The 69,486-nt window shown below is 35.3% G+C and overlaps 10 protein-coding genes and 1 pseudogene across 16 annotated transcripts; 4 read left to right on the top strand and 7 right to left on the bottom strand.

The window, feature by feature from the left end:
* Window positions 1-1,523: 1,523 nt before the first annotated feature.
* LOC122308044 (alkane hydroxylase MAH1-like) lies at window positions 1,524-3,379 on the top strand. Its single transcript, XM_043121206.1, has one exon. The coding sequence runs from the start codon at window positions 1,778-1,780 to the stop codon at window positions 3,119-3,121; it is 1,344 nt and encodes a 447-aa protein (XP_042977140.1). The 5' UTR covers window positions 1,524-1,777; the 3' UTR covers window positions 3,122-3,379.
* A 6,406-nt stretch (window positions 3,380-9,785) lies between these two features.
* LOC122307655 (alkane hydroxylase MAH1-like) lies at window positions 9,786-11,601 on the top strand. The gene has a single exon (XM_043120676.1). It carries the CDS (start codon window positions 9,831-9,833, stop codon window positions 11,370-11,372), a length of 1,542 nt encoding a protein of 513 aa, XP_042976610.1. The 5' UTR covers window positions 9,786-9,830; the 3' UTR covers window positions 11,373-11,601.
* Window positions 11,602-12,471: 870 nt separating this feature from the next.
* On the bottom strand, window positions 12,472-15,267 carry LOC122308021 (altered inheritance of mitochondria protein 32-like). Of its 3 annotated transcripts, none has more exons than XM_043121171.1 (5): window positions 14,821-15,267; window positions 14,458-14,543; window positions 13,828-14,133; window positions 13,638-13,727; window positions 12,472-13,084 (listed from the first exon to the last, which is right to left on the bottom strand). In XM_043121171.1, exons 1-5 carry the CDS (start codon window positions 15,064-15,066, stop codon window positions 12,715-12,717), a joined length of 1,098 nt encoding a protein of 365 aa, XP_042977105.1. In that variant the 5' UTR covers window positions 15,067-15,267; the 3' UTR covers window positions 12,472-12,714. The 3 variants fall into 3 exon arrangements, with proteins under 3 accessions (XP_042977105.1, XP_042977106.1, XP_042977107.1); XM_043121172.1 differs by having other exon boundaries at window positions 13,638-13,721; window positions 14,821-15,266; XM_043121173.1 differs by lacking the exon at window positions 13,638-13,727.
* Window positions 15,268-16,740: 1,473 nt separating this feature from the next.
* Window positions 16,741-22,447, bottom strand: LOC122306945 (protein kinase PVPK-1-like). 2 transcript variants are annotated; one of them, XM_043119525.1, is made up of 4 exons: window positions 22,329-22,447; window positions 21,180-21,342; window positions 19,217-20,398; window positions 16,741-17,889 (listed from the first exon to the last, which is right to left on the bottom strand). In XM_043119525.1, the coding sequence occupies exons 1-4, from the start codon at window positions 22,333-22,335 to the stop codon at window positions 17,019-17,021; spliced, it is 2,223 nt and encodes a 740-aa protein (XP_042975459.1). In that variant the 5' UTR covers window positions 22,336-22,447; the 3' UTR covers window positions 16,741-17,018. The 2 variants fall into 2 exon arrangements, with proteins under 2 accessions (XP_042975459.1, XP_042975460.1); XM_043119526.1 differs by lacking the exon at window positions 22,329-22,447 and having other exon boundaries at window positions 19,217-20,446; window positions 21,180-21,681.
* LOC122306947 lies at window positions 22,296-24,832 on the bottom strand. The gene is made up of 3 exons (XM_043119529.1): window positions 24,670-24,832; window positions 24,441-24,566; window positions 22,296-22,640 (listed from the first exon to the last, which is right to left on the bottom strand). Exons 1-3 carry the CDS (start codon window positions 24,829-24,831, stop codon window positions 22,461-22,463), a joined length of 468 nt encoding a protein of 155 aa, XP_042975463.1. The 5' UTR covers window position 24,832; the 3' UTR covers window positions 22,296-22,460.
* Window positions 24,833-26,059: 1,227 nt separating this feature from the next.
* On the bottom strand, window positions 26,060-28,401 carry LOC122306946 (heterogeneous nuclear ribonucleoprotein A1, A2/B1 homolog). The gene is made up of 6 exons (XM_043119528.1): window positions 28,109-28,401; window positions 27,707-27,747; window positions 27,442-27,605; window positions 27,214-27,313; window positions 26,958-27,127; window positions 26,060-26,812 (listed from the first exon to the last, which is right to left on the bottom strand). The coding sequence occupies exons 1-6, from the start codon at window positions 28,225-28,227 to the stop codon at window positions 26,282-26,284; spliced, it is 1,125 nt and encodes a 374-aa protein (XP_042975462.1). The 5' UTR covers window positions 28,228-28,401; the 3' UTR covers window positions 26,060-26,281.
* Window positions 28,402-29,593: 1,192 nt separating this feature from the next.
* LOC122307415 (ABC transporter B family member 26, chloroplastic-like) lies at window positions 29,594-40,479 on the bottom strand. Of its 4 annotated transcripts, XM_043120310.1 has the most exons (19): window positions 39,293-39,435; window positions 38,675-39,156; window positions 38,378-38,505; window positions 37,819-37,861; window positions 37,338-37,382; window positions 37,071-37,193; window positions 36,881-36,984; window positions 34,158-34,212; window positions 34,003-34,073; window positions 33,740-33,842; window positions 33,327-33,537; window positions 32,730-32,803; window positions 32,519-32,575; window positions 32,352-32,426; window positions 31,855-31,929; window positions 31,500-31,781; window positions 31,233-31,297; window positions 31,092-31,152; window positions 29,594-30,413 (listed from the first exon to the last, which is right to left on the bottom strand). In XM_043120310.1, exons 3-19 carry the CDS (start codon window positions 38,437-38,439, stop codon window positions 30,339-30,341), a joined length of 1,581 nt encoding a protein of 526 aa, XP_042976244.1. In that variant the 5' UTR covers window positions 38,440-38,505; window positions 38,675-39,156; window positions 39,293-39,435; the 3' UTR covers window positions 29,594-30,338. The 4 variants fall into 4 exon arrangements, with proteins under 4 accessions (XP_042976244.1, XP_042976242.1, XP_042976241.1 ...); XM_043120308.1 differs by lacking the exon at window positions 38,675-39,156 and having other exon boundaries at window positions 33,327-33,396; window positions 39,293-40,478; XM_043120307.1 differs by lacking the exon at window positions 38,675-39,156 and having other exon boundaries at window positions 39,293-40,477.
* LOC122307451 lies at window positions 39,841-44,082 on the top strand (annotated as a pseudogene).
* A 3,514-nt stretch (window positions 44,083-47,596) lies between these two features.
* On the top strand, window positions 47,597-49,540 carry LOC122306118 (F-box/LRR-repeat protein 4-like). Its single transcript, XM_043118523.1, has 2 exons — window positions 47,597-49,210; window positions 49,242-49,540. Exons 1-2 carry the CDS (start codon window positions 47,790-47,792, stop codon window positions 49,246-49,248), a joined length of 1,428 nt encoding a protein of 475 aa, XP_042974457.1. The 5' UTR covers window positions 47,597-47,789; the 3' UTR covers window positions 49,249-49,540.
* An 8,765-nt stretch (window positions 49,541-58,305) lies between these two features.
* Window positions 58,306-58,593, bottom strand: LOC122307450 (cyclin-dependent protein kinase inhibitor SMR6-like). Its single transcript, XM_043120345.1, has one exon. The coding sequence runs from the start codon at window positions 58,591-58,593 to the stop codon at window positions 58,306-58,308; it is 288 nt and encodes a 95-aa protein (XP_042976279.1).
* A 3,638-nt stretch (window positions 58,594-62,231) lies between these two features.
* Window positions 62,232-68,067, bottom strand: LOC122308404 (pescadillo homolog). The gene is made up of 13 exons (XM_043121702.1): window positions 67,889-68,067; window positions 67,698-67,783; window positions 66,897-67,145; window positions 66,674-66,799; window positions 66,437-66,521; window positions 65,999-66,112; window positions 65,621-65,714; window positions 65,117-65,403; window positions 64,709-64,816; window positions 64,452-64,573; window positions 64,001-64,220; window positions 63,664-63,879; window positions 62,232-62,739 (listed from the first exon to the last, which is right to left on the bottom strand). Exons 1-13 carry the CDS (start codon window positions 67,910-67,912, stop codon window positions 62,653-62,655), a joined length of 1,818 nt encoding a protein of 605 aa, XP_042977636.1. The 5' UTR covers window positions 67,913-68,067; the 3' UTR covers window positions 62,232-62,652.
* Window positions 68,068-69,486: the final 1,419 nt, after the last annotated feature.

The raw sequence follows: 69,486 nt of genomic DNA, 5'->3' as shown, positions 1-69,486 counted from the left end.
TAAAATCAAATTTGGTTGTTACTATATTGTTATTAAATCTTTATTTTATTATTTTTATGTAACTCTCCCTCTCTCATTTGGATATTTTTAGAACGTTTGGTATAATAAAATATTGTTGGATTGGAAAATCGAGTCAATATAGTTGAAAAATATAATTTTTTTAATCTATAATTTAATTAGAATATGATTACTAATTAACATATAATAGGTAGAATAGTAAAATATGATAAAATAAAATATTTAATTTTTTCAATTATTAATTACTCATTAATATAAAATAAATAAATCAAATTTATTATAGTCAAAATCAAATTCATTTTATATCATTTTATTATTATATAAAAAAATGACTATTCTAATATAAAAATTAATGTGAATAGGAATTTAAATTTATTTTATATTCATAAAAAAATATCATTTACATTATTACATATACGTAATCCATTAACAGTATTCTAATTAATAATTACTCTATATTTAGATCATGAAAAAGACTAATTATAAATATATTTGTGTATTAATATATGTATTAATTTATTGTGATTGATCAAAAAATAAATTTTATTAAAAATAATACTAATTTAATTTTTAAGTATGAAAAAATCAATATTAATTTATAGATTAATATATAATTTTATTTATATGTAACAAAACTCACAGATCATTCCTCAATTGGCAGTCGCCGCACTCCCCCAAAGTCATCCCGTTGTCGCTCTACGATTAATTACTCTACATCACCGCTACTACTAAACTCCCCGGTGTGTCTATCTTACTGGCAATTTATACCCCCAAGAGTAACGAGCAACTGGCACTCCACACCCTACTCAACCTCACGCATAAGTCATAACAATCTTTATGGTACTACAGTTTTTTTTTAAAATCTAAATACGTCCCATGGCCCATACTCCTATGAAAGTCATCCGTAGCAAGCTGGTCTACAAATATTAATTACGTAGATTAGCTGATAGCTAGTGACCACCGACAATCTATAAAGATAACGATAACAATAACGATAGAGTATCTCTTATCATCTATTTATTATTTTATAATATATCTTAAAATTTTGATTTTTTTATTATTTTATTTTAAATATGTTTTTTAACACTTTTAATTATTAATTTTTTTAAAAAAAATATATATAAATCTATTAATAATTATTTTCTTAATTATTAAATAAAAATTGAAAAAATAAATAAAATAAAAAATAAGAAAAATAATATTTGTATAAAAAATAATATTTATAATCATAAATATATAAATATCGTATAATTATTTAAAAAAATTAAAATATATAATTTATATAAAATAAATAAATTATATTATTTTAAAAACAATTAAATAATATAAAAAATTTAGTTATAAGTATAATTATATATTAATATATACATCAATTTAATATGATTGATAAAAAAATATTATTGATTTACATTTTAAATATAAAAAAAATCAGTATTTATATAGAAATTAATAAGTTACTTTACATATACGGGAAAAATCCTCCTCTACAAAGGGCATTCGGCCACCATTGTAAGTCATCGTGCAAAACCAAAGCACTCGTACGTACAGCTTAGCTCCAATGGCCCTACTTTGGCACCCAGAGATACTTGTCTCGTTTCTGATCTGCTTCCTTTTCCTTTTGCTTTTACGTTGGAGATGGAACAAACACTCTCCCATCATAAACTGGCCTGTCGCCGGAATGCTTCCGGGGCTTCTTCTAAATGCATGGCATATCCACGACTACGTAACTTAGGTTCTTCAACATTCTGGTGGCACGATCATGTTTAAGGGCCCTTGGTTTAGTAGCATGAACTTTGTGTTCACTAGTGATCCCAACAACATCCACCACATTCTGAACAGAAATTTTTCTAACTACGAGAAAGGACCCAAGTTCCGTGAGATTTTTGAACCTCTAGGAAACGGAATTTTCAATTCCGATTCTGACTCGTGGAAGTCCCAGAGGAAGCTGGTTCATTCGTTGATGAAAAATAGCAAGTTTGATATGTTCTTAAAGAAAGTTGTGCACGAAGAAGTGGAAATGGCCCTCATTCCTGTTCTTGATCACGTCTCAAGTCTAGGAATCGAAGTGAATTTACAAGACGTTTTCCAGCGATTAACCTTCGATATTATTTGCAACACAGTTTTAGTCTTTCATCCAAATTTCCTCTCGGTTGAATTTCCTGAACTTGCACATGCAAGTGCGTTCGATCAGATGGAGCAAGGAGTCCTTTACCGACACATTGTGCCAGAAAGTTACTGGAAGTTGCAGAGATGGCTTCAAATGGGAGAAGAGAAGAAGCTGGGCAATGCTTGGAGAACTTTTGATCAATTCCTATACCATTCTATCTCATCCAGGCGAGAAGAACTGAGGCAAAGCAAAACCCAGAAGACAGAAGAAGCCAAATTCGACTTGTTGACAGCTTATATGGCTCATGAAGAAGAAGGAACATTGAAACTGGACGGTTTCCCAAACTCCAACGAGTTTTTAAGGGACACCGTATTCAATCTCATGGTAGCAGGGAGAGACAGCGTAAGTGCGGGCCTAACTTGGTTTTTGTGGCTTATTGCAACACACCCAGCAGTGGAAGCTAAGATTCTAGAAGAGATCAGAGACAACTTGGCAGCGAATTCTAACGAAAACCGGAGGATCTTTTGTATAGACGAGCTGAGCAAGCTAGTTTATCTCCATGGAGCGATATGCGAGTCCTTGCGGCTATTCCCGCCCCTACCTTTGGAGCATCTGAACTCAGTTCATTCTTACATTCTCCCTAGCGGCTTGTATATTGATTCAAGTACAAGACTGCTGTATTCTCTCTACTCAATGGGAAGGATGGAAAGCATATGGGGTGAAGATTTCTTAGAATTCAAGCCAGAGAGATGGATTTCAGAGCAAGGAAGAACGGTGCATGTACCATCTTACAAGTTCACAGTATTCAATGCAGGACCCAGGACGTGTTTAGGCAAGGAAATGGCTTTAATTCAGATGAAGATGGTTGCGAGTGCTATCATTTGGAATTATCACGTTCAAGTGGTTCAAGGTCATCCTATTTTGCCCAGCATCTCTGTTGTACTTCATATGAAGCATGGTTTGAAGGTTAAAATCAGCAAGAGATCCATTATTTGATGAAGAAATTATATCTCTAGGGTCTGTAATTTGCTTTACAGATGAGATCCACATCTTTACTATATATGTCGTGGGCGATAAATTCTCACAATAACAGAGAGATCTTATTCAGTATTTTGAATAAATGAAATTATATTAAAAAGATCAGATGCAAGAGTGGTCGGGCCATATCTTTTGTAGCAGTGATACACCTTATGCTGCATGGGCTTTTAGTCTATATGGATTCTTCCTTCTTTTGATGTCATTAGTAGTATTGTTGATCCAAGTTGTAACGTTCAGTGTTCCTTTCTTTACACGTGTAGAGAGAGAGACACACACAAGTGGGCTTCCATTCATTATGGATTTCTGGGTTTACTATAACAGGGGCTGGACATTAAGCCCATAATGCTGCTATTAGGTTAAGCCCAATAACGTTGAGATTAAAACACCTTATTATAAATTTATATACAACGACAAACACTACAAAGAAGCCTTACACCAGGCGCTTCCATTTAACTAATATATAATTCGTTATTTTTGTCATTTTATTTAAATACACATTTAAGATATATATTGAGCATTCACTAATTCTTACAAAAATTAAAAGAGAAGTGTTATCTCATTCTGAGATTTGTATGAATTGATGGGCTAATTGGGTCTTAGATATAAAATAAGAGACCATAAAAAAGCGGTAAAATAATATCTTAAAAGTAAACTCACGAATCAACATAATTTGATATGAAATGTTAGATTATGAAGTTATTTTTATTATAAAATAAATATAACGTATTACATAAAACTACGTCTGTTTTTAAGTTCAATTTTATTAACTCTCTTTATGAATAAGACACTTTCTTTCATCTGTGAAATGTCATGAACTATAAACTTTGTTCATTTTCAAATGTTAAAGGTTTAGGTCATAAATTCTAGAAGAGTCGCCGAGTCGGGACCCATTGTCGATAGGAATCCTTGGGACAACTAGAGCATTATTCATTCTTGAAAACTCCCCTTGTGGTGGCACTCAACTAATGTATCATGTATGTTTTAAGAGAAATACTTTTTGCAGTCGGTAAATGCAGTCGGCGTGCAGTCGTGAAAAAAAAGTGAATTAATACGGGACTTTACATGAAAAAAAAATTATTTTTATAACTTTTTTTTATTCATGTAGGTCCCCCTAAATATAAAATAATTTTTTTATAATTTTTTTTTATTCATTCCGTACAGCTGACTGCACGTCGACTGCATTTGCCGACTGTATCTAGCAAAGCCCATGTTTTAATCTCAACCACCATTGACATCAACTTCTTCTATTGATTGGCCAATACAAAATCCAGAGTGTGGGAGTGTAATAACAACTGCATTCCCATATTAAAGCAAGCGTCTAATAACAAACTCAAGTATTTTTTTTATTTTATTTTAAAAAAAGCTCACTAAGTGGATAGAAATTGTTCTCTGAAATCAGCATAAGTACTCGGTGATTCACCACCTGCCTAGAAGAACATATACCTATAATATTCCTTCCATAGACATACGAGGTTCAGATGATTACTTTATAAAAGCTATCACATCCCTCTACAAAAACAAAAACATCCCAAGCCCAGTCCATGTGCCTTCAAGAACGGACAGGCAAAGGATCAGGCAAGAGCGGCTAAAAGCCAAGGAAGGGTAAACGTGTCAATGGGAAAATAGAGAAGGTGACGAGAAAATGGGGGAAATGAGAGATAATTGACATAAAGCTAGATTTTTCACCTATTACCGTTAAGGGCGAATAAAGGGGATCTGAAATCAAAGACCTTTTTTTTTTTTTTGAGGGGTCGACTAGAGAGATCTTCTCCAATTTTCAAAAAGAAAATTTTAATTTTATTATTTATATAATATGATACGAGAGATCATAAGATACCGTAAATAATCTATTAAAATCCTTTCAATTATCTCAATTAAAATTAGGCAATTCTATTCATCGATTAAGTGTGTCATGTAATATATGAAAAATTGTTATGACATTAAGAGTTAAACATTTAATCAAATTAGTATCCAATAATCTTATTATTTTTGTATCAAAACAAAAATCTGTCATGAATTTAACAATCGGATCTTTTTGTGTTAACGGGTCGAGGTTTGCCTGCCACTTTTTATTTGTCCTAGTCACTCAAATTAAGCTTTTGGAAATAACACTTAAGAGAGTTATAGGGCATGTGTGGATAACTATAGATTTTTATTTTTATTTTTAAAAAAAAAAAATCACTTACAAACATCACTTTAACACAAAATATTTTTATTTTTAAATTTTCAACTTTTTCATTCAACCATTATCTAATCACTACTCAAATATAAAAATCAATACAATTTTTACAATTTTAAAACAAAAATAATATTTATAAAAAATTACATTCAAAAAATTTTTTAACCTATCAATTCACTTTCACATACTCTAAATTCAATTTTTATTTTAAAAAATATTTGTATTCATTTTTTTTTTCAATTTTTATTTCAAAAAATATTTGTATTCATTTTTTTCAATTTTTTTAAAATCTAATAAATATCTTCAGTCAAACTATTTAATTATTATTCACAAAATTTCAAAATACTCTTGAAGATATCTTAAACATCCATACATGCCGGCCTAATCTCATTAAACCATGACTAGGACTGAAAGTCGAACGGTCTGGATCGGAAAAACCGACCGGACCGGACCGGACCAAATGAGTCCGGTCCGGTCCAGGTCCAATTTTTAAGGGACCACCGGACCGGACCGAACCGAATAGATTAAAAAAAAAATTATTATTTATATAATAGTTGAATTACTAATAATCTAATACTAATACAATTATATAGTTATACTAATTATAAATTCATAATAACTAAATCATTATAAGTCTATAACTATATTATATATATTTAGTATCAATGTATTACTATATTCTTTAATATATAACTATTAATTATAATATATAGTACTAGTATAACCGATCAAAAAAAAATATAGTACTAGTATATATATTAATGTATTAACATATTATAAAAGTTATAGTATAAATTATAATATATCATATATTTGTAAATTTATAATAGTATTAGTATAGTTAACTTAATATGTAATATGTTAGCATTAAATCACTATAACTACATAGAATATTAGTAATAAGAGTATTACTATTATTTAATATAATATTACATATATTATCACTATCATTACATATATTTATTAGTTATAGTATTAGTACTAATAGACTAATAGTATTAGTTATTAATATTACATATAGTTACATATATTACTATTATTACTATTATTATTACATGATATAGTTACATATATAATTATCACTATTACTAATAGTAGTAGTGTATTACTAATATATATAATAGTATAGTATATGTATATATATATTAAATATGTCACAATATAATTACATAAGTATTAAACAAAATGTCATTGAAAAAAAAAAAAAAAAAAACTCATAGGGTGGACCGAACGGACCGGACCGTATGAAGTTCGGTCCGGTCTAGGGTGGGAAAACCCTGGACCGAATAGGTCCGGTCCGGTCCGTAAAACCTCCTCGGACCGGACCGGACCGAGTTCACCCCTAACCATGACTATGACATTAGATGTTTTGCTACCATTACGATAATAAAGAAAAGCATTGTGTGTTAATTTCAATGACTTTGACCAACCTTCCCAATGATAAAATAAATAAATAAATAAGTTCAAGTTTTTCAAGAAAATAGTAATTTTCAAAATATTTTCAACTATATTATAAAATGTTGTACTGAGGTAATATAGTTTTTTTTTTTAATTATTTAAAGGAATATAAGACAGAAGAGTTAAAACTATAAAAGTGTAATTAATACAAGTAAAAAAAAAAAAAGATAATGAATGAGAGGAAAAGTGATTATCATCCATTGTTTAATTTTGATTTTGATTTTATGCGTTCAAATTTTTAAAAAAATACTATTTTATTGATAAGTTGTAAATAAAATATAAATGAATTGTAAATCTATCATTGCAAAATATAAATATGTATTTTGCTCGTAAAAAAAGAGTTTTGAGGTTAGCCTGAAATAATAATGATTCCAAAGCTCTACCTGTAATTTTTGTTACGTATTCCTTACATATCTTATTATTGTAATTAATTGTATTATTTTTTTAATATAAAATAATTATTTTAACTAATCATATAAGTAAAGTGTACAAAAAATACGTAAAAGTAATTATAATGTGATAAGAAGAAAACGCACTCTACAATTTATTACATGGATCGTGACACTTGCCAAAGTCATCTTGTAGCAGCTCTACAATTAAAGCATTATTAATAGATTAGTCATATTAAAAAATAAAGTAACTTTTTAACTATTAGAGATCAAAGTGGCTTGTAATGAATTAGTCATATTCAAATTCTTTAGCTTTTAGTTACCATAAATGTAAACATAAAATTATATTTGGTTGTTATTATACTGTTAGCAAATCTTTATTTTATTATTTTTATGTAACTCTTCCTCTCACATTTGGATATTTTCAGAACGTTTGGTATAATAAAATATGGTTAGATTGAAAAATTGAATACATATACTTGAAAAATATAAATTTTTAACCTATAATTTAATTAGAATATAATTACTAATTAACATATAATAGGTAGAATAGTAAAAATATTTAATTTTTTAAATTATTAATTACTCATTACTATATAATAAATAAATCAAATTTATTATAGTCAAAATCAAATTTATCTTATATTATTTTATTATTATATAATAAAAAAATAATTATTTAAATATAAAGATTAATATGAATAGAAATCTAAATTTATTTTACATTCACAAAAAATATCATTAACATTATTACATATACATAATCCATTAACAGCAATCTAATTAGCAATTACTCTATATCTAGATCGTTGCTCAATTGGCACTCCCCCAAAGTCATCCCGTAGTCGCTCTACGATTAATTATTACTCTACATCATCGCTACTACTAAACTCCCCGCCCCCCGGTGTGTCTTATCTTACTGGCAAACTACCCTCTTTATACCCCCAAAAGTAGCGAGCAACTGGCGCTCCACACACTACAGTTTTTCTATCTAAATACGTCTAATTTCTATTGTATTACAGTATTTTTTTTTAAAAAATCTGACAGTAAATAGTGTGTAAACAGTATATAAATAGTATGTATAAATAGTAATAAACAATATACAAATCGGCTGAAAATTAAAATACTGAGACTTACACTTTTTTCAAATCTTAAAAATTAAAAATTATCTAATCTCATATCAGTATTTAAACACATATTTTTTTCACAAATAATTTGTTCTCATCTTAACTCAAAAATATTATTATTATCTAAAATATCTTATTTCATCTAAACTGTAAATCCAAACGAGTTATTAATGGTGGAAACCCAACCAATTTCTTATTTTTTAAAGGAAAAATTTAGTTGTAAGTACGACTATACATTAATATGTATACTAATATAATGTGATTTAGTCAAAAAATAAATTTTATTAAAAATAATATTAATTTAAATTTAAAATATAAATAAATTAATATTAATACGTAAATTAATATATAACTTTACTTATAAGTAACAAAACTGTACAAATAATAAGACTCATGCCAAATTTGGCATCTCCAGTACATATATTTGAAATGCCTCTTCACAATTTTAGTGTCATTGACAAATGCTTGTTTAAAGTATTTTTACAGTACTTTAAAATATTTTAAAATAAGAAATATTATTTCATAAATGTAACTTTATTTTATAAAAATATATTTATTTTTAAATACAGTTGTGAAACGTGTTGTCCAGGTAGGTTGATTTGGTTAAGTTTGAATAGTAAATTAAGATTAGATAAGTTGAAATAAAAGTTAAATAAAATATTATTTTTTAATATTATTATTATTTTAAAATTAAAAAAAATTATTATATTTTATATAAAAATTATAATAATGAGACTGATGAATTTAGAGCCTCTCTCTCTGTGTTCAAACAGGCCCAACAAACAGGAATGGGAGAACACCCCATACTACTATGAAAGTCATCCGTAGCTGGTCCACAAATATTAATGACGTAGACTGGCTGATATCTAGTGGCCACCGGCGATCCATAAAGATCAACGATAACGATAACGATAACGATAGAATACCTCTTATCATCTATTTATTATTTTATAATATATTTAAAATTGTGATTTTTTTATTATTTTATTTCAAATTTTTTTAACACCCTTTAATTATTAAAAAAATTTTAAAAATATATAATTTTATTAATGGTTATTTTCTTAGTTATTAAATAAAAAATTAAAAAAATAAAGAAAATAATAAATAAGAAAAATAATATTTGTAATCGCATAAAAAATAACATTTATAATCGTGAATGCATAAGTATCATATAATTATTTTAAAAAATAAATATAAAATTTATATAAAATAAATTAAAATTTTAATAATAAGCTATGTCATTTTTAAAAATGATTATATAACAATTACGAATTTGTTGAAGGAAAAATATAATTATAAGTAAAATTGTATATTAATATATGCGCCAATTTAATGTAATTGGTTAAAAAATAAATTTTATAAAAAATAATGTTAATTTAAATTTTAAATATAAAAAAATTAATATTAATATACAAATTAGTGTAACTAGCCAAAAAAACTCCTCTACAAAAGGCATTCGACCATTGCAAGTCATCGTGCAAAACCTAAGCACTCGTAAGTACAGCTTAGCTCCAATGGCCCTACTTTGGCACCCAGAGATACTTGTCTCGTTTCTCTGCTTCCTTTTCCTTTCGCTTTTACGTTGGAGATGGAACAAACACTCTCCCGTCATAAACTGGCCTGTCGCCGGAATGCTTCCGGGGCTTCTTCTAAATGCATGGCATCTCCACGACCACGTAACTTGGGTTCTTCAACATTCTGGTGGCACGTTCATGTTTAAGGGCCCTTGGTTTAGTGGCATGAACTTTGTGGTCACTAGTGATCCCAACAACATCCACCACGTTCTGAATAGAAAATTTTCAAACTACGAGAAAGGACCCAAGTTCCGTGAGATTTTTGAACCTCTAGGAAACGGGATTTTCAATTCCGATTCTGACTCGTGGAAGTCCCAGAGGAAGCTGGTTCATTCGTTGATGAAAAATAGCAAGTTTGATATGTTCTTAAAGAAAGTTGTGCACGAAGAGGTGGAAATGGCCCTCATTCCTGTTCTTGATCACGTCTCAAGTCTAGGAATCGAAGCGGATTTACAAGACGTTTTCCAGCGATTAACCTTCGATAATATTTGCAACACAGTTTTAGGCTTTCATCCAAATTCCCTCTCGGTTGATTTTCCTGAACTTGCACATGCAAGTGCGTTCAATCAGATAGAGCAAGGAGTCATTTACCGACACATTGTGCCAGAAAGTTACTGGAAGTTGCAGAGATGGCTTCAAATGGGAGAAGAGAAGAAGCTGAGCAATGCTTGGAGAACTTTTGATCAATTCCTATACCATTCTATCTCATCCAGACGAGAAGAACTGAGGCAAAGCAAAACCCAGAAGACAGAAGAAGCCAAATTCGACTTGTTGACAGCTTATATGGCTCTTGAGGAAGAAGGAACATTGAAACTGGACGGTTTCCCAAACTCCAACGAGTTTTTAAGGGACACCGTATTCAATCTCATGGTAGCAGGGAGAGACGGCGTAAGTGTGGGGCTAACTTGGTTTTTGTGGCTTATTGCAACACACCCAGCAGTGGAAGCTAAGATTCTAGAAGAGATCAGAGACAACTTGGCAGCGAATTCTAACGAAAACCAGAGGATCTTTTGTATAGACGAGCTGAGCAAGCTAGTTTATCTCCATGGAGCGACGTGCGAATCCTTGCGGCTATTCCCGCCCGTACCTTTCGAGCATCTGCACTCAATTAATTCTGACATTCTCCCTAGCGGCTTGTATATTGATTCAAGTACAAGATTGCTGTATTCTCTCTACTCAATGGGAAGGATGGAAAGCATATGGGGTGAAGATTGCTTAGAATTCAAGCCAGAGAGATGGATTTCAGAGCAAGGAAGAACGGTGCATGTACCATCTTACAAGTTCACAGTATTCAATGCAGGACCCAGGACGTGTCTAGGCAAGGAAATGGCTTTAATTCAGATGAAGATGATTGCGAGTGCTATCATTTGGAATTATCACGTTCAAGTGGTTCAAGGTCATCCTATTTTGCCCAGCATCTCTGTTTTACTTCATATGAAGCATGGTTTGAAGGTTAAAATCAGCAAGAGATCCATTATTTGATGAAGAAATTATATCTCTAGGGTCTGTAATTTGCTTTACAGATGAGATCCACATCTTTACTATATATGTCGTCTGCAATAAATTCTCACAATAACAGAGAGATCTTATTCGGTATTTTGAATAAATGAAATTATATAAAAGAGATCAGATGCAAGAGTGGTCGGGCCATATCTTTTGTAGCAGCGATACACAGACTTCCTTCTTTTGATGTCATCAGTATTATTGTTGATCCAAGTTGTAATATTCAGTATTCTTTTCTTTATACGTGTAGAGAGAGAGACACACACACGCAAGTGGGCTTGCATTCATTATGGATTTTTGGGTTTACTAAAACAGGGGCTGGACATGAAGCCCATAATGCTGCTATTAGGTTAAGCCCAATAATATTGAGATTAAAACACCTTGTTATATACAAAGAGAAATGCTACAAAAAAGCCTTATACCACACACTTCTATTTAACTAATATATAATTTGTTATTTTTATCATTCTATTTAAATACACATTTAAGATATATATTGAGCATTCACTAATTCTTACAAAAACTAAAAAGAAGTACAATCTCCTTCTGAAATCTGTATTAATTAATGGGCTAATGGGATCTTAGATATAAAGCAAGAGATCATAAAAGAAGCGGTAAAATAATATCTTAAAAATAAACTCACAAACCAACATAATTTAATATAAAACGTTATATTATGAAGTTATTTTTATTATAAAATAAATCTAACGTATTCTATAAAACTATATCTGTTTGTAAGTTTAATTTTATTAACTCTGTTTATGAATATGACACTTCTCTTTCATATGTGAAATGTCATGAACTATAAAATTTTTTCATTTTTTCATTTTCAAATGTTGAAGGTTTAGGTCATAAATTCTAGAAGAGTCGCCGTGTCAGGACCCATTGTCGGTAGGAATCCTTGGGACAACTAGCATTATTCATTCTTGAAAACTCCCCTTGTTGTGGCACTAATGTATCATGTATGTTTTAATCTCAACCACCATTGACATCAACTTCTTCTATTGATTGGCCAATACAAAATCCAGAGTGTGGGAGTGTAATAACAACCGCATTCCCATATTAAAGCAAGCGTCCATTAACAAACTCAAGTATTTTTTTTATTTTAAAAAAGGTCACTAAGTGGATAGAAATTGTTCTCTGAAATCAGCATAAGTACTCGGTGATTCACCACCTGCCTAGAAGAACATATATCTATAATATTCCTTCCATAGACATACGACGTTCAGATGATTATTTTATAAAAGCTATCACATCCCTCTACAAAAACAAAACAGGGATCCACAAACGAACTGGAACATGTGCGTAATATTAGCACATTTCAGCCTGACCTCCTATAAAAGCTATAGGCCACAGCCACTGCTGCCACTGCACTTGCCACAGCAACGGCTGTGAGAACTTCACTTTGCTCCAGTGATCCTATGCAGAAAGAAAGTTTACCCAGCCCCTTCTTTTCATGCCCTGATACCGTTTCTTTCAGCTTCTTTTCTTCACCCACACCGTTCTGCTCCAAACTTCCATCTTTGCAACAACTAAACCCATTAGCACCTTGGCAACAGCCAGCTCCATCATCCTTATTGCTCCTAGTGCTGCTTTCTTTAGGCTTCTTCTTGCTTTTCTTCACATCCCCATTAGCAAGCTTCTTTTTATCCACCTTTCCACCTTCCTCAGCAGTGGCTCCCATTTGCCCCCTGCAATAAATGCCAATGATCGAAAGAGTGATCATCAATTGACAAGCAAAAAGGTCAAGAGGGTGATTCTTATTAAGAGAAATGAGAGAAACTTATTTACTAGTACAAACATAAGAAAACCACTGAAATACCTCTTCATTTCAATATCTTTCAAGAATTAAAAGATTCATGTACCATCATTCATAAGGACAATATTAGAAAACCACAATTCTACAAGGCCTATTTGAATGTAACTGGTGCGGTCAAAGCATATGGAAGCGAGGAACAAAAACTGGGCTACGTTTAGAAACAAGAATCAAGGCAAGATATGTAAACGGACTTCATTGCATTACTTGTCTCAACTATTTATCAATGATTTTGTGGTCAGGAATAAAATCATATTTAATGAGTCAATTAAACTGATAAAATCATATTTTTTACAAGTTAGCTTCTGTCCCCACGTGTCTATAAAGCCATACTAGTATCTGATACTGCTATTAACTTGTGAACTAGAATGAATTAAGTCATCTAATTAACATTTCACAAAAAAGAACATGCAAAACCAAGGACAAACCTCCAAAGGTGTTCTATGATCTCTCCCTTTCCAATATGCTGATCAAGCAATGAAGGGACATCATCAGGAGTAACATAGCCATACCTATCACCATTGACAAGAACTATTTAATACTATTACCCAAATAAATTATATGAAGTTTCTTTAAAAGCTTTAGAGTGACAGGAAGTAACTATGACATGGATCTTACCAATGACCCATTATCTTTCCATCTGGACCTGGACTGTAGATGATCACATTCCCAGCATACTTGTGCCCCCCAATGTGTGAGCATGGACTAACAAATACCTGATCTTTCCATTCCCGGGACTCAATCTCCTCTTTAAGCTTTTCAATTAGAACCGGTCCACAAACACCACACCTCCGATCACGACGACCATGAGAGCACACAAAAACATGCGATCCAGTCAACACCTCTTCCACTCCCGAAGCCCATGGCTTACCATTCACAAGAACATCCTCCACAAAGCTATCCACTTCTGAGTCCTTCAAACCCCTTCAAAAACGAAAAAAAAAAAATCAACAAATAAATTATTAAAAAATAAAACAAAAGAAAAGACTTATCTCGACAGCACCCAATCATAGCCAAAGGAAAAGAAGACAACCTCTGAAAATTAGCAGAATCTTGAGCTTTCCATATAAAACTCTAACAAACAAAACCCTAACCATCCTAACATAACTATAATCCAGTCATTTTTACTCATAAAAAAAGAAACTATGTCCAGCCACCCTAAAACAAGCAACATGTCTATATCCGTTATTTCCAGAAACATTAAGCAAAATCACAGGGGTATAATCTAATCTAATACTCGCGACTTACCTGTACTTGATCATTTCGGGGAATATCAACACGTCTCCATCAGAGAATTCGGTCCCCTCGCGTCCCTCGAATATTGTCAGGTTCGTCTGCCATATCCAAGAATCAAATACCGAGTCAACGAAACCGTTACCAAATCCAAGTCTCAAAGCTTGCAGTAAAATCAGAATCACCACTATCATTAACCGATTAGTCCAACTTTTAAAGCAAAATCCAAGTCTCACAAAACTCGGAGCAAAATCGCAATTACTCCGATCCTAAACCGATTAATCTGAATTCTAAAGCATAATTTACGCTTAAAATCTAAGAAAAATCACAACTACCGCAACGGGTGAACCCGAGTTAATTTATAGTGATGTAGCTGACCTTGAGAGGTATGCTATCCTTGCGACCTTTGATAGCCGAGGAGAAGAGCCTGGGGAGCAGATCGGAGTCGGAGCCCTCGACGCGCGAGGGCCAGGCCTCGGGGCTCTTGTAACAGAGGAACACATGGCGGTCGTATGCGCCGACGGTGCCAGCGAGACTTTCCTTGTACATCTCCGGTCGAGTAAACCCGTACTTCTCGTCGTCATCGTTGCTGTCGGCGAGGTTCGAGAGATCATCGGAGGCCATGGTGAAGGCTAAGAAAATAGTTGAGTTCGAACGCGCGAGAGAAATAGTGAGCCAGAGGCAATGCGGATGGTCGTGGCGGAAATCAGAGAAAGGAGAAGCGTGAACAATGCACAAATGGAAGCTAGGGAGTGTGGCCTGTGGGGCGACAGTAACGTCCGGAGGTTTTGCGCCGTGCGATTTGGGTTTTGGACGCTGATTGGTGGTTTGGTGCTTGGGAAGCAAAATAGAAGCGCGAAAGGGTCGTGTGTGGCACGCGCTAGCTGAGATAGAGTGTGAAATGAATATTGTGAACCATCTGTGATGGAGTGATAGCGGGTGTTTGCAAAAAGAACGGAGCGCGTGTAACTACGAATAATGGTGAAAATCGTTGGATCATTGCCCTTTTCATTTCTGGTTTGCTGAAGTGGCCATTCATGATTGGGCCTTCGGTAACCGTTATGAAACAGACAGTCGTCGAACGTTAATCATTGGTTCCAAGTCAATCCTCCGGTTGCGAGGGATCTTTACATCATTGTATTCGATGGATGCATATGAATTACGGGTATGGTTTAATTAAGTGTAATCTAATTCCCAATCAAGAATAAATTATGAAGCAAATCTGACAAAGAAACCATAGTTTATTCCAGAATACTTAGGTATAGTTTGGTAATAGGATTAGAATTTTGAGTTTTAAAATAAAATATTAAAATAAAATTTTTTAATATTATTATTATTTTATAATTTGAAAAAATTAAGAAAATTTTAAAATATTTATTATATTTTATATAAAAATTTGGAAAAGTTATAATGATAAAATGAGAATTTTAAATTTGAGATAAAAAATTTGAAGGGCCGAATCAAATCTTAATAATTCAATTTTCATTATCAACTCAACTTAACTCAACAATAATTTTTATTTTCTTAAAAAGAATATTACAAATAGACTTTGAACATAATTATTTTTTTTCAATTACTTTCAAAGTCAGAGAAACAAGCAACTTATCTTCAAAATCTTTCGTGGAAATGAAGAATCCAGTTTGGCCATTTTTTCTTGAGAAAACTTGCCTTTTTAACAGCTTCTCTTGCTATTCAATGAGTATGCTGTTTTGTTTTGTTTCTAACGACATGATTTTATAGTTGCCATTGAAAGTGTAAGATGTTTATTGTTGATGGTTGGTTGAAGCTTCCAATTGCTGATGGAATAGGAATGCATTTTGGATGGTTATTGACATGTTGTTGATCTATCATCTTTTTAGGACCTGCCATTCTGCTATCTTCACTATTGCCCATCTATAGGTAATGCTTTTGAAAAAAGGAGCTACCATGTATAGCATCTCCCCACTTTCATGAATCATGACGCTTTGAGTATTCGTTATTCCGTAGATGTTGCTTGCCAAACTTGTGCACTTAACTAAACAAAATTCAATTCATTTAAAAAAAAAAAAAAAAGAACTAATGAGAATTCAAGGTGGTCCATGGTGGACTTACTGTTAGGAGCCTATCAAAAAGTCTTCTTAAGTTAGAGGCAGCCACTCGCGATTGGGGACCTCATGATCAACCCCAGAGGCCACAACTCCTTAATGATATGATTTGATGTATTGAAGGTGCAAAACATTCGCCAAATAAAATAACTCAATTCTGAATTGCTTTTGAGTTTGAAAAGGGTCCTGCGTGTTTCTGATGTTCCCAATGCTATTTTGGCAAAACTAAAAGAAAATTTTATTTCCACTGAAACTAAAATTTACAGGAGCAACAGGTGTAGGAAGAAAGACCAGCTAACTTCCTTTCTCATCTTAATGCATTTGCTTTTCCTAACTGCTGTTTATCATGTGCCTCGCACTGAGCCAGCAGTTACAAGTCCCAATCCAAGGAACTAAAAAATTGTACTTTTTGCAATTGCAAAAGACCATTAAAACACAATACAATCGAGAAGGTGGAAAGTGGTTCAAAGAAAGAATAAATGGACACAAAAATCAAAAGAAATCAATCTCCAAATAATTACCTGAAGGCTTCACATCAATACCAGGCACCTCAGTTGTAGGTACTTTTGGCACATTGGTTATAGTAGCAAAGTCCATCACACCCTGTTTTGGCACCTCCGGTGGATTGGTACAACGAATGAGTGCCCAATTCACACTTTGAAAAAAGGGATGCTGTTTAACTTCTGTAGCACCGCGTCTATAAGCAAGACGATGCTGTGGCTCTTTCACAAGTAGACCCCTGATCAAGTCCCTCGCAGCAAAGCTCACGGTAGGTGACTCTGGAAATCTTAACGGTTGGCCAACCACATTAAATAGAGTTGCCCTGTTCCCTGCTCCCTTGAAGGGGGTTTTACCAAACAAAAGTTCATAAAGAAATATCCCAAATGTCCACCAATCTACAGCACTACCATGGCCTTCACCTTTAATGATTTCAGGTGCCAAGTACTCGTGTGTGCCAACAAAAGACATTGACCTAGCATTTGTGGGCTCAGCGACAAGCTCAGGGAGAGGGGTTACTTGATGACTTGTTTCATTCTTTGGCTTGTTCTTTTTTTCTTTCTTGGGCTTGCTTGATAAGAAGCGTGGTGTGAAACACGTCGGTTGGATGCAATCTGGCTGCATTACACAAGTTGGCTCTATGCAGGCAGGTTGCACGCAGTATCCTGATTTCTTAGTCACGATGCTTGAATTTGAGGATTTCACCAGAGTTGGGCAGACAGCACATCTTAGAGAGAGGTCAAAATCTGAAAGCATTATGTGTCCATCATCTCTCACCAACACATTTTCTGGTTTAAGGTCTCTGTAAATGATCCCAAGCATGTGCAAATACTCCAGAGCAAGAAGAACTTCAGCCACATAAAACCTGCAGAATGGCAGTGGAGCTCAAAGGGCTGAAACAAAAACCAGAGGTACCTAATCATTTTTAATTGTACTTCATATAAAACCACAGCTTTAACATCATCAAAATCAAGAGTTACCAACATTGATCAGTAAAAACATATGTGACTGAACTCCTAGTGCATCAGGCATATTCTGTGAGTTCTATAACGTGGGTGCATAAAAGAGACTAGAGACTTGCCAAAAAACCTTACAGGAAGAAAAGGAAATTCAAACACAAATACTTGTTGGCACTTATTTTTCCCCGTCTGGCCAGTTTAGTTCAAAATCGTATCAATGACAGGTGATAACAGTACACATAAACTTAGCTTATATCTGAAAAGTGGCTAGGAACTTTTAGATTTTGGGAAAAATAATTGAGAACTCAAATATTTGTTAAGACTTGGGAAACATACAAAAAGATGATGATAAAAGCAACAATAGAAGCAACTTATACTTGACTGGATGTATAGACAAGCCAACCTTAGAATGATGCAATTGAGAAAGGAGATTCAGTGAGTTAAGTTAGTGGAAGAAGCTTCGCATCCAGGCACTAAAAAACCAAGAGCAAATAAGAAAATGGGCACTTGTTATGACTTCCCAAAATCAAGACGACGAACAAAGGGGAATGAGAATTAGATAGAGATCATGCAGAAGATTGAATAAGTATATAATTATAGGGTGTACAGACTTAAATTATTATTATTATTTTGGATCAGTAAGGTGTTATATCCACTTCATACAGGTGGGAACTGTTCGTTGCTCTGATTCCACTAGTGAGGTATACTTAAAAGGACTGTTTACAGCAAACAGAATTCATAGTTAGTAAAACAACAAAATTTTAATTAAAGATGGAGACATCAACGTCACATCTAGGTGGGCATTCGTAATAATAAGGGCACTATCCAAAAACTTCATATGTGCACCAGACACAAAGGATTAGGATTATCAAGTTAAAGATTACAACAAGAATGTCAACTGGAATTGGGTGAGTCCTGTTCCACCCCCAGCCAAACTTCGAGAAAGAGAACGTCTTTTAAGAACACTGAAGTCTGATGCAAAGTTCACCTAGATGATTCTGTTAGTTTGAAATTAAATAACATAAAAAAGAATTTGGTGAGACTATCAAATCCTACAATGATAAGTTAACTGGAATCGGCCTCATGTTCCATGAACTGACAAATTTTTCTTACTGCTAGTAGCGACATAAAGATTTTTGTCATAACGGTAACCTTAAGACAGTTGATCATTCACATAAATTCAAATTTGTCTAAGTCAAACAAGTGAAAAAAAAAAAAAGAATAATTCCTAACCTGGCAGCATGCTCAGGAAAACACTTCCCAGGTTGTCTTTGCCTGAGTGCATGAAGGTCTCCACCAGGGCAGAACTCCATTACTAAGCAAGAGGACTTCTCTGTCTCAAAATGTGTATACAAGGTGGGTAGGAATGGATGATCCAGAGACTGCAGTATCTCTCTTTCTGTCTGAGCTCTTGGAAGCTTCTTACGACTTGCTAGAGCTGCTTTATCCATAATCTTCATGGCAAAATAAGTTCTAGTGCCAGTCAACTCTGATAAATAAACTCTGCCTATATCTCCACATCCCAGTTCCTTCAACAATCTAAAATGTTTCATTTCCAGTGTCCCATCACGAGATCGAATGACCTGAATGGCTTCCCAGCCTATATCATTTGCCTTGTGGGGCTTGTACATTGCATTGCTTAAACTACTGGAGCTGCTCTCATCGCTGATGTCACTGCCAGTGCTTCCTCTAAAGATGCTGGTCTTCCTGGTCTCGACAAAATCGCAAGAAGTAGTAACTTCGACACAATCACCAAACTTATCAATGCTACTCATGCATTCACTAACTTCTGTGTTTGTGAAACTTTGCTTGGCTTCCGAATACAGGGTGGCAGAATACAGACTATTCTGAGGACTTGGACAGAAGGTTACCATGGATTGAGGTATTAAGTGGCTGTCTACTTGCGCAGCCCCTCCTTCACATGGGCCTAAAACATAATTTTCAGATTTCAGAAAGCCACTTGAATTACAATTCTCCAAATCAGTAATGGGATTCTTGCTGTAAGATTTTGTTCCCAGTGCAGAAACCTTCTCCAAATAAGAGGTTTCAACTGCTTTACTGAGAACATCATTGATGCCTGCATATTCGAATTTCCCCTTATATGAGTTGTCAAACTGTTTCCCCATACTGGGCGATTCTTCATGCTGCACATTATCATAAGATACCTCATACGAAAGCTTTTCATTATACACATGACCATTTGGATGGCGGGCTGGTTTCATACAATGATTATTGGCAGTTGCATAGGAAATGGAAGAAGCCACTTCACTTTTAGTTTGTTTCGAATACGGAGGATGAGAGGAGAGAGGAGTCCTGGATCTTGAGCGATGGTTGTTGCCTATGGCCAAATTCTGAGTCTTTGAAAAAAATTTAACTCCATCAGTGGGCGTCTCCATCCAGTAACTTCGCACAGAACTGTCACACCAAAATCCAAACTAAACACACTGACTTTGCGAGATTTAGCTGATACACCGCCCCCCCACCCACCAAATGGTAAAGCCATTAATTACAAAATCTTCAGCTTAAATGAATTTCTAAATTTTTCAAAGACGAAAAAGCCGAAATAATAACTATAAGTTCGAAACAAAGGCATGGTCCTCTATGGAAACCCAAGCAAAAACATAATTGGCAGAATTCAGAGAACCGTTACACAGACATCCATAACATTAAGGAGACTCCCAGAGATTACGGATAAAACAAGAAACTTATAGAAAGCAAGATACACATGGCACTGAGAATCGAGATATTGAACGCAATAAATCCATAAATGAATGTCAAAAGCAAAGAAAGTCAAGAATCACATGACAACCCAAGAAAAATTACATAGGTTTGACACTCCAACGGCCCCATCAAGAACTGTCCCAATAACCCAGATGCCCCTTTTGGTAGCCGAGAAAATGTAGTTAAAAGTAGAGAGCAATTGGAATTTGGCAAAAAATTAAAAAAAAAAAAAATAGAAAAAGAAAGAAAGAAAGAAAGAAAGAAAAAAAGCTCGAAGCATTCATTGTTTAGGACCCAAGAACACCAACGCCTCCATTCATTTGGAGTTAATTCCAAATACAATCGGCTCCACTTTCCCTTCTTTATCTTTTCCCACAATCACTCAGCAGCCAAACGAGAAACAAAACAAAGAAACCTCCAAAGACAAAAGGCCAAAGAAAGAGAAAGGAAAGAAGGAAAGACATAAAGCGCATACCTGATCAGAGAAGGGAAAGTGCAATGCAGAGAAAGTAATCCTTCATGACAGTTGGAAAAGCGAGAGATAAACCAAAACGTCAAAGAGAAAAAGTGACAACTTTTGGTGGGTTGTGGTGGTGTCTCTATGTTCCTCTGAAGAAGAGCTTCAGATCCGATCGAACCTAGGAAGAGAGAAGGGAAGGGGAGAGGAACAATCGTAATTACAAGAACAATAATGTTTTGCAAAAAGCTCTTTTTTTTTCAGTTATTTTTCGTCGTGTTGTTGCAATGGCTTTTGCGGGGACGGGAATTAAACAAAGCCAACTTGAGAAGCAAAGCCAATGAAACTGGAGCTACTTAAAAAAGCCTTCCTTTATCTTTCTTTGTATGTCCCCCCTCTGGGCACGAAGAAAGCCTCTTCCCCTGCTTTCTTTGTTCTATGATTTTCGTATAACGCCAAAAGCGAGATATGGGACCACCTCGCTTCGATTCATCATTCATTGGGGGCGCTCCTCTCCAATTTCTATATTGATAAAAGAAATAATGGGATCGTGGATTCTTTCTTTTCATAATAATAATAATAATAATAATTCATTACTAATATATTGTAATTTGTGGCCCAATAATCTTCATTATCCTACAAATAAAAACACAAAATAATAATAATAATAATAGTAATAATAATAATAAGTGAAGAGAGAAGAAGGTTGCATCCTTTGATAATTCATCGTGGCTCCGCCCTCATCTCCCGTGGTTGATTTTTTAGACTCGAGAGATTGAACTTTCTGAAGCATTTTCCTTGGTTCCACAAGTGGAATTTTATACAGGATGGCGTAGGAGCTAGGTATGTAATTTAATATATTAATAAAGTAAAAATTTTTATATGTAGTCACTTTGTGTATTCTTTACACACTTCACTAATGTGATTGGCTGCATAACTTTTTTTTAATATAAAATAACTACTTTGACCAATCACATTAGTGAAATACGTAAGAAGTATATAAAAGTGATTGTATATAACAAAACTCCACATGGGACTATCCTAGGCCAAGAGTCTAGCTTAGTTTTAATGCAACAAAATATGAGAACCCATCGTTTTCCCAATCAACCCTACTAGTGATCAAGAAATTTGAGATGAATAAAACAGATGGATAAATTAAGTTACTACCTTTCATTGCACATGAATGGCTGTTACAACTAAAGCATTAAGATACAGTCCGAGAGGGTTGGTCCCTGTACAGTCAGGTGATACGAAGCCTACATTTTAAATGTGAATGGAACTTAATTCAGAAAGTAGACATCAAGATTGTTCTAGTAAACTCTCTAAATATAAGTTCAAGATGTATCTCCCTGTGGACAAAACATCAAGCCTCTTCTCGCTTGGTTCATACTTGCCCTTGCGAAGCTGGTAGCGATGAGTTACGGCAGAAATGGTATAAGCTTGGCCTTCTATTGTGACACTCTCTCCACATTGTAAATTCTGCAACAAACAAGATGCAGCAGAGATAAACAGACACAGGCACCATGATTGTAACATTTTGTATAATACCAGAGTTCCACAATGGGAAAACGAAAAAATCACATAGATGGATAGGTTATAATGATAGTTATGAATGCTAAATCCCACATTAGCAACTTATTAGGTGAAACTAGACTTTACAAATGATTTTATAGAATTTTTTTTTTTTTTTATAAGTAAAAATTTTATTCATCTAATAATGATTTTATAGAAGTTCACACTAAGCGATTTTAGAATTATTGAGCAAATGTGGCTAGTATTTTCCCTGTATTGTTATAACTTATAAATGATATCCAAGCCAATCCCAGCCAAAGCGTGATACTCGAGCTGTACCACCTACAACATAATGACTTGACGAGGAGGACATTGATTTGGAAAGTAAACTCAGATGTGGCTTGAGATTTTCCTTAGATTCTGACATTTTGTCTTGTTGTTTCTAAATTCACAAGTTCTGTTGGTCATACAGGTTGGTGATTTAATCTACAAGAGTAACAGTGATGGCATGATAGATATAACATCAAAAATTTTGGTTGGGTTGCACATAAGATTTCACAGAAAGGTCAACTGCTAGTTTTCAGCCCTCTAAAGTGTAACATGGCATGAAATCTACATTTGACAATATCAGTCTCTTAGATGACCCTAGTCGCCAGCCATGGAAGCTCACATGTCATAAAAGGAATATTTGCCTGACCTTTCTACCCTCCTTTTACCTTTAGAGCTGTACTATGGAGCACGCCAGCAAAAGGTTTGTTGAACACTAGCACGCCGCATGCCATGGCTTAAGAACCAAATTTCTCGGAGTAATTCCAAATCCCACTCCTCTGTTTTATTTTTATGTAATTTAACTCTGATTCAACTCCTGCTTGGCCTATTTTGGCATGTGATAACTGACCATCTTGCATGCTGCCCAATTTGATAGTTGATTTTGTATAACTGAGCTATCATCCTCGTAAACGTCAGATCAACTATATATTTTATACTTATGCTACAGATCTATATACACAAAGATACACATATAGGATAAGAGGGTTAAAGCCAAGTTTTTCCTCGAATGCAGACATCCAACAGGCCCAGACACATCAGATACAAATTTTGATCGACACCTACATGACTTCATATGATACATCTACTTTACAATCTACTTCATATGATACATCTACTTTACAATCTACTTCATATGATACATCTACTTTACAATCTACTTCATATGATACATCTACTTTACAATCTAACATTAGATCTACTTTACACATTAGATTTGCTTTACAATTTAATGTATCATACCAATCTATGTAAGTCTATGAATTTACTTTTATGAAATCTTTTTATAGCTAGAGGCTCATTTGGATTTAGAGAGTGTTTCATCTCATTTCATCATTATAACTTTCTCAAATTCTCCCACAATATAATTAACAATTCAACATTTTCAAATCCCAAAACAATAATAATATTAAAAAATAATATTCTAATAATATTTTATTCAACTTTTATCTAAAACCATCTCATCTCATTTCTTAATCCAAGCCAGCCCTAAAGCATTTCTCAAGTTTATTATCGGCCAAATAAAACAATAATCAGAACCATTTCCAAGCTTTTAGTCTAAAATTAGTTTAAAAGTCTCAGATTATTACAGTAGTTTCGGATGCATTTAAGAATGAGAGCCCCTGAGATTACGCATTAGATAAGGAATATAATCCAAAAAATAACATTTATAAAAGGAAAGATAAAAAATAAAGAAAAGCAGTGGTGTACGGAGCATACGGAGGGGAAGCAACGAATGCCAAGGTTCCTGGGGGGAGGCGTAATTTCGATAACTTTATAGGGGTGGAAGTTGTCTCTGTTTTTATCTTTCTTTCTACAGAAAACTTGGACTTGGAGCACCTGTCTCTGATATAAACAAAATAGAAAAATAGAAAAGAAAATAAGAGTTGAGAACCGGATCCCAGAACATTAATGATTAAATAAGAAAAATAAAAGCGATTGGAAAAACCTCTGAATGAATTGCTGAGCTCCACGACGCCATTGCCATTCTCTCTCTGTGTGTTCGTGTCTCTGTGGCCAGTTTGAAGAAAGGAGAAGCGAAGGAAAGCCAGAGAAATGGAAGATCTTTTTCTGGCATGAATAAGGAGCACAAAAGAAATTTGGTTTTCATTTTCCTCCTTTTTTTTTAATAAATTTATTTAATTTTATTTTTGGGTCAAGAAAGAAAGAAAATGGGCTTTTCGAGAGTTTCCTTGGAATTTTCTTCTTTAACAGAGTGGCCCATGGGCTTCAAGTTGACCTGCCCAAATTCAATCCGAAGCCTACCCTTTGTAGACGATTGCAATGGTACATAGAAATGCTGTTTTATTATTTTAAACTACGTTTGAATGTTGAGTAGGAATAAGTTGAGTTTTTTATAATTAGTAATAAGTTAAAATAGTGAAATAATTTTTGTGAGAATCACCTAAAATGAATTTAGATGCGTTTAGATGTTAAGATGAGTTTAGATTTGTTTATGAAAAATTGAAAAAGGTTGTGAGTCCTATATGTAAAAAAGTATTGAGTTAAAAAATATTGTGAATATCACGTGTGAGAAGATTTTAAACTAAGAAGAGTTTATGATTTAAGAGTTGCGTATTTAAATATTAGACTCAGCTTAAAATCAACTTAAACTGAATTGATCTCAATGCACTCTAACAACTAAATAGAAATCTCAGTCACACTAATTAAATAACTTTGTATTGGTTTATTTATTTATTTATTGAAACCGAATATTCGGCATAAGTATTTGATTAATTTTAGAGTTAAAAGAATTTTTGGCAAGTGTACCTATAGAGAAATTTAAGTAAAAATTATCCTCAACTAATAGCCTTAAGAACAGGAACGAGGAAATTCAAATCTAGGGTGATTGGTATTTACGGCTTTCTATTTAAGTAGTTAGTCGAACTAATATATTTAACATAGAAAGAGAATAATAAAACCTAAAATGAAAATAATAATCCTTCAGAATGGTCCATTACGTGTTTGGTACGCCTCTCATGCCCCCCACGTAATAATATACGAAATCTACCGATCATAACACATTTTCAAACATCCAACCCAACTGATACAATCATATGTATATCTCTTCACGCTCGCACCAACTTTCAATTCAGCGTCGGACAAGATTGAAATAGAGTGGCAGCAGGCAGATTGCTTGCAACATTGTGCAATTAAAATAACAATAAATCTTGCCCAAAAAGTATTACAATTCTAAATTCAATGACCTGTATCCCTTTAGAACTCTCGTGACTGAACCAAAAAAAAGATTAGCGAACCACACTGGAGTCTACAAAGGTACCATTTCCAGAACCAGATAATATTCTCCGTACAATTTGTAGCTCGCTGATAGGATCAAATGACAGTTCAAATTAAAATCTTTTATATATTGTACTCCCAAGTACAGAAAGGGCAAAACATTCAAATGAAGAAGAAAAGGTTTCCAAGCACCTCCTTGACAAAATAGAATAATTCTGAACACATTTGCCAACAAACTTAAGATTCAATGCTACAAAGTGAGACAACTTAGCATCTGCCAGTTACAATTATAATCCTAAGAATTCTTCCTTGGATGCCAATTTCTATCTTGCGTAAGGATGATATCGCCCACTCCCTGCACCACCATAGCCCCCTCTGCTCCCATAGAAGGAGCCACTACCACCTCCATATCCACTGCCAAGGCTGCCATCATAGCTACTCCCATAGCCACCAGCAGCACCACCACCACCACCATATCCCCCATAACTATCACCAGGTCCACCATAACCACCTCCTAGATCATAACCTCTACTAAAGCCTCCTCCATAACGACCTGAGTATCCAAGGTACGAATCTTCCCTGTAAGACGCCATTCCACCACCAACACCATATCCTCCATAACCACCAAATTCACTTCCACCGTACCCACCATAAGCACTCCCCCTGCCACCATAAGGCCCACCAGACCTATAACCACCACCACCACCACCACCACCACCACTAAAGCTACCTTCTCCAAATCCACTATATCCATCCCTGAACCCACCACCAAATGTGGACCTTGAATCATTATAACGCCTGGATGGTGCAGGTGGTGGGTTTGGCTTCTTTGGCTCTGCCTTCTTGATCTCCACCTATAAGAAAGAAACATGAACTTAAATTCTAATGCTTCACGATCTCTTAAGGTTGATTTTAGAAATAAGGGCAGCATAACAGTTATAAAATACAAGAATTTCAATTACTAAGCTGGTTAGAAGATATGTATATTCAGTGGGTGACCTGAGCTCCTGCCATTTCCAATCTGTTACCCCTGGACAATAGATCGTCAACAGCTTGCTCCGTGTCGAAGGTAATAAATCCAAATCCACGAGAACGACTAGTGGAATGGTCCCGCATGATTTGGTGTTCCTTGACCTCTCCATATTGTGTAAAGAAGTCCCTGAACTCATCTGCCCATTTATAACAAACATATAGCCCACCATTTAGAATTTCTATGCAAACAACCCTCATTGTGGCAGAATACAAATCAAATCACCTTCATTCATGGTTGTAGGGATCCCCCCGACAAAAATCTTCTTAGTCTTGAAATCCTTAGAGCCAATAGCACCCTTTGGAATAGTACGCTTAATTTCCACCTATATATGGTGCCAAAACCACATCAAACACCAGTAAATCAAGTCAACAACTGAAGCAATAGCAACTTAATTCTAGAAATAAAAAACCTATAACCTAGCTCAATGTTGGCCCCCAACACAAACCCTACTTGTTTCCCATTAATAATATGAGTGTCGTCAATGACTTTATCAACCACAGAGGGGTCTGCATAAGTCACAAACCCGAATCCACGGGGTTGCCCTGTCTTACGATCCTTCATTATCACAGAATCAATAATATCACCGTATCTACCAAAATGCTTGACAAATTGCGCTGCATTAGAAAATTACACAAGGGCAGAAAAGATTAAACTCATACATGTCCAAACTAAAATCAGCAAATATTATGGAATTGGCGCACTGTAAAGAACTAACCATCAGTTGTCTCTCGTGCTAAACCCCCTATAAATATTTTTCTGCAAGATTACGCGCAAAGTACGAAAAATCATAGATCAACACAAATTCAGAGCAGTGAATAAAATATTTCGCAGCTTCTTTCTTTCTTTTTTTTATCAAATTTGAAAAATTTTCATCTCTTTAGTTTGACTTCACTTAATTCCAAATATTTTCTTCAATTATTCCAAAAAATAACTGAAAATCAGAGAAATGAATCGACAGAGGCAGTTTCTGAGCTTTCAAGGATTTGCCTGATTTTATTTTCTTACATTTTCTTAGCGGCCAAACAGAGCTAAAATTTCTTGAAAATGAAAATAAAGAACGTATTGAGAGAGAGAGAGAGAGAGAGAGAGAGAGAGAGAGAGAGAGAGAGAGAGATACCCAGCGCTGGCACCGTCGCCGGTGTGAGGTTGGGACTTGTCGTCCTCTTCTCTGAGGTCAGAGTACTTTACGTCACTGGTTTCTCTGTCAGAGACGGCTTCATTGGCGTGCGAGTCCATGAGGCACCGAACTTGACGAGCGTAGCACTTCTCAAACTAGGAGGAAGAAGGAGGAGGAGGAGGAGACGAGGACGACGAATTGATGAGCCCTAGATGTTTGTTTTTGGACCGAAATCCCCTACAATCCTTTTTAAGCATTTCCGGCGGTGTGATCGGTTGCAAAGAAAAGGGTTATTGTGGTCTTCGGACCATTGAAGTGGCTCCTTCTCAACTTCTCCTTCTGGGCCGTGGCCAGCCTTCTGATAATAGGCTTTGGGCTAAAATCGGGTTGTGCTGCACATATTTTTTATGACATAATCAATGGGCTTACATACCCAACAAAAATAAAATAAAATAATAGAATAAATTTTTGCAAGTGTTTAAGTGAGATTTAGACAGTGAGTTGAGATGAAAGTTAAAAATTTAATAAAATATTTTTAAAATATAATTTTTTAATACCATTATTATTTTGAGATTAGAAAAAGTTAAATTGTTTATTATATTTTATGTGAAAATTTAAAAATATTGTAATATTAGATAAGATGAATTGAGATAATCCAAATAGGGCCGAAGACATGTTTTGACACTTCAAGAGTGCTATTTATTAGAAATGTTCTAGTACTACAAAGAAATTATATAAAAATAAATTTATAAATTGACATAATTTTCACGTGATATGTTATATCTAATTTACGATAAAAATAGTTTTATAATTTAACGTACCATGTCAAGCAATGTCAATTTATAGGTCTACTTTTTTAACATTTATGAGGCTAAAGCATTTCTCATTTCATTATCCATCTTTCTAGCTCAAGATTTTAAGCTTAAAAATCTGATGTCACTTGCAAGTGTTTAAGTGAGATTTAGACAGTGAGTTGAGATGAAAGTTAAAAATTTAATAAAATATTTTTAAAATATAATTTTTTAATACCATTATTATTTTGAGATTAGAAAAAGTTAAATTGTTTATTATATTTTATGTGAAAATTTAAAAATATTGTAATAATTAGATAAGATGAATTGAGATAATCCAAATAGGGCCGAAGACATGTTTTGACACTTCAAGAGTGCTATTTATTAGAAATGTTCTAGTACTACAAAGAAATTATATAAAAATAAATTTATAAATTGACATAATTTTCACGTGATATGTTATATCTAATTTACGATAAAAATAGCTTTATAATTTAACGTACCATGTCAAGCAATGTCAATTTATAGGTCTACTTTTTTAACATTTATGAGGCTAAAGCATTTCTCATTTCATTATCCATCTTTCTAGCTCAAGATTTTAAGCTTAAAAATCTGATGTCACTTGTCGGTCCACGTAGTCAGCAAATAAATTTTTTCAGAGGCAAAACACCCAACAAACAATAAGGTCTCCATGAAAAGAAAGGTGGCGATCTGGGAACATGAAGAATCACCAAGTAAGGATTTTGAATGATACAACATCAGCTTCAACTGAGTGAGAATCACATCCATCCTTTCAGAAATCCCCGGGAAAAAGAAAGTAGATCAATGGATAACAAAACAAAAGTTTGATTGGCAAAATGTCGGGTTCTACATGAATTTACATAAATCTTCCATGGGAGAGGGAGAGAGAGGGAGACAGGCTACAAAATCTATAATGTATTATGCTGCAGATTAAACCTCCTCCTCCTGTCTCCCCGGTAGTATGAAGTTTCATCTATTGCTCCTCTCATGTAGTCAAACCAGAAGGGCTGCTACACGCCATCGACAAAAATATGTAGTCTTGTTCAAGAGCTTTGCAGAAGTCCTATTTGCAGTGGCTGCGTCACCATTGACCAACATGTTATCATTTCTCTGCTCTAAAATTTTGTCTTTTATCAGTATAATCCAGAACTGGTGGCCCAATGACAACTTCCTTCGCCGCTTGTGCTCTTGGAAATCTATGTTTTTCGTTCCTGGGGTTCATGACTTCTAAATTTCAACTATATTGATTAATGTTCTTTGCCAAAATGATGCAGGTAATTGTCCACACATATATGCAAGGAGTGGCAGACGTGGAACTCCTACACATGATGGTGCCGCGATTTTGCAGCATGCTAAGCCTGTCTATCCACCTTTCACTTCCATGCAAAAAAAGAAAAGAAAAATGATCTAGAATCAAGTCAAGCAACTCTTTGAGCTTTAAACAATTGCGCATACAAGCCGTCCTTCAGGAGAAGCTCTGTGTGGTCACCCATCTGCAGATACACAAATCAAAAATACATGTATCATCAGAGGGTATTCATATGCATTCAAATGTTATCAGAAAGTCTGCTTTGCATGCCAATCTTTTTCCCAGTGGACATCTTAGTGAGAGATGGTAGCCCACCATATATTTAAGAAGATTACATGAAGTACCAATGGCGAAGCACAGGCAAACACGCTACTAAATTTAAGTTAGGAAAGCAGTGAACATGATCTGACCATGGCTTTGGTCCAGTCTGCCATTGACCCATGAACAAAATCTTCCCCTAAATAAAGAACAGTGACTTTGGAATGTATTTAGAATGCATTTAGTGCTTTTAGAATGTACTTGGGCATTCTTTTGTATACTTTCTATGTACATAGGCTATGCCAATTTCATTCATCAATAAAAATTTCCTCTTATAAAAATAAAAACTAAAGAACAGTGACTTAAGAAAATCAACGGGCTTTAGTAAGTTGCCTTAAATTGGTAAAACAAAAAATACAGTTAGCCAAGCACTCTCTATTCTCTAAAACACCCCCCACATGGGTTCTCTTTCACCCCAAGGGAAAATTGAAATGTTACAACCACAACGCTTCTGAGATCTGATTTTAGAAATATATCACAAGTCCTCCATGATCATCTACAGTAGAAAATGACAATTATATGGTATTCAAGCAAAAGATCTAACCTCAATGACTCGACCACTGTCCAGTACTATGATTCTATCAGCAGCTTTGATGGTAGAGAGCCTGTAAAAGGTTGGTCACCATAATGCACATTGTCTCACAATTAAATTAGCGGGGAAAAAAAGATGGAACAGAAAAATCACCTATGTGCTATTACAATGACGGTTCTGTTTGCTTTGATGTCATTTCTAAATGAATGAACAGCCCCCTAAGAAATAACAATGTCAGAAACAGTGAGCATTTTTTTTTATAGTAGAACAAATTTTTATCGAAACAAGTAACTAGGCATAGCCCAAGTATACAGAAAGTATACAGCAGAGAACACCTAGTTAGCTTGTATTTATCATTTTGCTTTTCGTTATTCCTGTAGAATAGAAAGTATTGGGATGTTGAAACTTGAAAATACTTGCCTTAACATAATGTTCGCTTTCTGAATCTAGTGCACTGGTGGCTTCATCAAGGATCAGAATAGCAGGGTCTCTAAGAATGGCCCTAGCAATAGCTATCCGCTGCTTCTGTCCCCCACTGAGCAAATTATCATCAACAAGGGTATCATAACCAGCAGGAAGAGATGAGATAAATTCATGAGCATAGGCCTGCTTCGCAGCCCGTTCTATATCTTCCTGTTCAACGCGTCTAGAGCAACCGTATCTGATGTTTGACTTGATGTCCATATGAAACAGATGAGGTTCCTGTCTCAAATAAAGATTTCGATTATAATTTAAAAGCCATCCACAGAATGCTTTTTAGTTTATGTAGTCTAACCTGTCCAACAAATCCAACTTTTTGTCTCAGCCACCTGATATCCAACTCTCTAAGGGGGAGACCGTCAATATAGATCTGCAATTCAGAGGCACCTTTTACAAAAGATCGAACCCTTATTTAATACAATGTTATCATGTTCTATCATCTAGCTACACCATATAAATAAATTAATACTTTTTTATGTACGTTTACCATCACACTGCATCCCTTTTTACATTCGAAAAGCCAAACAAGATCAGCCATATCTCACAGTCCAAAAGGTTTTCAAAAGTATAACAATAGAAAATGCAGTATTATTAATAAGGCAAAGTTTATTACATGAAGTTTATTGCCTTCGACTATTGTCCAAGACCAAAGAAAAATAAACAAGCAAACAAAATGTCTTAAAATGCCATAAATCATTGAGTAATAGATCATAAATCCTTAGTTTATTTAATATACTTTATGATTATATTTCAAGATGCTAACATGAGATGCACAAAGTGTTTGGAGCGTACCTGACCATTAATTGGCTCATAAAGACGGAGTAAAAGATTGACAATTGTGCTTTTTCCACTACCACTTAGGCCAACCTTGGAAATTTTCAGAAGTACAGACAATCCTTAAATCTATGAACCAGCATCATGGAGAGGACCAATATTATCAAAGAAAATAAATTTCTTACAATTGCAACCACTTCGCTTGCTTGCACGGAGATGTTTATGTCTTCTAGAATGGGCACCTGTTCCAATATCCCAGATTAGCAAGTCCTTTTAAACTGCAAAGAACTTATCGGTCTATTACTTTTCCTTGATATATATGAACAGGTAAAAAGAAGACATTTCTGACACTGGAAGAAAGATAAAGCAAAAGCTGTTTAACCTAGGAAGACATACCATTGACCTTGAAGGATAGTGAAAAGATACATTTACAAATCGAATATTTCCCATCAACCTCTGCAACTTCACACCTGTAGATAGTGGGATGCGCAATTACTGATTAATATATTTAACCAAAATAATAATATGCAGGCCTGAAAATAGTTTAAAGGCACAAAAAATTATGGGTTCTTAGCGAGATTCCTGTAGGTGAAAACAAAAACACGATATAAACTGAACCAAAAGCGAATTATTGTGTTAGAAACTTAGAACTAGATATGCTGATACTGACAATCACACAATTTTGGCACATTCTTAATTGAGGAGCATCACGATTCACTTTCCCTGTCCACTGTGTCTTTTGAATAAGGCAAGCATTACTTAAATGCAAAGACTGTTGCATTATTAAGAAAAATTATAATGCCATATTTATCAAACCAATTTCAAGAAGAAACCTCATTTTTAGCATAATGATAAGGGTAAAAAAATCTATAATAAATCTAGACATCTTAGCTGCTACAGCATGTCGTACGAGGAATATAAACAACATAAATTATGATTAAGATGCACCAATCAAAAGAAGATTTACAGTTCCAATGTACACAGAATACTTGCCTTTTGATAAAAATTGGTCACTAGGCAAGAGATCCATTAACTGGAAGACCTTTTCACTAGCTCCGACAGACTGCAGTAATGATGAGAAACTATCTGTGAACCTCCAAGTTGCATAAATTAACCACTCACAGTACAGTATATACTTAGTGAGTTGTTCAGCTGACACATAACCACTCATAATAGACATTCCTCCCAACAGTAGCGCAATAACCTGAAAAACACAATTATCAAACAAAGTGGAACTCAAGCTACAAATTTTCAATTTTTTTTTTCCTTTTCTGATAAGTTAGAATTTATTAAAAGTGAAGAGGAGCGCAACTCAAGGATGCAAAGCATATAAGATAAAATACCTTGATTAGGGGAGAGGAGAAAAACAGGAATGCATAACATCTAAGAAAGTAGTTGAGCAAAACCTGTGTCGAGCGGTATAGGGTACTGAAACTCATATTCCACAATCCATAAGCCACACTTTCTCGAAAGTTGATGAAAACTAACTTGTCCAGACATTGCTTGTACCTAACACCAAATAAGATGGATTATTTAATCAACTTATGACGATGCATACAAAAACATATGAGCATTTTGATGTCTGACTTTGTGGCTTACTTGTGGCAGTCTCTTTGGGACTGCTCCGAGAATGGATACTTGACAGGAAATCGATAGTAAGAATTATTACCTTCCAATTTCTTTCCTTTCAGTTCCATAAGCCCGGACTGATCTCACTAAAGAAAGTGTTGCTTGTGCAACCTAAATTCAAAAGGGAAAAGTAGATAAGCATACTAAAAAACTATTAAAAACTATCACATTTTCAGAAGCAATGTCAATCAATACTTCGTTGGCATCAGCAGTGAACTCTTGGGTTAATTTTGCAGCTCTCTTTTGGTACCTGTAACCAGGGAATGTATTATCAATGTCTTCAAACAATCAAGACACTAGTAAAGGCGCCCTCATAAGCAGAAAATGAAAATCTCAGTGCACTAGGAAGCAGTAAACATTTGGATTTATGCAAATATACGTCTCTATCAAGACAACAATTTAGTGACAGTAACCCTACAGCTGTTGATCAAGAGAATATCCTCAATATGACAAGATGTTTTACATAAGAATTTGGGCACAGTTTTTCACATCCAGTTATTTAAGCCCTTCACTATTTTTTAAGACTACTGTCTAAATCTAAAGGAACCGGTAGACTGAACAAAAAATTATGCACTTTTAGTTTTATAATGAACAAGCAGATCCATCAGAAATCTTGGCAGCAGAAAAATTTTCTAGATCGAGGATGCATCATTCAAAAGAAGGTTTTAGATAACTTATCAAAAAATAGAAGGTTTCAGATAACGGGTTTATTTCGAACCAAATAAAAAATATTACTTTAGGAAATAAAAATAAAAGAAAATTGACTAATATGTGTAACCCCAATGCAGAGAGTATTAATACGAAGGAGCCATACTTCAACATCTTTTTTTTATAGGTGTCATGTAACATACGAACCTAGAATTTAGGTTAATTCAGTTAGAAATTATTTAGTTATGTTATGATTATATTTATTCTTTTTATTAATTACTTATTTATTAAATTATCTCTATGGTAAGATTTTAAGTAATTAGATTGCTACGACACGTTTTGTAGAAAGATTAGTAACGTCTAGTGCCTCATATAGGTCACAAGCTACGACGTGAGATTTCGGAAGCAGCGCTAAGAGGTAAATAGTATGATCATATAAATGTACGCGTAATGTAAATATTATAATTGGGTATGATAATATGATATGGTTTTGATGGTTATCTACGTTGCGCTAAGAGCCAAGTCAAGGTTAGATCGCTTTCACGAACTTCTATGAATTACAATGATTTACATGAAAGTAAGCCTATATATATGTTATACCTTTATGGATTGTTGATTGATGGATTGAATGTTACTAAAATCACATGGAAGTCATGATATGATCATATAATAATTTAAGATAGGTATTCTATGAATTAAAATAGCCAGATCATGCATGCTTCATTCATGTAGTACTTAGACCATATATGCCATGTATTGTTCATGCAATAACTTAAGTCAAGCATGCCATTTAATAAATAGCCAGATCATGTATGACATGTTCATTAGTTCTCAGATCATGCATGCCATGAAATGTCATAAAATGATTAAATCATGTTAGGCCATGTCATGCTATACTATACCATGTACAAGAATATATCATGTTATGCCATGCCATGCCATGTACAAGAGTATGCCATGCTAGAAAAGTCTAAGAAGTCCAAGAAAATTATCATGTATCAAGAAAGATAAACATTTTAAGGTAACAAGGACCCAAGCGTGTTTACCACAGTTATACTAAGACGGTACCACGGACTCGAGCGTGGTTACCACAAGTTAAGTGAAACACGGACTCAAGTGTGTTTCACTCCATGTCATGCAAGATAAGTGAAACACGGATCCAAGCGTGTTTCACTTCATGTCAAGCAAGATAAGTGAAACACGGACCCAAGCGTGTTTCACTCCATGTCAAGCAAGATAAGTGAAACACGGACCCAAGCGTGTTTCCCTCCATGTCAAGCAAGATAAGTGAAACACGGACTCAAGCGTGTTTCACTCCACGTCAAGCAGGATAAGTGAAATACGGACTCAAGCGTGTTTCACTTCATGTTATGCAAGTTAAGTGAAACACGGACTCAAGCGTGTTTCACTTCATGTTATGCAAGTTAAGTGAAACACGGACTCAAGCGTGTTTCACTACATGACAAGTTATGTGGTGCCATGGACTCAAGCGTGGTTCACCATGAAATAAATACAATTCAAGATAAACAAGTTACTCATGCATTCACGCTTCATGTTTGCCATGATTATGAATGTTTCCGCTCATGTTAATCCATGAATGTTATATGAAAGTTATGATAAGGCTTTAAAAACCAAATTTATGCTAAGCTAGATAGTATTTTTCGGTATGATGTATTATTTACTGAGCATTCGACTCATTTTTGTTGTTTGTCTTTTTGTTTTCTTCTATGTTGATTGCCACAGATGGTGATTATGATGATGCAGAGCTGGATGGCCAGGAGTAGATTTAGTATAAGGACTTAGAGATGAATAAGTGTCATTTACACAATGATTAAGTTTTTTTTTTTTTTTCCAATAAATGAGGTATTTTAGAGTAATGAGTCTCTTTACCGGGCATTTTATCATGTTTGTTAGTAACGTCTCTATCCTACGGGAACGGGGTGTTACATGTCAACTCTTCAACATCTATATGAAGAAAGAGAATTTTATCAAATTATTGGCAGAACTGCATGCAAGGCTTATAAAAGAATATAGTTATCTTAATCTATAGTCGATGAGTTGTTCAGACCAACAAAAGCTCTAGTAGCAAGCAAAAAGTAGGGACAGCAACCTGATAGAAACAATAAACTACATTTGAATAAAAACAAGTTGAATACACATAGAAAGAATCAATATGTCACTCTAAGTAACAACTTTTGTGGATACACAAAATCAAGTTTTAAAGACTAATGTGATGAGCCTACGAAGTTAAGAGAAGGTAAGATGCATACTGTCCATAAAACAGAAAGATCGTTAATAGAACAGAGCATATCACCAAAGTTGATAATGTGAGAGGCCAAGATAAATTCAGCAGATTGATCAATGCACCTGTACCCTAAAAATAAAACTTCAACTGTAAATTTGATTCTAACCTAAAGGCAAGTTCAAGGAAATGAAAAAGTATTTGACAAGCACCACAACCTGAACAGTATTGCGTAATATTAGATGAACATCATTCCCTATAACACGAGACAATCGTTGACAATCTGCCCCGAGCCTGCTCGTCAAATCACCAACTGCTTCTCTGTCGAAAAAGGATATATCCTACATCAAAGATAACACCAACATAGCGTATTCTATTGAATGAAAAAAGAAGAAAAAAGAAAAAAAGAGAGTTCTGCCAACATAGATGGCTCTAGAGATGCTCAGGGCAACTAATATGTTACATTTTCTATATAAAAGACAAACCTGAAAAAGAATAGCTGAATAGAAAGTTTCCTTGAGACGCTTAACCTGCAATGTGACAATGGAGCACCATATGAGGTTTTATTCTCTGTGCCTAAAAATGGTAAAAAGTATAATTGGAGCAAAAAGAGTTAAAAGAAGACAATACTTTGCAGAAATGACATCTATAAAACAAGAAAGTACCCATATTACTTAGAATTCATGAAGACGGCAATAATTGCTGACATATGACAAATAACAGGTAGTTTCAAACACTGATCATGGATAAAGCAGAAGGAAAAATGCTGAGATAGGCCTTAGAAGATTATAAGAAGAATCGCAAAAGTCAAAATGGTTAGCTTTCACTGACAAGAAAAGAAGGGGTCATCTCTCACCAGTCATCTGTTACAAGTTACAACAGAAATGGACAGCATGCATCAAAAGGCAGCAGAAACAAAACAGTGGATGTAAGCATTCTTTGAGAAAGAAGTAAGAGTAGACTCACCAAGATCATATTTGCAACTCCAAAACAACCACTTCGCAGACCACTGAAATACAAATGAGATATAGTAACCAACCAAGAACCTCAACACAATAAGTTTTATAAATAGCTCAAATTGCAACTTCCCAACTTTTTATCTAAGTGTTTTAATATAAACATCATCCAAAAAATATTAAAACCGTATAGAGGCACAATTGTAGAAAAATGAATTCATGCTTGCCATGAGCTTTAATCACTTTACCAAACTACTTCTCAATACGATGGTTCAATGACATATTGCAACTCTAAAGCAGCTTAACTGGTCATGGTGCCTTTAAATTTTTCCTCATCACAATATCAAGTACATGCTAAACCATGCAAATTCATTAGTAAAAGAAAAGTAGCAGGTGTCAAATAGTTTGTACTTTTGAGATATTCTCCATGGGAGCCCTTTTTTTTTTTTTTTTTAAATTATCAGTACGTGAAAATTCAGAAATCATGCAGAAAGTCACTAACAGCCTAATTAAATTGCATGCTGTCAATTCTTTTATGCTAGCAGAAATTTGAATATACATGAACTAACCTGCATATCCCCGATGTAAAACACAAAATAACCAAGAATTGTGAGTTCCTAGAGAACAGCATGGTCTCACCACTCTGTGCAGAAAAGATTGACGCTGCCAATACACTTGGTATTGATATTTCTGAAAGCTGCAGTAGAATGAGAAATGTCGGAAAGGGATGCAGACGTACATTGTACATAGAAAAAGATGAAATATAATAAACATATAAGGAAAGATATGCATTATTTGGAAAAAATAAAAGGGGAGGGGGGAGTGATTAAAATACAGACTAATAAGCGTCTAAAAATAATCTTTACTTCCTGCGTATTTAGGTGTTTCTTTTGTATTGTACATCAGCTTCGCCTATTGCATTGAATGAATAAAATCTTTACCTATCAAAAAAATAATAATAATAATAAATACAGACTAATCACTCAACATAGTAGGAGATAATCCACTGAAAATCGGTGAATAATGAAGTTAATCGATCCCCAAATGGTACTTCGCTCATAAATTTGCTATACGAATGATACATTTGTGCTGCATCTTGACGTGAAACCGTTACATCTCCCCTAAAATTTCAAGTCAATTCTCTCTATCACCAAGAGCAATCATGCTCACGAAACAACGCAAAACAGACATCTGCCAATTCCAACATCGGATGTGTACTAATCAGTCTTTGCTTTAAAAGCAGAACGGGGGAGCACCTCCTGGTGATAGTAATGGTATATCATCTAGACCCAACTTGCACTTATGCCTCAGCACCAAGATTCCGCGCCCTATCTTTCATTTGGTTTTACTGATTAGAAACACGGTTTAATATTAGATGAGTCTACATTAAATCTTCTACTAATTAATAAAGGAATCATTCACCAGATGATTGTGCAATTCAAGCTCATGAACATATAGAGTAGATAGTTAATAAGCACACGCACCGCAGCGACGACCAGGGAACCAACTGCAACAAAAACAACCCATCTATCTTCAGCTATCAATTCCCACATTCGACGGAGAGCGAGAATAACCGTGATTGGCTTCGCCGCTGTGATTTCCGCATTGTCGTTTTCCCGTAGATTCCACCAACTACCACCGGGAAAAACCGACCGAACAAAACCGACCCAACTTTCAGGAACCTTCTCACCGTCTTTGATATTCTTCGGGTCCGCGGATACTGAGTTTCGGATGTCGAAGCGTCGGCATTTAGGTTTGGGGCCGTGGGATGCGAAGGGAAATGCGGATTGCGGTCTAGTTGAAGTTTTTGGAATGGAAATTGGGAAATGCTTTCTACGTGGGAAACTGGATCGAGAGAGAAGAGGTTGGGGTGGGAGATGGCCATGGAGATGCAAATTAGAGAAGTGCATAGGGTTGTCTCGGTAATCTGGACGCAACGAACGTTACGAACCTTTTCACACAGAGAATTTTGTGGGAGCCCTTAATCTAACAAATAAATTTATTTAATACTATAAGTCTATATCTAAGGAAAATGATACTTCCTCTGCCTCGTAAGAATTAAGATAGTGATCCCCTGATAAAGTTTTTGACGAATCAGACTCCGGTCCGGCTCACGAGGCCCAAACCGAAGCCCAAAAGAGCGTCTTTAACCTCCGTGCCATTTGGCGTCTTCGACTTCACTCCAACTTCAATTACACGACCTTTCCAGTCTAGCCATGGCCGAAAGCGAGGTCGACGCCACACCCAATCTTCCGCCTCGGGATTTTACTCGTCTCTCTTAGTTTCCTCTTTAGGTACCGTTCTTCCAATTTTCTCACTACTTGGATTTTCAGTCATTCGTTTAATTTCTGCTCGAATTTGGTGAATCTCAGTTTGAAATAGCTTTTTCGATTTCCCGTTTTCAGTGAGTTTTGCTGTGCAGCTGGGGTTTTGACTCTTCTGCTGCTTCCTGTTATCGCCAAGAACACCTACATTTCCGAGAACGCCCTCATGCCAGGTCTCTTTGAACTTCCATTTCTTTTTTATTTGTCTTTCACGCGAACTACATTTGGCTGAAGATCGTTCATTCTCATTTTCACAGGTTCTGCAACTCCCTTGTTCTCTAATCGGGAAGTCTCGGAGGCAAAGAGATTAGCGAAGTGTAACCAGTTTGGATTTGAAACCCGTGGGCAGTGGCATGTACGCGCTTTTTTTTTTTTTCCTTTAAAGTGAAAGAGAGATGGTTTATAAATGCTTTCTTTCTAGTAGAGAATATTTTATCACATGAAGATCATTGGTGGATATAAATCTAAAAAACTAAAAAATTTGTCTCATCTCATCTTAATTAATCATTACAATTGTTTTAAATTTTGATACAAAATATAATAAACAAATTTAATTTTTAATAGATTCTTATGGACCGTTTGGGAACACAATTATTCTTAGGAATTCTCAAATATTCTCAAATTCAAATTTTTCTCTCTCATTTCTCAAAACCAAATAAAACATCTTAACTCAAACTATTTCACTCCTATTCACATATATTCTTAATATATAAACAAACCCTAAAAGTAATTATAATTATAATTTTCAATAAAGGTCTATAAATAACCTACACATTTGGAAAAAAGTAGGCCATTGTATTTACGAAAATCATACTAAATTTTTCATCGACACTCAAAAATTAGATTTTGCTCTTTATAATTTTTATATTATATATTAAATTAATAATGACAAAAGAGAAGTGTATTCTTAGAAAAAGAATACTTGAAATAATTATTATATGAGATACTTTTAAAAGTTTTGCTATATACAAGCACAGTCGCGCACTAATCTGTATACCAATACTGATTCATTCATACTTAAAATTTAAATTAACACTATTTTCAATAAAATTTACTTTTTGACTAATCACATCACATTGATGCACAGATTAGTGCACAATTGTGCTTACAACTATATTTTTCCTACTTTTAAAACTAATAATGACATAACATATATTTAATACTTTTGATGTTATCTTATTGGAATAATTAATTTTTTAATTAAATATTTTTTCTTTTAAAAAAAATTACTTTAGACTATTTTGAAAGAGGCGCCTCTTCTTCTACTGGGGCGTTAGGCAATTGCCTAATTCACCTTAGGGAAGAGCCGGCCCTGGGTTTTAGACGTGCCGGGACTATGGCTGCAGCGCTTGTCATCAAGGTTGCGGATAGAAGTGAACATTTGGAGGACAGTCTTAGCATCTATGCTGAAGCATCCTGTTGAGTTTGGCTTGATTTCTTGCTGAAAATGTATTTTTTGGGGCTTGGCTTGACTGTTGCTTGACCCTGGTTCGACCGTGGCTCGACCCTGGCTCAAGCTAAGGTTAGTTCGACCCTCTGCTCGACATTCCGCTCGAACGAACTCATCCAGAGAGTTCCGCTCGACCTCTGCTCGACTGTCCGCTCGAGCGAACTCTTCCAGAGAGTTCCGCTCGAGCGAGAATGCAACCCTAACGTGCGCTCAACACTTCGCTCGATGTCCGCTCGAGCGAATGTTCTGAATTAGCGCTGTGTGCTATAAATACATCATTTTCTTTTCATTTTGAAGTGTGTTCAGCAGCCAAGAAAGAGAGAGTTTTGAGAATTCTTTTGTATACAATCCTAAGAGTCCATTGAGTGTATTGGGGCTTTAGGATTGAGGATTTTGTGATCAATACTCTTGTACTCCATCTTTGTTCATAGTGAAATCATTGAAACCGACCCCGACAGTGGACGTAGGCTCACATTGAGCTGAACCACTTAAATCTTGGTGTTCTTTGTGTGATTGTTGTTTATTTTGTTGCTTCCGCTATTATTTATTTCAACTTAACCTTTGTTTGTACGGTCCATTCCCAACACATCCGATGGTCAAATGCCAAACCTAGACCTGATCAATATTGTCAACTATTTAATAGTTCACAGGCAAGGTTTTCGAGTAAAGGTGGAGAAAATGTGGTCTTTACTTAACTGCAGATGACTCAAAATTTTGGGTGAAATACTCAAATCACTAGGACATGTGGCTAGAAGTTTAAACCCACAGTGGAAGTTTGGCATCCCAACTGCAGATTACGTTGAGGCCACTGTTGCACTTGCAAGTTCAATGTATTACCAGGTAGTTTATTTTCCTTTCGACTCCTTAATCTAATGAATTTTGTCCCTTTGTTGGGGGTCTAAGTCTTATCTGTTCTTACTTCTCTATGATCCCCTGTATTTTCACTTTGTCAGGCTTTGGGTGTTCCCACAGGTCCCCATGGTGCTTTCCGTGATTACCAGGAAGATGCAATTACTTCGAAAATTTCTTCAAGAGTTGCTTTGACCAACAAAGCAAGGCAAAATGACTTCCTACTGCGAGGTGGCCGGTTAGTACTTATTTACATTTGTTCAGATTAGCATTTGTGATTTCACCTTTCTAGTTTACAGGACATGTGGGCAAATGACTTGGATAAGTGGCTAACTAAAGTCATGTTGAAGTTTTAGTGCAAACAACTTCTCTTTTGCCATACTTGAAATGACAAATAGTCTTTTCATAGGCATGTCTTAGTTTCTTGTTTAATGTTTCAACTTTTATCGTACATGTATTCTTATATATATGTATATCTAAAAGTATACTATGAATCTATTAGGTATTCCATGTTTAGACATTACATCGTGGTATAATTTACATGATCATCCGTTAAAAGATAATAGATTCACTATTTTTGTGTCATTGGGCTCATGTTGGTTGCTGCAGGTCAATTGAAGTTGTTATACGAACAGTAAACAATCTCATTGAGAAGTTTCACCAATCATTCTTTCTGTACCTTTTAACATCACCTAGTAAGTTTGTGTCGGTTGGAGTCTATATGATCACTTTTGCGCTCCTTGTGGCATTACTTCCAGTGGTTGCATCTTCTCTATATGCTGATGCTCATAAAGTGGATCCTAGTTTTGACAAAGAAAAATCCACTCCTGCTGCCAGTGCTGCTAGTGAACTGGGCATCACTCTAAGATCATGCAAATGGCTTAATGCGGCGAAAAAAGTGTTTTCAGTTCTCCCTAATTTCATCTATCAAATACCCCATCACACTCCAAAAATCAGCTTTCTATTTTGGGTTTCGCTCTCAAGCTTCAGCCTCCTGATCTCATACTTGATTTTGGGTTCTTCATTTTACCACGTCAATGCCTCTCAGCCTCAAAAAAGAGATTGGGCTCTCTTGAAACCATTGACTATTTTTTTTATAAGTAAAAACCATTGACTATCTCAGCTGCCTTCATTGGTTTGTGCCACATGTCAGTCATAAACTTCGCTACAGCTGAAATTGGAGCTTTGCTAATGGTCCCAATGTGTTTGATGGCTCAACCTTTGAAGTTTGATGTTAGATCTAGAAGCTTGCGGAAATTTGCAAGGGTGTCTTGTAATCTAGCTCTGGGTTTTATTGGGTTTCCACCAGTTGCCTGTTTCATGGTGAGAGGCGTATTTGGATGTTACAGTGGTGTTCCTGTTAGTGACTTCTAGAATTGGTTGGACTCCATTTGGACATGGAGTAGTGCTACTTACCTCTATATGGGTATGGTTCACCTACCATTCTGGGTATTGTGCCTTCATATTTTACTTCATCCTTGTTGACATGCCTTAGATAATTTTACCATGTATTTACTGTTCTATTTCACATCCAAATCAAAAGGTTAAATGGAATTTCTCTCGATGTTTACGTCTTCTTAACTAAATTGCTCACTGTTTGATGGTAGGCTAATTCTAGAGAACTAGGTCCTAGAGAAGTAGAGGCCTCAGGCATATAATATGTCATCTTTGCAAGCAATTTTGTATCACTAGTCACAAAAGGCGGTACCTCAGAGGCACAAGTTGGTTGGCATGCATCATTGCAAACAAGGTTCTGCAGGCTTGTTAGTATGTACTTTTTGACTCGAAGACTGGGAAGAGAGATGATTGATGATCAGATGGCTGTCATTTGAATGCCTATTTACCAAGTTAGCTCACCTAAATTCTTCAGTGAGGTCTACAATCCAAGCATGAGAGCACCTCGATTGCCGAACTCAGAGGTTAGGGCTAGGGTGTAGTCTCATTCCTTTGGGTGTTGTAAGTCAGCCATTTGGCAGGGCTTTTTGCTTGCACCAATGTTCTTGGGGTTGGATTCACGCCAGTTAGGTCAAAAAGCTCAATCCAATATAGATTTCTAGAAGGGATCCTGCATCACTACACTAGTACTTTTAATATCGGACATGTGGTATAACTTATATGACAGTAACACCATTATAAAATGAAAAATGCTTTATGCAACCGCACTATATAACCGTTGGGCAATCGGCTAACATGGTGAGCCACGTCAAATAAATGAAATGACTAGAGGTTTACCTTTGCCTTGCCATCTTTCCAGATCCATCATCCGTCGCCCACAACCCTCTCTCTCTCTCATCATTTGTGTTTCTTCCCCCCATGAAATGACTATGTTTCATTTAGGAGGTTTACCTTTGCCTTGCCATCTTTCCAGATCCATCATCCGTCGCCCACAACCCTCTCTCTCTCTCATCCTCTGTATTTCTTCCCCCCCCCCCCCCCCCCCCCCCCCCCCCCCAGTTCTTGATCTTCTCTCTCAGACACACCTAACCTTCCCTTACAAAAATGGCACATTAATGTTACTTCAATTAAAGCCTCTACTAGATTAGGTGTAATGGTGCCTCCTTTAAGTGTGATACCTACAAATAGGTTAAAAAAATAGAAGAGAATAAATGGTAAGTAGAGGAAATGGAAACCAAAGAAAAACGCAGTCTACAGAAGGAAGAAAAGTTTGCAAAATGAAGGAGAAAATAATGGTAAAGATTTCAGTGAAGATTTGTTTGGACAAGAACAATAAACGGTAAAGATTTCAGTGAAGATTTGTTTTCCTTGCCATGAGCTGAAGTTCTATTTAATATCGGTTGATTTCATATCCATTTCGACGATTTAAGCTATTTCTCAGATCTCACTTTGAAAATAGTCGATTTTATTTCAAGATTTCTCTCCAACACCTTTAAACGATGTTAGATATATAATCTGTTGTTGGTTTTTTTTCTGAAAAAAAAAATGGTTCGATCTTCTTGTTCACTGTTTGTGGCTTTACTAGGGAGTTGATGGCGATTTTGAGTTTTATAAAAATGGGTTTAGATTCTCTGGAAGAACCCATAAAAAGCTTCAATTCAAAAGGTGAACAGATCAATTTCCACATATCCTTCAAAATTTCTTGAATAAACCCATATGCAGCCATTTTCGCTAATATGTGCAAATCCTTCAAAAATCTTGCTTTTGCTTTGTTACTTCCAACATTTTTCTTTCATTTTTGGATAGACGAGGGTTCAAGTAGAGAAAGGGGGGTGGTATATCAAAACTAGATCGGATCGTGAATTGCAAAAGAAAATCATAATTTTTGGATTATGGAATAGAATCGGCCTCCTTGCCACCTGTGGAACAACTTTGAAAGAAATTTCTTTGCTTTTTACATTTTACGTTTTTACCTTCTTTTTTTTTTTTTTTATTCCACTTAAGCTTTAGATACGGCCAGTTACTCCCCAATTCAGCATGCGATTGTACCTAGCAGGACTGTTATAAAATATAGATTGGATCTCTCTCTCTCACTCTGGCACGCAGCTTTTCTATTGGGAAATGGGTTATAAATTTTTAAGGCAAGATGCCCTTTTTGGTCGATATGATTGATGGAAGAGGCGCTTGCGACTGTAAATTAAGTGAATAAAATATAAAATAGGTTGATGAGGACTGGACACCTTGTATGCTTGAGGATCATGCTCCCCATCTGTTCTGCTATTGATGGCGAAAGTTGAAAGAAGTCATTAGGAAAATAAAAGCCCAAATTCCGCACCCATGTAAAGAGCAAGGAATGGCTGGGAAACGAAAAAACAGATACTCATAGAATCTTAAGATTTGATTGTTCTGGGATAAGCAAGCCTTACTGAACATTATGGCAGCGTATAGATCAATGTTGTTTTAGTTCTTCGTGCACCATAAGATTACGGGCATCTCTGAAATGGTCAGCATCAACTGGATTCATCATTTTGATGATTGGTGCACCCAACAACAAAGTAAAAGGGCTCAAGGCTTTCCTAGTGACTGTTAGGTTGTTTGTGCATGATTAACATACACAAGGAGTAGAAAACATACGAGAATCAAGGGGCACAAAAGAAGCCAAATGAAAAATATTGGACGTGGAGGAACAACCGTCCACAAAACCTGTACCCAACCGCAAACGACATGAAGGAAAAACATTAAAAATAATTCTCGTGGGAATCAGTAGCTGTGTTAATTAATCCAAGAGGCTTACACACGTCGAATTGGTTGATAAAAGGGTTTTGTTATGTATTAATGTATGAATAATGATAGCCTTACCACTCTCTTATCACTCTTTTACCATTTTTTTTAATTATTATTTTTTTTTTTTTTTTTTATTTTTACTTAATGATTAAGTAAGTGACTATCACTAAAATTATATATTTTTAAAATTTTTTCTTAATGGTTAAGGATGTTAAAAAAATACTTAAAATAAAATGATAAAAAAATAAATACACTACAAGTGGTAAAATAGTGGTAAAATAATGGTAAGTGTATCATTACCCTTATATTAAATGAGTATATATATTAATACGTAATTATTACCACTAGATTTTTTAGATGACAATGGCCTAAAATCGGATGGCAGATCATCGATGATTGTGGGACATTGTCTTTTACTCGTCCATTACGATTTACAACTTGTCATTGCTTCCAGATTCTACTCTTGAGATAGAAAGAAGCTGGAGTACTGGAGTAGGCTGTATTGGTGTTTTGTACGTGCGGTCGAATGATGTATGTTTATAGGAAAATTAGCGACCCCACCCGCCTTTTCAAGCGCGTCGTCATTAAATATCACTGATCAGTGATCTCGCAGTGCAGGCCGCACCAAACGAGTCCTTCTACATCAATCCATAGATTCTGTCGAGAGAATCTTCCGTTCACTACCATCTGTTTTTATTTTTAATTTTTATATTTTTTAATGGTCTTTAATATTTTTAAAAAAATAATAAAAAAACATAATATTATTAAAAAATATTTTTTAATCACTAAGTTAAAAAAAAAATTAAAAAATAAAACTTTTTTATCAGAACATAATACCGAAATGTTTATCGAGACATAAAACATTTCTATTTTCAAAATGATAGAAAAATACGTCGGCTAATAAATATTAAATTTCCATTTTTAAAAAAATAAATAAATTAGAACGTGAAGTACACATACTCCGAGCAGCGTTATAAGCAAACCGTCTCATATCAACTCCTCCCTCTTCTCTCTCCCACCCACCCAACGTAACTTCAAGTCCCAATATTCTCTCTCTGTCCAACTGAAACAAATAGGAAACTCCAAGAATGTAGTGTGTTCTCCGATTTCGAGCAAAGCACAGCAAAGAAAGAGAAAGAACAGCAACGAGAATACCAGTGAAGAGAGAGGCATATAGAGATGGACGACATACTTTGTGACGAGCTTCTTGAAGAAATCTTTCAGAGACTTCCGTCATCACGCTCTTCATCACTTTCGGTCTCTTTGGTCTCCAAGCGGTGGCTTCATCTCTACCGCACCTCCAAGACTTTCCTCTCTCTCCGCCTTACCCCTCACAATTCCACTATCCCTTTATTTTCCTCCCTACTCTCCAACTTCCCATCTCTTGTCTCCCTCTCTCTTTTCGTCCCCTCTGAACCCGCAGCCCCAGCCTCCACTTTTTCTGATCATCTCCTCCTTATTGTTTCTAAATATTGTTCCAAGCTTCGTAATTTGAGGTTCTTGGCCGGTTTGGGCTCTCTTTCCGCTCTGAGTTCGCTCTCTTCGACCTGTACCCACTTAACCTCTCTCTGTATCAATCTCTCTAGGCCTGTCTTTTTCAGTTGGGTTGTGAGTTTTCCTGCTTTAAAGGATTTGTCAGTCTTTGTATGCCCTGGGGAAGGCCTTGAACAAGAAATTCAGTTTTCTTGGGAGCATGGAATGTGGCAAAATGAGGATTTTGATACAGAATTGGGCTTGGAGAGTCTTCATTTGTCTGGAATTCGAGCAGATGATTGGGGCCTGAGATGGCTATGGAGGAGCTGCAAAAGGCTGAAGAAATTGCAGCTACGGAGCTGTGAGGGTATTGGTGATGGAGGTTCTTTTTCGTCCTTTGTTAGGTGCTTGCAGGGTCTTCAAGAGGTGGAGCTCAGGACTTGTAGGAGTATAGTTGATGGGGTGCTGTTACAATTGGCGGATAGTTGTAATTCTCTAAGTTCTCTATTGGTTTATGATGGCGGTAGCAGAGAGGGTCTGCTGAGGTTCATTAGCCAGAGCAGGTGCGATTTGCAAAAACTAGATCTCCGACTACCACTTGACCTTAATAACGATCACCTCTCGGCTGTTGCTGTGAATTTCCGGTGTCTTTCGAGTATTAGGCTTCAAAGTTGTTGTCTTGTCACTGGTGAAGGCCTTAAGGCTCTTGGAGTTGCCATGAGTTCTAGGCTTGAAGAATTGGCATTGATAAATTGTGATGTTGTGGAACGAGAACCGGGGTTGCTTGCCACATTGGGGCAGAATTTGAGGCAATTGAGGAAATTGGACTTATCTTATAATGAAACGTTACTTGATAAGGAGTTTATTTCGATGTTAGCTTCGTGCAATGATATTATTGATTTGAAGTTGAGAGGGTGTAAAGGGCTTACCAATACAAGCATGGTCTCTATGTTTAAGAGTTGCAAGCGCTTGAAGGATGTTGACATTATGCAGTGTCGTGGAATTGGGGCCGAGGCAGTGGAGCTGTTTGTTCTAAATTCTCCGCAGTTGAGACAGATACACATTGAGGAAAGCAAGCTTTCCGATGTTGCAAGGACATGGGCATCAAATAAGTTTATTGAGTTGATCGTTTAATTGGGAAACGGCTGGAAAAGCAGCCGTTTAAAGTTAAAAGAGGTTTCAAGTGAGACAGATACATATCACCCCACTTGTGGTAAGCAAGTTTGTAAATTTCTGTTGCTTATTTCATGGAACACAAGGAGCGACTTTGGCTCGGTGAGTAATTATTAATGCAATTGTGTATTATATTTCATGATTTAACTTTGAACTTCTGAAATATGTTGGGTTGGTTCTTCTTTGGCATGTTAGCACTGTGAGAGCTACATGTTCTTTGCACTGATTGTAAAAGCTTCTGTTTCCTTCAAAAAATATAAAAAATAAAGTAAAAATTCCATGGAGCTCGATTCCAAGCATTTTGTCAGTCTATACTTGCAGTACAAAGCAACATGTTCAATTATGTGGATGATTTAGGGCTATTCTTTTACGCGGGGAGGGGTACTGATAATTGGTATCTAATAGACATCGAAGATTGGTACATGAGCCAGACTTTCCCTCTGGGGGTGATTACAACTTGCATGAGGATGCACTTTTGTGAAATACACCAAAAATATGTCGTTAGGTTATGCTAATTTGACAAGTTGGTAAACCTAGAATATCTTGGGCAAAACATCACATATTTTGGTGGGTTTCTAGATATCCAGGAGAAAAAAATGAACAGGAAACTTTATGGACATGGCTGCTTGGAATTTCCTGTAAGGGGAAAAGAAATCAACAAATAAGTAACAACAAGATCATATAATATACTTGCCTGTGGTTAAGGCAGCACACATTGCTGCTAAGAACAGAATTCTAGCTAGCCGTTATAGCTATTAAGAGGGTGATAGATAATTGGACTCAAGAACGATTATATGGTTTTTTATACTTGTAAGATGAAACTTTCTAGACATAGATATGTAATGAAGAATGGAGAAACGTGCATGCAGTTTATTTATTCAATTTCCACTCTGGTGGTTCATGGTCAGAGCTACTGCCTTTTTTAATGATAAGTAACTAAGGGTATAGTTGTTATCAAGTTTCAGATGCCATAGCATGCTTGAGTTTAACAATTATCTTGTAGAGCATATTATGCCTATTTCACTTTTACATGGGAATCGTTGTGACTCTGAGTACACTCTCTAGAACGTTTTGCTCGACCAATGCATAAAGTAGGAAGTGATCTGCAAGTAAAGAAAAATGTGTCTTTGAATATAAATAATATGAACCTACAATAGTGATTATGGAAGTTCATTAGGTCATATTTTGACATTTCACAAGTACAAGCATCTGCTTTCTGTTTAACACCCATCCATCTAGATTGAAGACCAGGTAGTTATTTTGAACTTGTTGGGAAAATGAAAACTGGAAACCCTTTGAGTTAGGGTTGATCATTAGACGGATGGTACAAGTCGCAGTATGGACCACTTGGGGGGTTGATCTCCCGGATTCACAACTTCTCTAGGTTGCTAGTTAACCTTCTCATTTTTCACCCTTTCTTTTTGTCTTTTGAATATTATCATGCATGTAAAGAACCACAGGCGCGTCCTCCTTGCCTTTTCGTGTTGCCTCAACTGTTTGGGAAATTTGAAATCACTTTGAGGGAGTTTTCGAAGGGTACATGGATATAAATTGTCTTGTTGTCCCATATCCATGCTTTAGATTGGGCTAGCTACTCCAAAAAATTCATCTTCGTTTCAAATCTCCAGAAAAAATCGATATTTTTAAAGTCCTTCAAATGTTTTGAGGTTCTAGCTAGATGCAGGCCGATGTCCATTTAAGACTAAGCAGGAAGATTTTCACAATCATACGGTTTCGACTCTCTCGACTCTTTCCCAGTTTCTGTGAAGCTCGGTGTAATAGTGTGCTTCATGAAGTTGCCTGCAACTTGCACATATCGACCATAGTTTGAAGTTTCCCATCTAGATCCCATAAAGCGTCTTCCTCTCTCCCTCTCATCTATTACCTCTGCTTTCTTTTTGATCTCATGGTCACGGTTCATCCATTATTTGTCAAGTGTCAACCATTCTGCTTGTTCTCTTTCTTTTGGAGAGCAATGCTACCTACTACTTTCATCCTATTTTCATCTCGCGGCATTTTTATCTTCTTTGGATCCTTTTGTTTTTATGAAAATTCAAAAATCGAATGACATTGTGGCCTCATTATAATAAGATAAAAGTGTGGTAATCGAATTTTTCTTCCTTGGAGTGTAACAACTAAGGTGGTGGTATTTTCCATCAGTTGCCTTGAAATGTCATTTTGATCTTTTTCTTTTACGTTGGAGTAACAAAATAAAAAACGTCTCTTTTATATGGGGGGTCCATCGTCCATGCACTAGAAGATGGGAGGTTCTCCTCTCCCATCAACTTTCATTATTTTAAGGTAGTTCCAACCTTTTTATGTGCGTGGATGTTAGTTGATTTAAAAGCCTATAGAGGTAACTAGACACCAAACAAGACTTGAACTTGAAAAGCTACCACTGTGTAATATGGGCTTGGTAAGAGCATTGCCATTGCCAAATCCAAAGTGTAGCTAGAATTTCATCTTTTGGTTATGGTATTAAGTTTTAGTTAGATGAGTCTACATTGGACTAGTCATCTTAAAGGTAAAATAATAATATAATATTATATATTTTAATAATATTAATTTTTTTTTTAACAAATACACTTCCTAAACAAAGCATTATATATTTTATTAATTATATATACAAATACACTTCCTGAAGCAAATACAAATGCACGGCAAATACATTTTTTGAAGCAAAGCAGTCCAGATTTACAATTTTATACATTATCACATTGTCAACACAATATTGAGCAACACAGTTCACAAAACAGTTCACAAAATAACGCCTCAAACTTCTCCATAAACTTTTGAGTATAGCCCTCCTTTAATGGATGTAGCATCTTGATATTCCCTTCATGATACTCGTCAAAATCATGACCCAATTGGTGACCCAATTTGTAGCATACTCCACTGGATCCAAAAAAAATGCATAGACTTGAAACAGAGAGAGCTTAATGCCATCATCAAACAAACCTTCCCCATATCATCATCAAACAAACCTTCCTCATATCAATTTGGTTTATCTGATGAACTATGATCATGTAAATCATCACTGGGAAAATCGACCCATGATCATGTAAATCATGAACAAACCAATAACATGATGAGAATATTAACGTGCTAGACCAAGAAAGGGGAAAAACCAACCAAACAGAAAATCCAAAGAAAAAAAACAAAAAACAAAATATTGCAAACAAATTTCAGATTACACTATGCCACCAATTTCTCGCCCAAACGCAGGAAAAAATACAAGCAAAAAGCTACCGTATACGATTTCATCTTAAAAAAAAAAAAAAAAAAAACTATTTCTATTACTCAAACAGGGGCGACGATAGTGTCGGATTCGTGGAGAAAGAACCGCCGGTGTAAATGGTGGAGCAAACCGATGTCTTCCAATCGTGGAGCAAGCTGATGTTCAGTCAAGTGATTCGACCTGGCTGGGCAAAATAGGGCACGAAAAAATACTCAGTAAATCGAAGAAGAGGGAGAGAAGAGCGAGGAAGAGAGAGGAAGAGAGACTTACCATCGACAGCTCAAAGACAACGGCGTCTGCTGGAGAACGCAACTAGTGGACCTGATTCGAGGTTGCGGGACGATGAAGGCCGAATGGGGGGAGCACTTCGTTCGGGAGAAGCTGCAAAGGAAATATTGTGATTTTGGGAAAAACGATAAACCGAGGGAAAGAAAAGAAAGCCGGTAGAAGAAAAATAATAAACTTATCTTTGGGCTCAGTACAGTAGCTCTTCAAGTCTAGCGATGACCCAACAATTACTGTAGCATTTATGTCAAATTTTAAAAGTTTGACTAGACCATTGCAGATAATTATTATATAAATGTTGGCTATTTTAGACTTGCTTATGACAATAACTAGGTCATTGCCAATGCTCTAAGAGTTGCAAGCACCAAACAAATATTTGAACTTCAAACTTTTTTCCCAACTCCCATACCACTTTAGCCCAAGCATACGAAGCCCAATTTCTCTACAAGCACACGAAGGCCTTAAAGCTGCGTCCAACCGAGCCTCGTTAGTAAAATATCCCCGGCCCAATCTTGGCCCATTTCTTGGGTTCTTGGGCATTGTTACTCAACAACATGTCTGCCTTTTGTGCATTGGTAATATCCGAGAAAATAATGATTGAAAGATCTGTGTGATGAAGGTATCCTAGAGGAGAGTCAAAAGAGGAACCTAATTTGACCTTAAAACCTCCCAATTATAATGCAAACGCGTAACGGGAAAGGTCAATCGAGTATAACAGAAACCAAGGGTGGGGGGGGACAGGAATGATCTATTTCGGGTCTCTTTTTAACCCATCACGTGGGGTACCCACTTTCCAAACAATTTCAACGGCCAGGATTCAACCTCTAGAAGCAACTCCGCCCCGCTCAAGTTTTCTCAACACGTGTACAAGAGTCAGAAAAGAAATGCCGACACGGCGACACGTCTTTGAAACACAGAGAGATAGAGGTAAAGAGAAGCAAGTCATCACAGCCCGTTTTTCGCGGCCGTATCATTTTTTTTTTTTTTTTTTGGCGCGAAATTGCAAAAACCACAAACTTTGTTTGGCTATGAGGTTTAGTTTCCCGCCAAAAGTCCCGGGCAGCTCGGGCAGCCCATCGAAACTTTGGGCTGGGAGACTTCGACTTCGGGGCAGGAGTCCAAAACCGCGTTAATCCAGAAAAAGAGTTTCAATCTGTCTCAAACAAAAAAAAAAAAAAAAAAAAAACAAAGAATCTTTCTTTTTCGGTCATCTTAGGATTCCTCTGGAGACCCAATGTGTGCGTACACTTGTCTTAAACCCATTTCTTCCTTTCATGCATTGGATTCCCTTTTCCTTTTTTTCTAAGGCCTAAACATCTACTATTCTACTCCCTATCTTTCTCCCCCAATTAATATTCATAAACCCTCAATCACCTCTCTCTCTCTCTCTCTCTCTCTCTCTCATGTATCATTGTGCTGAGTAGTCAGTATATCATTGACTTCCATATCTTTCCTAGTATTTTGGTCGTACCCAACAGTATTTCCTCTAGGCTTGATCTATTTCCTAGCTCATGTACCCAATTACTATCTTCGTCCTCGCAAAATAAATTAAATATAGTGATATCTTTACACTTTTTTTTATTATTGTTTTATGATTCAGTTGGTTTTTTTTTTTTTTTTTTTCATTTTGATCTTTTAATCTTGATTAAAAATCTCAAAACATGACATTTTTATATAACTTAAAAGAAAATAAATTCAAGCAACCAATATAATCATGTAATAGATTATACAAGAAGGTCATATTCTAAAATTTTTAATTCAAATTTAAATAATAAAAATTAAATAATAAAACAGTAGCAAAGAAGGTATAAAAATATCATTGCTCGTATATTAAATTGCTCCTCATTTGATAATAAAAGTGACTGCCAATAATTTACACAATTCACATGGTTCATTGAACAATGTCTTTGTATTGATTTGTATTGAATAATCAGAATTTCCTTAAAAAAAAAAAAAACATTATGTTTTCTTAAAGGGTAGGATCTGCTAATTAAGAGTAGTCACACGGATAGGGGACAATAATAATCTTCTGTGTGCTAAACAATTTGATCAGGGTAGAGATCAACAAACTAATTAAGAGTCAGAACCCTACTAGTCAGTAATCACATGCCTAGGCATCCAACAATAATAACCTGCTTTTGCTTCGAGGATCCGTGTACATGAATGCAAACCTAAAAAACATCTTTTAATGCCTCATGATGTCTTTCACTCTATTATTGTAACTATTTATGGTATTATAGTCCTTTTTATCATACTGTATCAAATCCGTTACGGATATTTTTTCTTGTAGAAAATAGGTGGAGGTCAAGTCCCTAGTCTCAAATTTCTCTTTTTTTTATTCTTTCTCCTATGTCCTATGTTGTATTAGTTGATTTGGAATGAATGTCAGGGCCTCCGATCATGTTATCTCTTGAATCATATAACTGTTTTATGTATTTACAATATTGTTTGCTTAGGTAAAAATGAAAGAAGAAGAAGAAAAAAAAAAAGAAAAAAACTACAAGGATGTGTCGTGGGTCAATCTGTCTCTGTGCCTGATTATGGTGATAGCTCAAATGGTCAACTACAATATTAGAGTCATGAGATGTTGCTCATTCAATGTGTCAGATCTGAAGATCATATCGTGAGGCAATTGAACAGGGCAGTAGTTATATGTAGCTTTGAATTTTTCTTTCATAGTCAAAATGGATGATTTTTTTGATTTTTTTTTTTTTTTTTTTTTTTTTTTTTTTTTTTCTGGGGGGTCCTGTGATTAGAGATAAGGACAAGTTTAGAGCATTCAAAGATGACAAGCAGAAGTCACTCGATCGCTAGGGTTTAGCTTGAGTTGAAAAGCAACAAGGTTCACTTAGTTAATGAACACTACATCACGAAAAGATGTCATTTCTGATTGAAAAGGATTCATTGCTTTGGTGCTTTATCCATTACAAGAGGATTCACGTATGAATCGATCAAGAACTTCCTTTTTACCTTGAAATATATCACATGATGATAATGCAACGAATGAATGGTAAAAATGTGCTATTTACTTGTTGAGTTGTCTCACCTTTACCACTTGTTTCATTGTCTTAGCATGGCAAGTAAGACAAGGTCTTGCTATTTACTAGCATGATGGTGTTGTCGGTCCCTTTTTTTTTTTTTTAAACTGAAAATTTTCGTATTCATATGTTAATATTCTTTCTCCGAATACGATTGGAACAGATCAGAATGACTCCGTTTTTATTGTCACTAGAAGACGAAATTAAAATGGAGTTGTTGCAGATTTTGGAGGGCGGAATTCATGGGATAAGGCACCAAGTTCAAAGATGTTGATAATGATAACTGGAATTTCACAGTTTGCGTGGGGTTTCGCGGACTGCATTTAGAACCCAAATAATAAGTCGAGCAGGGAAGGAATGTGCATGCATTGTTCAATTAAGCCCAGAAAATAAAGAAGAAATTCCTTACAAAATCTGGCTGCTCCCCCCAAGGAAGCAAGGGTCTGCCTGAAGTGAAAAATATTCGAATGAAAAGACGTATATTCATGTAATGACAAAAAAACAAGAACAAACAGCCAAGTTCATGTAGGTCCAACTACAACATTAAAGTGACACTGTTGCTCGTATAATCCAAATTACTGTATATAAAATTACTTGAAGAGTCCTAATCCACAAAGCTATTAATGTTTAATGGAAAAGAGAAGAACCCCAATAATGGATTAACTTCCCACAAATTCAGTCACTTTAGAGCATATCCCTCGATCATGCAGAAGATATCCTGTTTGCTCCAATATAAACAACTGGGCATTTGGTATATATGATAAACACCCATCCCTAAGATCTTATCCGCAGACAACGTCAAAGTGTCTTAGTCACGATCATGTGCTGCTTTTTAAGCATATAATTTGGAAGTTATACCAAACAATCCTTCAACCCCACCTAGGATGCTAATCTTTCGTCTTATATTTGTTTGTCCTTTTGTAATCGGAGAAGCATTACGAGGAGTGAACTTGGCTAGCTTTGCATAGAGGTCCAGGTGAGGTGGGTCATATGAGTCATGGGAGATAGAAGAAGACCAAAGAGGGTGGTAAGAATATACTGCACGCAGTGGTTTTGAAAAATAGTAAAATTTATTATTAAAAAATTAATTTTAATTTTATATAAATATCATATTTATTTATTTATTTCAAAATAATTATACATACTTGTCCAATCATAATTATAATTATCATTTCTCTTAAAAAAAAGAGCTTTGCTAGATACAGTCGGCAAATGCAGTCGTGCAGTCGGCTGTATGGAATGAATAAAAAAAAATTATAAAAAAATTATTTTATATTCAGAGGGACCTACATGAATAAAAAAAAGTTATAAAAATAATTTTTTTTTCATGTAGGTCCTATATTAATTTACTTTTTTCTCCACGACTGCACGTCGACTGCATTTACCGACTGCAAAAAGTATTTTTCTAAAAAAAAATCTTTGTATAAACTTATTATTTCACGCAATTACAGAATTAAAGTAGGTCACAATTACATAATAATAACAAATTTTAATATTTTAACTCTTTTTTTAATATATAATTATAATAAATAAAAAAGTTGCATGGGCTTGGAGTCTTGAGATGATGATGACTCTGGAAGTATTTGTATTTTTTGCCAGTCAATCTAGTGCAACGCATCAGTGCAGCATTTCAGCCATCGAAAAGAGCTACTTTTACACGCGTTGGGGAAACTTTTGGCAACCTAGCTAGGCATCGACCCGTATATGCGCAGTTCTAATGCACTCCACTCGTGTGTGTGAGCGCGTAAGGAGGGTGAGAGTTTGGAGAGCAGAAAACGAGTTATGAAAGAAGAAGAAGAGGCAGTGTTGAGCAGAGCAATGAAGGCAGCAGCAAAAGATGCAGTCAGAACTCAGACCGATTTATCTCAAAAAAAGTCTCTGATAATAATTATTAGTAGGGTATGAGACTGAGTGCTGGAGTAAATAGTCGTCGAGGAATCGTGAAAACTGGAGCAGAAATGCAGGCAGGACAGGAGGATACACTGCCAAAACCCTCATTCAGCTTTCCTAAACTTTCGAAACTTAGATTTTTATGCTAGAACTGAGAGTGAAAAGGGATATCAGAGGATGTAGAAGATTAAATTTTGGGTCATTTTGTGTCAGTCAGATTTACCTTAACCGCCGCTACGTGAAGAACAGTGATATATAAACTATTAAACAGTTAACTTATCCTCATCCCGACAGAAGCACCAAACAATAAACAGCTAAAGCAAGATGCTTGAAAATGAATTAGAAACTTCTCATTAGCAAAAACATGAACCAAACTAGAATAGCCCTTCTCTAAATATCACGTCTTCTTTGTACATCAGCTTCCACCCACCAGCCACCACCCACAACATAGATGATAAAAAAAAAAAAAGTACAAAAAGAATGAAAGAAAAAAGATAGTAAAATATCTGCCCTTACCTTAAGTACTCTAACTTCCATCTACCCTCAGCTCTACCATTTTTTCCTTCTCTTTTTTCTGGGATTTGACTAATATTAACTCTCAGTTTGCTTTCTCGACGTGGAGTTTGAAAACTGTCTCCAAATCAGGAGGAGTGAAGAACACCCTGACACTGTCAAAATGACATCTTGAGGAAGGCCTGCGCTTCCTTGGGGCTGGTGGGCATGACAATTTTTCTGGTATTCTTGCTTCTTTTGCCGTTGGGGTTGTGGAACAAACATCCTCTTCATCATCTTGGCTCGCTTTTCCTCCGGGTTTCGTGCTTATTGGCTTCAGCGAAGCTCTTACTAGGCCTCCATCCACTGCTTGCAGCTTCTTCGAGACCCCCATCCCTTTAGTCCAAACAAAATAAAAATCAAGCCTTTGAACTGAAATCGAAGCAAATCCAAGAAGGAAACCTTTTACTTTGATCAAAAACACCCAAAACGAAGCAAGCACAGCGAATAAGAGCAAACAAAAGAAGAGAACGGTATGCTTGGAGAATTAGATTAGAACAGAGTGAAGAAAAAGAAATATGAATCTGTGTCTGAGAAACAGAGCAAATGAAGAAAACAAGTTATAGAAAGGAGGGGAAAACTTAGTCTAGAGAATCAGATTGGAAAAGTTATAGTGAGAATAAGGAAAAAGAGTCTTTGCAAGGCTATTCTTTGAAGACGCGCGCGCGACACGGAGATTTTGCAAGGAAAGGGAAACACTAGAAAGAGTTTGTGACGGAGCAAAACAAGTTTTATAATATTTTGATTGGGGATGTGAAGGAGAGGCAGAGACAAACCCGTGAGAAGAGTGTATTTGAGTCCGTTTGGGTTTCAAATTATTATAAAATTTTAAATATTTGTCAGCCGAACTCAGACCACCCTATTTAACTCGATTTCATAAATATTTTTTAAATTTGAAAACTTGACAAAAGAAAAAATAAAATAAAAATAAAAAGTAGTCACATTTTTACTTGCATATGTAAATTCTATTTTTCTATATTTTATCTAAAAGATCTTCTTTTTTTTTAAATAAAAAAAAAAGAATAACAATTATTCTTCATCATCAAAAGACAAAGTCGCATACCATAATCTATATTTAAGACTTGTAACATTTAAGAATTTATAAATTATAAATCATTGTTACACTATTATTTTTTAATATTATTATTGTTTCAAAATTTGAAAAATTTAAATTATTTACTATATTTTATTTAAAAATTTAAAATATTTATAATAATGAGATGAAATGAAATGTTTATTATATCCAAACCGGCTTGAATAATTGATGGATCTACTAATAGCTCGGAGGATTATATATTTTACAACCATTTAACAAAAACCTTCCAAATAACTAAATAATTATATTATTCAAACAAAAACATTGAAAACCAATTATATATATTAGTTTTATAAACTAAAGTAACAAATAACATGATATAATGACGGTCCTAGTTCACAAGATTAAATTATGTGTATTATACTTAAAACTTAAAAGTATGTTAACATATTGACAACTACGAGATGTTTACAAATGGAGGCCACTGGATCCTGAGGTGTTGAAACCAAATGTGGATGATGTTGTATTTGAAGAGAGGGAAAAAGCTGATGTTGGCGCAATCTTGAAAGACAATGCAGGTCGAGTGGTGCTGGCTGCAAGCTCTTTGAAGGATGCAGTTGCTGAACCGAGTAGGTGGAGCTACTAGCTCTATTTTGAGGTCTCCAATCATGTGCAAACATGGGCATAGAGAAGATCCATGCAGAAAGTGATTGTTTTATAGCTATTGAGGCTCTGCATTTGGACAATATGGATAGATCACTATTCGGTGGACTTTATCATGAAATTAAACAATTGGCCTCATGTTTTGGGGAATGTTTATTTAAGTATGTTTGTAGAGAAGCAAATGAGGTAGCTCATTATCTTGCTAAATATGCAAGAAATGTTGATCAAATCATTATAGGGTAGGATTGAATTTCGGACTTTTAATCTCAAACCTCGTGTTTGATTTATGTCTGTAATGTCATTTTTATTAATGAAGTTCTTGGTTTGTTATAAAATTAAAAAAAAATAGTATGTTAACATATATAATTACACTTGGTATAAATAACAAACTAGCATAAATAATTAGAGAAATAACTCCTTTAAACAAGCTTAACTTGTTTTATAACCATGATTTAATATTTAACTTCGATACATTAATTAAATTAATCAAGACCAAGAAAACTTATTCGAACCGAACCAAATATGTTAACGAGTTCTCGATTCAATTACATTTATATCCCTTTTTTTTTAGAGAGAGGATTACATTAATATCTTTGAACCAAGCTACTGAGCTAGACTCTTCAAAGAAATTTCTGTAGCAAGGAAAAAGGGCAGAAAGAGCTGCCCGTAGTTTTACGGGCAGCCGAAACCGATTGCACTTGGTTTTGGCGCCAAAACCTCGAGTAATTTGTTAGGCAGGAGGCAACGGCTCTTTTTCCCGCCTTTTTTTTTTTTTTTCCCCTACGTTCTTTGTTCGTCTCAGAATAGTTTTTGTTCCTAGGGAACGGTGCTGCAGAATGCAATCAGTCAGACACAGATGAAAAAGCGACGTCGTTTTCGCAGGCAGGAGCTCGGGCGAGTGTTATGGATGTATGACATGTCCCCATTTGAATGGGCTTCAATGGCTTGCTTCTCCTTATGTTTCTTGGACTTTGCAAAAACGGTAGAAAAGTCGGTATGATTAATCTGAGATATAGTTATAAATTATAAAAGTTGCATTTTTTTTTTAAAAGAAAAGTAAAATTTATTATATATTTATTTATGTTTTTTTTAAGAAAATAATATTTATGGCACTACCAATATCATTTATATTCCTTTAAAATAAGCAAAGATGTAGGCTGAAATAAGCAGCTACTGTCCAAGAGTCATCCTTATACGGTTATACCCTGTCCATAAGTCCCTCAGAAAAATAACTTTAACTTATTTGATTAAATACAATATGACAAAAAACTCACCTAAATATATATGGGCCACGCAGTTGACATGGTGCCACGTAGATAATTAGGCTGCTACCCTAGAATTATTGGATCGCGTGGTAGCCAATTCACAAGGGTCTTGATAAGTGGACCCTTTCCCCCAAAAATAATGCCACTTGCACAGCACAGAAGCATGGCTATGAAAATGATCTATCATAGATTTTCAACCCTTACAGAGGGAATCACGGTGGAGGACGCTCAGATTTTGGATACGCACTATACGGAACTTCATATTAGTTTGGGACCAGTCACGGCTTTCGTACATCATCAGCATATAAAAATTTACACATGCCAGTGCCAGAGGCTCAATTCCATCTAAATTAGGAGTTTTCGATTCTTCGAACTGTTCATCTGATTACGTAAAATGAGATAAAAAGTTAAATAAAATATTATTAAAATATAAATTTTTAATATAATGTTTATTTTAAAATTTATAAAAATTAAATTATTTATAAATTTATTTTATGAAAAAGTTGAATTTTTTTAATATTATTTTTATTATATCAAACCATATTTATTTTCATATAATTTTTTTCTAGTTAAAAATATTTGTTATTATTTATTATATTGTGTAAAAATTTCAAAAAATTATAATAATTATATAAAATTAAATATATAACCAAACGAGGCTTATATTGCAGCTGTGGCTTGAAAACCATGTTAATGCTGCATTCAGTTGTACAATAACTATTAAACTACTCATTTATTACAAGGAAAACACTAAGGCCACTGCTGGCCATTTTTTTTTTCCCTTAATGATTAAGAAAAAATTGTTTAATATTATTATAAAATTTTTATATTTTTTTAAAATATTAAAAAGTATTAAAAATGATTTGAAAAAAAAAAACAAACAAAACAAAAAAACTTTTTTTTGCCTAACGGTGACTCGCAACAGTAGCCACCCAGGGACCACCGTCCATACTACAAAAATGTACACGGGTGGGGACTGTACAATAGACAGAAAAAACTAGAGTTTGGTTTCAGCAATCAAAAGTAATGATGGGGTATAATATTAAAGCAAATATATATATTCTTACATATTTACCAAAATTTTCGCCAGTCATAACCTTCATTGGCAATGTTGAACTTAATACACGTCGCGATAAAGCTCAAGCCTTCCACCTAGGGAACAAATCTCTCAATCTCATTTGAAATTGATGGTATCTATCCAGTAAAACACATGGGAGTATTTTGATCATTTTCACATTTTGTTGACAAGTAAAATAATCAAAATATCCTATATTTGATACTAGATAAATATTATCAATTTTCACTTTGAAACTACAAAAAAATAAAAATAAAATAAAATAAAATAAATAAAAACTTTTGTCCTCTAACCAGTTATGGTGAAGAAAACAAATCAGCAATAAATTAGAGCCGTGCAAATTTCAGCGGCACTTCAACTCTCAAATTTCTGACCGGCTTCCATTTTTTTCTTCCGTTCCTTGAGAAGATTAACATTAGCCTGCTTTCGTTTTTTGCCAATCTGGAGAGTAAGAGAAATAGAGAGAGATATATATTAGTCACACCCCAGAAGAGAATATTATCAAACTTGAATGATGGTACTTATGATTGCATACGAAAATTAGAGGTAAAAAGAGGCCTTTGGACAGCCGAATACAATCCACTAATGATGAATCAGGCAAAAATTCTAAATCCATCACCTAGAAAATTATAGGAATATGTAGGTTCTGACTCATCGACAAAGACCGCATCAACAACTAAATGACCACAGTAAATATATCTAATAAGCAACTAAACCAAGGATATGTAAATCACTTGGCATAAAAAACGATCTTTAGGATAGCTACGACTATGTTACACTGACACTTGAAAGACCACAGTAAATATATCCATGAAACAATCTTAACAAAAAAGTTCTTCTGTAAAAATTTACAACAGGATTACAATAGCTTTTGGTATTTTTACGGCTGACAACTTAATTATACCATATTTAACCGATAAGTAATGATTATAGCCTGTGAAGGGACACAAGGGAGAAACAAGTTCAGTATCCACCTGCTTGCACGAAAATCCCCAGCTTTCAAAAGCCAGAAACACTCCCGAGTAAACTAAACAACAAGATATTCTATCCACGACAACACATATACTAAGACTGAGCAAAAAGCATGTAGATGCTTGGCTATGAAATGACAGGAACTGATGTTAACCATGGACATCTTAACAAAATATCAGATCACTTCTCAAGAAGTCAAAGATAGAAAGCTCTGCACAGTCTGATTAGACCAGATGGAAGACAAATGCAGTAATCCAGATTGTTGTTAGCTTATTACATAAATTATCCAGGACAGACATATAAGTTCTAAGTATTCAGATACATGCACTCTTCCCCCCCACCCCTCCCCCCAAATAAAGAAAACAATAAAAACAGCATAATTGATAAATTTACCTCCATGGCTTCATAAAGCTTCCTCTTATTACGTGACATCACAACCTTTGACATGTTTGCATGGTCCTGGGCAATCCTTTGTATATCAGGCTCAGATTCTTCCCTAGCCTCCATCTCTTTAGAAGTCTGCTTATTGTTCGGACCAGTTGAAGAAGACTGGAGACCATCAACTTCCATTTTCAATTCATCAAGATATCGATTCTGCTCAAGAGTCATCTGCATCCATTCAAAATTTGTTAATGACAACATGGATGGAGTTATGAACATGCCATGAAAATGAAGATATCAAATACCATCACATTTTATATAATATGCGGTCCTGTATGCAGTTTCCTACCTTGCGCTTTCTCTCAGCAGCTTCATTGGCTTCTGCCCGATCAATTACTCCTTCAACCAATAACTTCTGAGGATCTTCCAAATCTTCTTTTCCCACACCCGGTAATGGAAGGACTTCATTTCTAGTAGCAGCTTGCAATCGTTTTATGGTCTCCGCATACTCAGGAACATAACCTTCCGCCTCATTGTCAACAAAAGGTGATAAGTGTGGCGGAGGAACTCTATTGACATGTATCAATAAGTCAAACATTAATACTATGGTGATAGATGTGCACCAACTTTCACCTTAGAAGTTAGAAGGAACCATATCGACGTTTAATGACATAAATATGTCATTTCTTTCTGTTGACAATAGCAGACATGGAGGTCCGCAAAAAACATTTCTCAAGAAATATGTTTTGTGCGCACAATCTATCTGACCAATCATGTACATTAGGGGCTTGAAAAATTACCTTCCCACCAGATAATTCTCAGTTGGTAAAATGATGCGAGCATTTACACAATCATACACCCATTGTGGCTGCACATATTCTCTGGAGAGGAATTTATGACCTTGACTTGGCCGGTCAACAATCTGCATACAAAAGCAATCATTCAGAAATGATTTAATTTAACAATTTGTAAAAAAAATAAAACAAAAAACAAAAAATCCATGCATGTAGGTATTAATCTGTTAATGTGCTCCTATATAACGAGTTTAATGGCAAACCTGATGAGTAATGCTCTGATCAGCTTCCTTAAATGGAGCCCCCTCTCCCTCCCAGGAAACAACACCACCAAAAGCAGGAATGACAAAAAGCAATGACTCTCTGGGAACCTGAACGTAACAAATTTAATTTATAAAAAGAGAGGATAAACAACTGATTGCTTCTCTAACCTTCGTCACCTCTTCAGAGGGTTTTTACACAAACACCCACCCGAGGAGTAAAAATCACTAAAGTCAGAAAGCTGAAAAGGTGTGAGTAAGAAGATTCTGTCACTGAGGTCCCTTTTATGTCTTTGTGACAGCAGCCATTAAGCACCTTTTCCTTTTATACCTAAAGCTCACTCTAAAAGTTCTTATCTTGGAAAAAAATCCAATATCTTAATAAGATCAATAACAAAAAATTGATCTCACCTCACGACTCAAGAAGAATTTCAGACTCTTAAAGAGTTTTTTACACTCCCTTGTGTCTTCATCTTCTTCATCCTCACCAGCAACATCTTCAGCAAGGCGCATCAGTGCACCAGGTTCATTCAAAGGAAGTTGATATTGAAGTTGAGCTAGCCTTAGATCAGACTCATCAGGTTGTGTCCCCTTATTTTGGGTCTCAACTTGCTCAGATCCTGACATGGTAGGAGCTTGAGGATCCACCACAGAAGTCCTAGAGTTTGCATCAATGTATCTTGACAACGCATAGAGATCTGCATAGGTAAGAAAGTACTAAATTACATGTTTAATTAATAAAAAGCCTAAAGAATAACCACCCACCAAAACTACTAATATAGAAGTTCAGCACACAGCTTCAAGATGCCAAAATATTTTTTTTATAAAAAAAAAATTAAAAATGAAGAAGAATAAGAAGCCCAAATCCTTGGATGAGAACTTGAAAATCTCCATCCAGAATAGTGAAAACCACACCTGATGCTAAGGCTTCCAGTCGAGGATCAAGAATGGGTGGATACTTCACATTTATTGAATGATAAAGGTGATAATTAGCAAATGTGAGAAGAGTCTGCACCCACAAAAATAAGTATATTTGATATTATGAAAACTTGATTCCCTTGTCAGTGCAAAATAATGGCGTGAACAACAAATAAAAAAGAGAACTGCTATAACAACAAAGAGATTACACAAAAACAATTTCACAAACTAAAGTGGTTTCATGTAATCTGTTAGATCTGTTTTACAATAACAGTAACTTTACAATCTAACGAACCACGTGAAACCACGTCAGTTTATGAGATTACTTTTGTGTAATCTATTTGTAGCTAAAGTACAGAACCACCATAAACTAACCTCATAAACTTCCAGAAAAGTTAGCATGACATTGAAGTCAACATCATCCTCGGGCAAAACTTGTTGCAGCGCATGAGGGGTCAACCATGTGACCTTTTGACCTTCAACCTCAGCCTTCAGGACAAACAGGACACAGATGTCGAGAATATAAATAAAAATAATTTTCATATACCAGTTCAGTAAAAATTTTGGTACTGTTTGGCCACAAAGAATTTTCATCTCAAATACAAAATTCTCATCTCATCATTACAACTTTCCTAAATCCCCATACAAAATATAATAAATAATTTAACTTTTTTCCTACTTTTTCAAATCCCAAAATAATAATAATATTAAAATATAATATTTTAATATTTAATCTTAAAACTCAAAATTCTTATCTGAGAAATCTCAGTGGCCAAGCATAACCTTATAGAAAATAATAAATGGTTGCAGTACCTGATAGTAAATGCCTTTCACGGATATGAATACTTTTCGTAATTTATGAACACGAGAGATGTATGCTTGCCATTCATGACTCAATCTGGAAAATAAACCATGATTTACATAGATAAGTGCTCACAAGATTATAAGCCTGTATAGAAAGTCATCTAACCACTCGTACTTTTTTGTTGATGGAAATCTAGCATAAATCTGACACCATTTCACCTCTTTCTATAAAAAAGAAGCATCTACCTTCGACAATTATGAATACGGTCCACTTCCAATTTCTCCCTCTCCAATGCAGGCAATGCTGCAAAAAGATGCACCATCGTGAGACAGTCATCCAAATCTCTGAGTGCGTCAACGAACTTTGGGTACCTACAATCCAAGCATTATAACAGCAAATATGAGTGGTTTTTCATCGGTAGCAAGTGACTGGCATCATACTTTTAAGCAAATGAATGGTTTAACAAACCTCTCCCGAATAATTCTATCCAGGGTATAAGTAGGTATGCGGGTTCGCAAACGATTGGCAAGATCCGGGTTTTTCTTTGACTCAGCTTTCTTGATCTTCTTCTCATAAGCCCTCTTATCTCTAAATATCTCGAGTAAGGGCTCATGCTGCAGGAATGCAACATCCTTCACATGATAATAAGTGTGATGATTTCCTTTCACCTTCTTCTTTGGCTCCCGGGGGAATACACCCTTGAGAATGCATAATCTCCTACAATCTTCAAGCAATTGATGAGTTTATATACCCAGTCAAACGCCCCTTTGCAACAAAATGTTACAAGGCTCTAACATTGTTTAACGGCTCAAACAAGTATACAGAACAGCACAGACTGGGGATAGAAGTTACATTCAGCTTTTGGCCTAATATGAATTGCCCTGATACTATAAACCTAAAACACAAGCTAAAAACTCAGAGAAAAGTTGCATTCTCGCTAACATAATACATGCATTTTGTTTGGCATAATCCACCTGCTAATTTCTTAATAAGAATTGCTCAAATTATCCAAAGCCAAAGCCCATATCCCAAACGGATGGCTATTATGCTTGGAGAAATAGTACACAGCTAAACTCTACTAAAATAATTGGAGAATACGTTACTTGATGATTTCAAATCAGCCAAATCGAATGAAATCCAACTCAAATTTACACAATAAAAAAGGTATGTATCCATAATCATTTTCCTAGCATACAAACCTAAATACATAAACCTCAATGCTTTAGCTAAACACACACACACACACATCTTTATGTGCAAGAGAGGGACCTGAAAAGAGGAAGAGTGACTTGAAGATGCTTGACTGCCTGCGACCTAGTGATGTACCTAGCGGCGTTTCCTTCCTTTTTCTTTCCCTGGAAAAAACGAGGGAAAATACAAAATAGTAGTAAAATTGAAATTTCCATTTCCACATCGATCACAGGTTACCGAAAGCAACGCGGTGGAGAGTTAGAACTTACGGGAGGCCTGTAGTGCTTTACCATTGTTACAGAGAAGCGAGCTAAGCCTTTGAGAGAGGTGAATGGAGGCTTGAGGACAGAGGAACGGTGTGTGAACAGAGACGTATGAATTAGGGTTTAAGAACTAAACTGAAGTTGTGCAGTTTATACTCGGTTGAGGATTGCGGATTTAAAATTAGGAATAATGCTATCCGGACATCATTTTACTTGTATCTTGTTATACATGTGATATATTATATTTATTACTATTTAATAATAAGTAAATATGACAGAGTTAAAAACTATACTATTAGTCTCCTCTAAAACTCTCTCGTTGAGAGGGAATAGGTGGAGTGTGTGAGTCTTGGTACTCGTGAAATGGTTGAGGTAGTTGCTTCCCCTTGATCAAACTCTGAAAATTAAGACAGAAAGAAATGGAAGATTTGGAGATGCAGTGAGATCAATTTAGTCTTACAGAATAGGAGAACTCGATAATTGAGATAGGCTCTGTTGATCTAAGTGAAGTTACCAAGAAATAAGAGTTGTGTTTAGTATGCAAGTTATGGTCTGATCGGTGGGTGGGGAAGGAAATTGTACATGCTATCATGGCCAAGATCTGGAGAGTTGATAGCTCTTTCACGTTCTAGGAGGTTAGTACAAATCTGTTTGTAATTACCTTTGTGTGTAAGGAGGATAAAAACCGAGCGTAGAAGGGAGGCCTTGGTTGTTTGGTGACTGTCTGTTAATTCTTAAGCCTCTTGATGGATTCATCCATTCGATGAAAATGAATTTCGATAGTGAGAGTTTCTGGATTCAGATGCATAATTTGCATTTTGTTTGTATGAAAAGTGAGATTGGGAAGAAAATTGGGGAGTCGATAGGGAGGGTTCAGGAGGTTGATGTAAGGGAGGGTGGATCTGAATGGGGAGGTGTTCTAAGAGTTAAGGTTGAGTTGAATTTAAAGAAGGCAATTGCTTGTGGTAGAACTGGGAATGTTTTAGGGAAGAAGCACTTGATTTCTCTAAAATATGAGAAATTATCTAGAATTTGTTTTGATTGTGGTATGATTGTCCATGGGGGAAAGGTTGTTCTAGCTCAAATGGAAATGTATCAGGGAAACAATATGGTACTTGGCTCTGAGCCAATTATTCTATGGGGAGGAGGAGTGGTATTCCAAATGATGGAAGGGAGGAGTATGATGAGAGGAAGGGGAAAATCTATGATGATAATTCAGGGAAGGTGGCTGGATTAGATGCTCAATTTGATCCTGTACAAGTTTAAGGATCTATGGAATCGAATAGTAGTGGAGGGATGGATGGTCTGAATGGGAGTGGTGTGAAAGAAGTCAATGATAGTAGTCCTGAGTTGCCATCTTTAATCCCTAAAAAAAGTGGTTCTAGTTCTGCCAGCCAGGTGCTTGAGGAAATGCCTGAAATCATCGCCTCTGAATATATGAGTGATTCTAGGCACATTTGCACAAGGAGGAGTATGATAAGTGCAGGGGAATCAAAGAAGAAACAAACAGAGATGAAGGTCAGTAATCAGTTGACAGAGTTAAAACAAAATGAGACTAAAAGGAATGAGGGTGAGGGAGTGGTTAGTAGAGGGAAATGGAAAAA

This window comes from Carya illinoinensis, chromosome 4, assembly GCF_018687715.1.
Source record: "Carya illinoinensis cultivar Pawnee chromosome 4, C.illinoinensisPawnee_v1, whole genome shotgun sequence".
Classification (NCBI taxonomy): Eukaryota; Viridiplantae; Streptophyta; class Magnoliopsida; order Fagales; family Juglandaceae; genus Carya; species Carya illinoinensis.
The sequence above is the reverse complement of the archived record's forward strand: the minus strand, read 5'-3'. Positions and strand labels throughout refer to the sequence as shown.

Excerpts from the sequence above, each read along its gene's own strand:
- LOC122307450 (XM_043120345.1), bottom strand. The coding sequence starts at position 58,593 with ATGGGGGTCTCGAAGAAGCTGCAAGCAGTGGATGGAGGCCTAGTAAGA.
- LOC122306947 (XM_043119529.1), bottom strand. The coding sequence starts at position 24,831 with ATGAAAACCAAATTTCTTTTGTGCTCCTTATTCATGCCAGAAAAAGAT. Across the intron at positions 24,567-24,669 it reads GCTCAGCAATTCATTCAGAG|AGACAGGTGCTCCAAGTCCA; the intron begins GTTTTTCCAATC and ends TGTTTATATCAG. Across the intron at positions 22,641-24,440 it reads GCATTCGTTGCTTCCCCTCC|AATTTACAATGTGGAGAGAG; the intron begins GTATGCTCCGTA and ends TGTTTGTTGCAG.
- LOC122308021 (XM_043121171.1), bottom strand. The coding sequence starts at position 15,066 with ATGGCCTCCGATGATCTCTCGAACCTCGCCGACAGCAACGATGACGAC. Across the intron at positions 13,728-13,827 it reads GGAAAGATAATGGGTCATTG|TGATAGGTATGGCTATGTTA; the intron begins GTAAGATCCATG and ends TCTTGTCAATGG. Across the intron at positions 13,085-13,637 it reads ATCATAGAACACCTTTGGAG|GGGGCAAATGGGAGCCACTG; the intron begins GTTTGTCCTTGG and ends CATTTATTGCAG.
- LOC122307415 (XM_043120307.1), bottom strand. The coding sequence starts at position 39,718 with ATGCACTTCTCTAATTTGCATCTCCATGGCCATCTCCCACCCCAACCT. Across the intron at positions 37,862-38,377 it reads TTTACATCGGGGATATGCAG|TGGTCTGCGAAGTGGTTGTT; the intron begins GTTAGTTCATGT and ends TTTGTATTTCAG. Across the intron at positions 34,213-36,880 it reads ATCTTTCTGTTTTATGGACA|GTACCAAAAGAGAGCTGCAA; the intron begins GTATGCATCTTA and ends CCCTGGTTACAG.
- LOC122306118 (XM_043118523.1), top strand. The coding sequence starts at position 47,790 with ATGGACGACATACTTTGTGACGAGCTTCTTGAAGAAATCTTTCAGAGA.
- LOC122306946 (XM_043119528.1), bottom strand. The coding sequence starts at position 28,227 with ATGGACTCGCACGCCAATGAAGCCGTCTCTGACAGAGAAACCAGTGAC. Across the intron at positions 27,748-28,108 it reads GGCGACGGTGCCAGCGCTGG|AAAAATATTTATAGGGGGTT; the intron begins GTATCTCTCTCT and ends GTAATCTTGCAG. Across the intron at positions 27,606-27,706 it reads AGCACGAGAGACAACTGATG|CGCAATTTGTCAAGCATTTT; the intron begins GTTAGTTCTTTA and ends TTTCTAATGCAG.
- LOC122306945 (XM_043119525.1), bottom strand. Across the intron at positions 20,399-21,179 it reads ACTTTCCCTTCTCTGATCAG|TTCTGTGCGAAGTTACTGGA; the intron begins GTATGCGCTTTA and ends TTGGTGTGACAG. Across the intron at positions 17,890-19,216 it reads TTTCCTGAGCATGCTGCCAG|GTTTTATGTGGCTGAAGTTC; the intron begins GTTAGGAATTAT and ends GCCATTCTGCAG.
- LOC122308404 (XM_043121702.1), bottom strand. The coding sequence starts at position 67,912 with ATGGTAAAGCACTACAGGCCTCCC. Across the intron at positions 66,522-66,673 it reads CGTATTCATAATTGTCGAAG|ATTGAGTCATGAATGGCAAG; the intron begins GTAGATGCTTCT and ends TTTATTTTCCAG. Across the intron at positions 65,715-65,998 it reads CTTTTCTGGAAGTTTATGAG|ACTCTTCTCACATTTGCTAA; the intron begins GTTAGTTTATGG and ends TTGTGGGTGCAG.
- LOC122307655 (XM_043120676.1), top strand. The coding sequence starts at position 9,831 with ATGGCCCTACTTTGGCACCCAGAGATACTTGTCTCGTTTCTCTGCTTC.
- LOC122308044 (XM_043121206.1), top strand. The coding sequence starts at position 1,778 with ATGTTTAAGGGCCCTTGGTTTAGTAGCATGAACTTTGTGTTCACTAGT.